General features: G+C 41.6%; 4 protein-coding genes across 4 annotated transcripts; 2 read left to right on the forward strand and 2 right to left on the reverse strand.

Moving 5' to 3' along the window:
* Positions 1–6,530: 6,530 nt before the first annotated feature.
* LOC144371104 (vomeronasal type-1 receptor 4-like) lies at positions 6,531–7,505 on the reverse strand. Its single transcript, XM_078033315.1, has one exon. The coding sequence runs from the start codon at positions 7,503–7,505 to the stop codon at positions 6,531–6,533; it is 975 nt and encodes a 324-aa protein (XP_077889441.1).
* A 13,815-nt stretch (positions 7,506–21,320) lies between these two features.
* LOC101970532 (vomeronasal type-1 receptor 4) lies at positions 21,321–22,259 on the forward strand. The gene has a single exon (XM_005341785.3). The coding sequence runs from the start codon at positions 21,321–21,323 to the stop codon at positions 22,257–22,259; it is 939 nt and encodes a 312-aa protein (XP_005341842.3).
* A 13,626-nt stretch (positions 22,260–35,885) lies between these two features.
* Positions 35,886–36,929, forward strand: LOC101974264 (vomeronasal type-1 receptor 4). The gene has a single exon (XM_005341797.2). It carries the CDS (start codon positions 35,886–35,888, stop codon positions 36,927–36,929), a length of 1,044 nt encoding a protein of 347 aa, XP_005341854.2.
* Positions 36,930–52,228: 15,299 nt separating this feature from the next.
* On the reverse strand, positions 52,229–53,200 carry LOC101974538 (vomeronasal type-1 receptor 4). The gene has a single exon (XM_005341798.3). It carries the CDS (start codon positions 53,198–53,200, stop codon positions 52,229–52,231), a length of 972 nt encoding a protein of 323 aa, XP_005341855.1.
* Between the last annotated feature and the right edge of the window lie 18,889 nt (positions 53,201–72,089).

Below are 72,089 nucleotides of genomic sequence, written 5' to 3' on the forward strand. Positions count from 1 at the left end.
CCACTACACAAAGTGATGTGGAGATCCCTCAAAAAACTTGCAATGGAACCACCATTTGATCCAGCTATCCCAGTCCTCAGTTTACACTCAAAGGACTTAAAATCAGCATACTATAGTAATGCAGCCACATCGATGTTTATAGCATCTCACTGCACAAGAGCTAAACTGTGGAACTAATCTAGGTGCCCTTCAACAGATGAATGGGTAAAAAAGTGAGGTATATATACACAATGGAATATTACTCAGCATTAAAGAAGAAGGAAATTATGGCATTTGCCAGTAAACGGATGGAGTTGGAGAATACTATGCTAAGTAAAATAAGCCAATCCCCAAAACAAAGGCCAACTCTTTTCTATGATATGTGAATGCTAGTTCACAATAAGGGGATCCAACTTTGGAAGAAAATAGTTACTTCTTTTAAAAAAAAGAATATTTTTTAGTTATACATGAGCACATTATCTTTATTTTGTTTGTTTATTTTTATGTGGTGCTGAGGATGAAACCCAGTGCCTTACATGCACAAGGCAAGCACCACTGAGCACAACCTCCGCTCCACAGTTACTTTTGATTAGGTAGAGGGGTGTGAAGGGAGGAGAGGAGGTGTGGGGATAGAAAGGATAGTAGAAAAAATTCAGGTATTATTACTTTATGTTAATATACACCTGAATGACTGATGTGATTCTGCAACATGTAGACAGAGAAAAATGAGAAACTATTCTCTATTTATGTATGATATATCAAAGTGCATAAGTGCATTCTACTGTCATGTATAACTAATTAGAACAAATAAAAACAAAAAGGATTCAAGCTATTAATGTATACATATACAATTCAAAAGGCATATTTTCAAATGTAGCTGTGTGTTTGCAATATAAGAAGAAAGCTGCCTAGAGAATTGGAAGGAAAGAGATTTTTTTCTTTTACAGGCAAATGTTAAACCTTTCATCCCATGTTCCACCCTCTTCCATTAATGCAACGCATTCTGTGTTGACAAAGAAGTTGGCAGTTTAGTCCACATAGACAGACATACATCAGTGTTTATAGCAGCCTTATCTTAAGGAAACAGCAGGGGAAGAAACCCTCAAGGAGGTCTTCAACAGGCTCCTGGAGCAATTTCTGTGGTTGTCCAGACAATGGAATATGATCCAGTGGTGAAGAGCAATGAGCTATCCTGCCATGGAAACACATGGAGGAACCTAAAAATGCAGGTCTCTAAATGCAAGAAGGCAATCTAAAAGGCCACACTGCAGAGCTCTTCTCTATGGGAAATTACAGACACCCCATGAGAGGGTCAGTGGGTGTCAGAGGACTGCAGAAGGGAAGGATGGACAGGAAAGCACGGTGGATTTTTAGTGCCCTGAAACTTCAGTAGGATATGGCAAACATGGGTCCATAACACGCATTTTTCCAATTTTGTATGCAGTTACAACAATGAGTGAACTCCAAAGTAAACAATGGACTTCAGCTAAGAATAATCTATGTACAGTTTGATGCTGTAACACAGATCACACATATTCCAGATGTCACAGTTATGGAGACTGTGTGCAGGGAGTAGGGGTATATTGAACTCTAGCATATGCTCGATCGTTCTTTAAATACAGATTGCTTTTAGAACTGAAGTATTAATGTAAAGATGTATAATGCATCAAAACCAAATGGCTCTTACCTTGGAAGTGAAAAGTACATTCACTATTGATAAGGAGTATCATTCAGAACACTAAGTGACTAAAGGAGAAAAACCTTTTTAGGGCATGAACAGATGACTAGGAGCATTGGACAGCACTCCAACTGCATTCATGATAAAAATGCTTAGCAAGTGCTAAATGGGCACTTCCCTGATAACATTGTTAACCACTACCCTATGTGCCTCCCCCCAGAGAAAACATCATCACACATCCCTACATCCCTTAGCAGCTCCAGGATTGCCAGGATCAGCATCCTGCAGAGCTTTGGCCACAGAGCAGATGCCAGTCCAAGACGATGCCACCTCCCAGCTGCAGTGGACCTGTGCAGTACAGCGGTAGTCACCGACCAGCACAACCCTAACTTAGATGTCAGGACAGGTAGACAGTGAGTCCACACAAGTGGATATGCCCTCCAGGGACAGCCTGAAGTGACACAGGAAAGGTATTTTCCACTGCGTGGCTCATTTTTAATCACTGCAACTAGTTGACCTGTGGGAATGGGTGGCCTGATCCTCATGCTGGTACTCAGGAATATTTGGCCCTGGGAAGATGTGGCAGTTTACCCTGAGATGACCATAAATGGTCCCCACTGGACTGTCATTCAAACAGTACTGCTCTGAGCTCAGTTCTCCACTTAGGGGACCTGCTCTGACTGTCTCTGTGTCCCTACCTGCACCAGCAGCTTCATTATTTACAAATGGATTGGTTCTCATACTAACACAAACCTGCCCCAATACATAAAGGTATTATAATTTAGAGAGGCGTTAGTGCTGCATTTTAAGATTGAAGGTGAGGCCAGGAGTGGTGGCTAATGCCTGTAATCCCAGTGGCAGCTGAGGCAGGAGGATCACAAGTTCAAAGCCAGCCTCAGCAACTTATCAAGGCCTTCAGAAACTCAGTGAGACACTGTGTAAAACTTTCAAAAAGTAACTAAGTGCTAGGGACGTGGCTCTGGGATTAAGTGCCACTGAGTCCAATTCCCAGAATACAGAGGGGGAGGGGGAGGAAGTGTAGGTGAGGATGTGACCATTTATCTATTATATGTCAAAATATCTGTGTATTTTTAACAAAATGTGAAAGTGTGAAGTTATACTGCTACAGTCATGTAGAGCCCAGCAGGAGAGGTTTGATTCCTTCATGAGGAAAAGGCCTTTCCTCCTGGAGGTACGGCAGGCAGAAAAAGTGCTTTGCTCTGGGCTGTTCCCCTTTCTCCTGCCAACCGCAGTCTGGGTGGTGTGGAGTGGCCCAGGTGGATGCTGCACAGGAAAGGAGTTTGCATCCCACCCAAGGATCCCTGCACACAGGAAATCAAACCTTTCAGGAGAATTCTGAATAAGCCTGCCTGTTCCTTGCCCCTGAGAAATATTATCTTCACTTCATTGTGCAGGAAAAAAAAAATTTCCCCTTTATTCCAGAATTCAATTCTAAATCTGTCCTCCCACGCTCTCTTTTCACAACTAGTCAAAAATTAACAGTTTGGAACAAACTTTCTTGGAAGCTATAAACTTACTGATCATGGTAAGGAGAATTATCCATGAACAAGGTGCACTACTCATTTCTCCACTGCATTTACTGCAGACAAAATTTCCAGGAGTGTAGCACTTAGTCGACTAGTAATTCAACTGACCTGGAAGGACTGAAGAAGTCATCTGCTGAGAGCCATAGCCAAGTAGGAATGACTCATGGCATTTTGGGTTGAAAGGTGACCCTGCTCAGGGATTAGGGTGGCTCCAGGTTTAGGGTGGATCCTGCTGGGAATAGGGGGGCTCCAGGATTAGGGCAGATTCTGCTGGGATTAGGGCTTATCCTGCTGCCTCAGGTGCCTACTCCTTTGGAGTTCCCATTGAATTCTCCAGGGGTTTTGAGAGAATTGGTGCATGGAGCCAGGTGGAGGCAGGGTGTTCACGGGAAGTGTGGGTGGAGTGTTGGTGAGAGTTCGGGAATAAAGAGTTGCTGTTTGAATCTACAAGGCTTTGTGGTGGCTCAGTGATTTTGTGACCAGCCAGACGGTGGCATTTGGTGGCCTGTGGGGGGAACGCCTGAAACTTGGAGGTAAGTGAAATTGCTTGCCCCTGAGGGAAGTCAAGAGAATGGGTGACCATTTCAAAAAACAATGTGTTCTTGTTCTGATTTATTTTGTTTTTATTTCAAGTTGCCTGTTCCTAGAACTTTCTCAGGCAAACTGGGGAAAATGTTTGACTCAAGGTTTGAAGTTGTTTGCCCCCGAAGAAGAGAAATTGTTAGAGGAAGGAGGCACCCCAGTAAGACCAAGAACCATAAGGGCATATGTTGATACAGTACAAAAATGAAGCCCATGGCTTTTTAAAGAGGAGTTGTTGAATATATCACATGGGACCATCATGGTATCCTATAGAAGGATTTTTCTTCAACAAGAAAGTGAAGGCTAGTTCCGTTTACTACACTTCTCTAAGATCTTGGTTTTTACAGACATCTGATTAATTTACAAGGCTAAAGTGCTGAAACATCAACCACTAAACATAAAATCAAGTGTTCTTTACTTATTAAGTTCCATAAGGTAATATATTTAAACATTATGTGTGTTTTCATATATTGGTAAATGAAAAAAAAACCAAAAGTTTAATATTGCTTTGTGTCTGTGTCTTTGCTGAAACAAGGTTACTAAGAGTTAATATTCTATCAGGTGTAATTTATATACAAAGAGTAGAAGAATTTTCATTTGGGTTTCAATTATAGTATTATAGTACCATGAAAAACATGTAAGTATTTCATCTTATTAAAGTGGAGTAATTTGTCTAAATTCAGAAATTTTATAAGGATTGTTTCAGAATGTGAATTTATAAAAGGGTTAACAGCTAAAAAAGAGATATAAAAAGATTCAAGATGTGGAAATATATTTTAATATGAAAGCTGAAGAAAAAAAGAAGTGTTTTTAGTTGAGATAATCTTTGTGTGATAAAGTAAAAAGTTGTAAAATGTCTAAGTAAGTTGCAAAGGGCTTTAAAAGGTTAAATTAAAGGTGGTTAAGATGCCTTTGTGGCAGAGGAAAGATTGCGCCATTCGAAGTCTAGTTAATCTTAAAAGCATTACTTACAAAAAATAAGCCATGAAAATGGGAAGATAATAGGATAAAAGCAATTTGGAGAAAGAATATTAGAAATTTGAAGTGAAATACTTTGAAGACAGAAGTACAGGAAGGTGAAAAAAAAAAGATAGAAAATGCTGTCCTGGAGGGCTATGGTGTCTTGGCATTTCTGTATCCTCCTCCCTTCTGCTAGTGATGGTCTAAAATTTGGGGGCCAACAGAGGTAAGGCAAAGAACCTCATCCCCCACTATCACCAAGGCCAAATTTGGGGGCCAACAGAGGTAAGTCAAAGAACCTCACCCCCCCACACACTGGTGCAAAGGCCTATCCACAAGTATGGCTGTATGCTGGACCGGTAGTCATTGATGGGTATGATTCAATTGCAGTGGTACCAACCTAAGACAGGAGGCTGACGCCTAGAGGTCAGCTCATCTGATGATGGGTAAGGACCATATGTTGTATTGGACAATCTAACAGGCACGGTCCCTAAGCCACATTGCTTGTTGTTTAATTAAAAAGAAGGGGGGAGATGCTGAGGGCCATAGCCAATTAGGAATGACGCATGACATTTTGGGTTGAAAGGTGACCCTGCTCAGGGATTAGGGTGGCTCCAGGATTAAGGCAGATCCTGCTCGGATTAGGGCATATCCTGCTGCCTCAGTCGCCTGCTCCTTTGGAGTTCCAGTTGAGTTCTCACGGGGTTCTGAGAGAATTGGTGCGCAGAGCCGGGTGGAGGCAGGATGTTCACGGGAAGTGAGGGTAGAGTGTTGATGAGAGTTCGGGAATAAAGAGTTGCTGTTTGAATATACAAGGCTTTGTGGTGGCTCGGTGATTTTGTGCCCAGCCAGACTGCGGCACTCATCCATTCCATGTGCCTCCAGGAACAGGAACTAGGATGGCTGTCTACAGCATGCTATGTACAGGGTGAGGACCACCAGCTCTGTTCCCCTCCACCACAACCATGTGGGTCCCACACTCAGCCAGCTAAGGATCCCAGTGCTCTTTAGGGTTTTCAATAGAAAGACAAGTGACACTTCCATCCATTTTTCTGTTGATGTTTTGAGTGTAAACATTTAAACATTTGTGTAAAAATATGCAACTGATGTGATTTTGATACAATTAGGCAGTTTTTAATTGAATTTGGAACTGGCAATGAAGACCAGGATTGCTTTGCTCCTGAACTTCATCTACAGCATTTCTTATTTTTTATTCTAGACATAAGGAATACATTGTTGAGGCTGGCCTTTCATTTGTGATCCTCCTCTCTGAGTCTCCCAAGATTTGGAGAAAATATGTTTTCCTGTGGGAGGCCAACCTTATGGGTGACTGAGTTACATTCCCCAGCTTGGTGCTGAGGCGCTCAGTCACAGAAATGGGTGTGTCTTGCTACAGCCCCATGGGTGAAGCTATGCTCACCTGTTCCTTTGTAATATAACCCCTTACCCTGTTTAGGATAGAATCTTCCATGGAAGTGCCTTGTGTGTGTCCCCTCCTCTTACTGTGCCCTTGGGTGTGGCCTACCCAGGTGTCAGTCAACCTGCTGACAGTGGACATCATGAAGACAGACTCAGCCCCCTGAAACCTGACCCCTTGCCTCATTTGAATAGCTTCTCCTCAATAAAAGGGGTCAGTTCATGCTCTCACTCTCTCTCTTTCTGCAGACCCTTAAGGTCAGAGGAACCGTCACAGCCACCCCAAAGAAAAAGGTACTTGTGTCTCTTGTGTGGTTATTTTGTGCAGCCCAGTTAGCCCAGTTTAACTAAAGTGACCCCTGAGCCTTTTAGTCGCGAGAACAGAAACCCGGCATTTTCTCACAGTACTCAGCAGGATTTTTAAAATTTTTTATGCAGACAAAGCAGAGTCTGGATAGTTTGGATACCGTGAGTTCATGGCTCATGAGAAGAAAGGGGCTGACAGTGGGAAAACACAGTGAAATTAGGTCATAAATGTTCACCACCCACCAAATGTGGTTTGAAGACAGAGCAATATAAAGACTTAATAGGGAGGAGAGGGTGTGGAAAGTCACAAAGGTTCCCACCAGGACAAGGATTCTCTGGGTGGCTCTGGACTCAGGGCAGTATCTGGGGGAAACTTTGATGCTATGAATGTGCTGAACCCTCTGCTTGTGCCTGTACAGAAGGAGAACCATGGAGCCACTGGACCAGATCATAATCATGGAAAAGACAACCTCAGGAAATACAAATAAGGCTGCATATAATGAATCTGTGAATTTTTCACGACCTACAGTAAAACAGTACCCATAATCCCTTTTCTCTGTTGTGTTTACACTGTTCCATTTGCTGTGTATATAGAGAGGAAAAATGGAATTCACGACTATGTACAGGATCCAGCAGAGGAAAATGGAGAAGCCAATGTACTTGGGAGCTTTTTCTTTGAGATCCTTCCAACAGGAGTTCATGGGGCTGATGGTGATGTTCTGGAAGACACTCAAGAGGCAGGTGATGACAATGGACACACTCCTGCTCACTCGCTGAATATACAAAATAACATGGCATCCAGAAATACTGAAGAAATATCTCATCCCAAAAGCTGTCATTGTGAGGGGAATTCCTCTAGCAAGAATGACCAAAGAGTTGGCTACCATAAGGTGCCCAAGAATCAAATCTCTGGACCTTAATGTGCACCCACTGCAGGAAAGCACCAAATGATAATAAAGTACAGAGAAATTTCCCAGAATTCCAACAGCATTCTGTGATAAAAGCATCAGTCCTATTGCCACATTTGTGGGGCCCATTCTGTAATTCAAAACATTGTCCTTTATATTATGGCAAGAGTTGTTCACCTCAGAAAAATGACTCCCTAATAATAGCTGTGCCCAAGTATAGTGGTGAGCACCTTCCCTTGCTACCTGCAGAGCTGAGGAAGAATGATCACTGAAACCTACAAGTTTGAATCCAGCCTGAGCTACGTAGTGTGATCCCCCATCTTAAAATAATTTTTGATACCAAGACTAATTTTCATTGAAAGCACTTGTGGTATTAAAAAGAAATCAAGGTGCACATGTTGATGGGGAGAATTAACAATGTACTTTATATGAAAAAAGACTTGATGAGGTTATGCTAAATTACGAGGAGCAATAAAAAATGAGACCAAATGCTTAGGAAGAATTTAGCATGTACTATTTCAGAATGAACTGATATATTGTAGTCATGTTGGATAAAGAACCTCAGTCACCATCTACACCATATAAGAAATCAGATCTCAGTGGATTTCTGAATTAAAGTTTAAAGATCAGTCATGGCCTTTTTTTAAATAATAACAAAAACTATTTCTATGGTTTTAGAAAACAAAACACATATTAAACAGCACAAACACAACAATTTTGACATGCCTGTGTTTTAGGCTGGTGACTGTTTATTGTGCTCTCTCTTCAGCTTCCTTTCTTACATCCAAAGTCACTAAAGTTTTAAAGCATAATATTTATTCTGAAAATGGATCACTGGACTTTCTATTTCTCATATTGTTATTCCAGGAATAAAAGAATAGTGTAATATATCAGTGAATTATTAGGAAATATACTTTGTTCCTCAACAATGGCAAATGGCAAATTAGTTTAAAATAAAAACAAAGTCCTCACTGATTTCAGGCTAAAAGCGTCTGTGCATTGATAGATACATTGGTGAAACTCTTAGTAATGAAACAGGATTTGTGGAGGACATTTCAATACAAGTGATGCATCAGTAGAAGTTGGAGGCTGTGAATTCTACCTCTTTGCATGAATTGAAATAAAAAGAAAAATATCCTGAGATTATGATAAATATTGTAATATTACTACACAGGAGAAGTTATGGAATTCATTTGGTCCCAACATCCACTGTTCAGTTCTCATCATTATAATGTTACAGTCTGTACATCCAGCAGGGAGAGAAGTCTAGCCACAGCCATCCCAGTGGGCGGATTCAGAGGAGACACAATTCCTATCTGCACTAGGTAGATTGAAATGTAGAGTTGGAAAAAATAGCTTTTATTCCAGAAACAGTCCCAAGTCTGGGCTTCTGCACAAGAGGAGGTGGTCCTTACATGTCCATCCTCATCTTCACTATAGGCAGGAAGGGCTTAAACCCTCAGCCATTGTAGCAGTTCAAAATACGTTCTATTATTTTCTAAAGTAACAAGAAAGGCAGATTAGTTGCTAACTAGAGACCTTCAACACCTTCCAAATCAGAACTCTCTTAATGAATTTTTTTCTTCACCTAAAAACGTCTTCAGTGATAATTTTGTTATAACTTTAGGAGCCACAAGGAGTTGGCATCTGGTCAGGGACACTCTCTTTTACCACTGCGATCATAGTGAAAGAATTATTCCTCTTTTGTCTGCCTTTCCACCAAATCTCATTCTACCCCAGAATTTGTTTATTTCCTCTGCAGACTTCAGCAGAATTTTGATCAATTTTCTTACTATCTCTTCTGAAACAAAAGACTGATATTGAAAATACTCACTGTGCTTCTTGTGTGCAAGGTGCTGGGCTCAGTGTGAGGTCCTGACAGCCAGCATGGAGGGAGGGAGGGAGTTGGGCCCTGAGATAAAGGTCTGTGCTCCTGTGACCTCACTTCCCCTCAGGGCTGCAATTATCACTTCACCTGGAGAGGCAATGACAGTGCAGGCCTGAGGAGCCCAGGACAAGGCTGAAAAACTTTCTCCACACTTGCTAATTAATAAGGCAATTATGAGTTCCTTGTTAGTATCTTCAAAACAAGTGTTGAAGAGTTTGGAAGAGGCTGCTGCGGTTTCATAATTCATGGAGGCTATCAGAGGAAATAGTGAGGTGTGAACCATGAGGGACTTATAGAGGGTTTGTGCATCTCACTGGACTCCAGGCTTCCCTGACTAAGTACCCCAAATCTTAATAATTCTGCCTCTTTTCCCCTCTTTCTCCATTCCCATCTTCTTTGGGGAGAGGCTGGGACCTGGATCCAGGCCTATCTGGTAGCCCTGTCTCCTCATCTCAGGCAGGCTGGTGTATGGAGAGTGCAGACCACACCCAGGGTGAGTGCTCCTGATTGTGACATCTGATGGTGGCATTACATCCATGCCTTGGAGATGGAGATTTTCACCAGGAAGGAGAGTAACCAACAGGATGGGTTACTTGCAGCATATGCTGAAGGGCACAGTGTGGAAACATTAGGGCTTGTAGTCTTCAGATAGGGTATATGTTCTCCAGCACTGGAAAAGGCCTGAGTTGCACTGATGAGGACTTGGGTGTCCTGTAACCAGCTTCCAGGGGAGACGCACATGAAGATTTCATCCATTTTTTTTTCATGGAGTCTTGAATGGGCCAATGCCTCTTGGAGGTATCCAAAGATGAGCTGCTTAACCACAACTGCATGAAGCACTTGGCTCTGTGGTATATCAGCAATTGACATAAAAGGCAGAGTTCCAGAAGATATCCACTGATCATAAACAGTAGCTAGCAGAGCAGAATCGAGATATCCAGCAAATGTGTGTGTGTGTGTGTGTGTGTGTGTGTGTGTCTGTGTGTGTAATCCATAGGGTCAATTCTAGCTTTCAAACCTGCAGGAGAGAATAGAACACTTGGAGTTCCTGGAGTGGGTGGAATCCCTGCAGCCAGCCACAGTGACCTGCTGGGCAGGATGATCTGGACCTCTGGGCTGCATGCCAGGATTTGGATCAATTAGTCCTTGGTGGAGTGTGTCAGTCTGGCCTCTATTATCAAAGGGCTAAAAATATCCAGGAACATGGTGGTCCCAGGGTCTGGCCAAACAAGAGACAAGCCAGATAAACTGGCCCTACTGTGAGAACTCCATGGCCTCATGCATCCCTGGTAAGCAGGTCATGGTCCTGATGTTAATTTTGAGGTATTCGGAGCTGAAATGACTCCATTGTGACAGTTGTAACTTTACCCATCCATATTAATTTGAATGGACTGATCCGTTGGAACTGTAGTCAGGAGTGGTGTCACTGGGGGAGACATGTCACTGGGTGTGAACACTGGAAGAGGGCATCTTTCCTTGTGGCTTCTTCCTGTCTTCCCATTCTGCTTCCTGTCTGCCTTGAGGGGAGCAGGTACCCTCTACCATGCCATCTCCCTGGATGCTCTGCCTCACCTTGGGCCCAGAAGAATGACGTCAGTCATCAATGCACTGAGCCTTCTGCGACCATGAGCCCCCAAAACTTTTCTCCTCTAGGTAATCCTTGTTGGGTGCCTTTGTCACAGCAATGGAAAGCTTCCTAAAGTGGCCAGCATATAATTTGGGTCACTTTATCTTTTGCAGATCAAGAGGTTCTATGTATCTTTTCTTTAAGAATGGACTATTGGCTATTCCCTAATGAGAAATGAGGACAAGTGGTTACTGTTTAGAGTTTATAGCCCTATTGGTTTCCCTTAGTACTACAATGACATTCTGCCAAAGATCTCAAGACTTGGCTTGCCCTGTGTCCCTGGTTCTGGATTCTGAGCTTGAAACAGATATGTACATACAAAAGAAATAAAAATGTCAAAATTCACTAAAACATCAAAATCCAAGTGCACCTTTATATTTTAAAAATGTGTACCTGTATTGAATATAAAAATATACATGTGTCTGTGCGTACATATCACTTGGATTATGTTTATTATGCATCAAATATTAATTCTAGAAAATTATATGTAATGTGAATTTATATTTAACACCTATTTCAACAATGGCAAATCCTTGGCATAAAATTTGCTTTCTGTTGTTTTATTTATTTCTTATTTGTTGATTCATTTTAAAAATTATGTGCCTGTGTTTCATATGTATGCCTACTTTTATGCCTGTGTTAGCTAATGAACATGATATATTCATATTGGCTAATGAATATGATATATTCAATATGGAAAACATTGGTCAAATATTCTCATTATGACACTTGTTCTATATAATTGGTATATTTCTAGATTCAGTTTTCAATCAAAAAAATCAAAATGTGAACAAAGAATGTGTGATATTGACCATTTAAAGGATGAATAAAAATAGTAATAAAAATCATTCATGATGAAGGCGGTTTGGTGTCCCTAACAGAGAACATCAGTTTAAAAAACAGTCTTTATAATATTAAAAGAACTACTAAAAGACTTAAGTAACCCCTCAAGGTAATGTGTGGTCAAATGGAATTACCAGCGAAGAGACCCAGAGGACCCTGAGAGCAGATCTGGAGCTGTCCCAGAACTGAGAAGGAAGTTTCCCAAGAGGGATGTAAGATATAAGCAGAGAGAAGAAAAGAGAACTTTAGATATATCTTGAAACACCAAGGGAAGAAGGATACAGGGTACCACGACAGGATACACCATAACCATGTTTCTTTCAACAACCAAAGCCCTATCAATCATGTTTTTCCCCATGTTACAGGAGCATTGTAGTTGTACATACTGATGAGATTTGCTGTTACATATTACATATTCACACAATACAGAGAATTAAAATATAATTTGCCCAGTGTCTGTCCCCAGCACTTCTAATATACTACCATCCCCTGGTCCCTTATCTCTAATAATATGCCTTGAATTTTTGGAGATCTACCTACACATTTCTTTTTCCTTTTTATCATTTTCACATGTAAGAGAAAAAAATATGACCCTTGATTTTAGTTTGACTTCTTTTGCTTAATTTGATTGCATCTCATTCCATCCATTTTATTTTAATGGCTGGAAAAATAGCCTTGTGTATGTAAGCCATATGTTCTTTATCTATTCATTCCTTGATAGACATCAAGGCTGGTTCCATAGATTGGCCATTGTGAATTATGCTGCTATAAATATGGTTATGCATGTATAACTGTGGAAAGATAATTAAATTTTTCAGGATACATATTGAGGAGTTGTAGAGCGTCATCATATGGTGGCTCCATGCCTAGTATTTTGAAGAACCTCCATACTGATTTTAATAGTGGAGGCACTAATTTACAGTCTCACCAAAAGTGTTTTTTATCCTCCACATCCTCTCCAGCACTGATTATTCATATTCTTCTTTTTTTAATTTGAAAATATTATTATAGTTGTCAGTAGACCTCTATTTTATTTATTTGTTTAAATGTGGTGCTGAGAATTGAACTAAGTGCCAGCTCTCTCAGGTCCTCCCCTGAGTCCAGAGCCATTAAAACCATCCTCCTCCTGGTGAGCACCTTTGTCTCTTTTTACACACTTTACTCTATATTCCAAGTTTGGTTAGCTATTATTTATAATACCAACTTGTTTGTGGTCAGCATGGCTGCAATCATCTCTGGGTGTTTCCCAGCTGTCAGCCCCTTTCTGTTCATGAGCAGAGACTCTACTGCATCCAGGATCCACCCTGCCTGGGAGCAGAATAGGAAGAATGCCAGTCATGTGAGAAAGATATACATCATTTGGTTTTGTACAATCTCATCTTCACAGACTTAGTGATAAGGCAATCACACTGTAAGAGTGCAACACACACACATACATTTGCATAGTGTGTTATAATGTGTGTCTCTGGATTTACCTGCCAATGTCTGCCCATCATTCAGATGATGTTTAGTATGCATAAAACAATATTAGAAAATTTTATGTAAGTTGTGCAAATTCAATATTTTAACATAATGCTCATTTGATAATGACAATTTGCTTAAATACAATGTTTATTTATTGGATGTTTGTCTTGCCATTCTGGTTGATTAAGTGGTTATAATTCCATGGATATATATCTTTATTTACCTACTTCAATTCTTAGGTCTTAACTATTTCTGGAGTCATATGTGCTACTGCTGTGCCTGGGGGCCTTAATATCTAAGTCCTTTCTCTTGGAAAAAAATGTCCAAATGAATATAGTTAATAGAATTTGACTCAAACCACAGTTAGTCTTCATGTTGGTGTAATCATGGACACAACTGGGAAGGATTTACTAACAAACCATGTGACACTTGTTCTGTGTTTAAATATCTGTATTGATTCCTTTTCTCCAATTTATTTTCATAATTTCATACTTAACCCTTTTTCTTTCATGACGTGTATTAACTATAACTTAGATCAACCTAGAAATGATAGTCCACATGTGAATAGTCACACAGTAAAGATATTTAGAATGTTTAGCCTCTTCCTTGACAATATAACTCTGTTGACTTATAATCTGTTTAGCTTCTTTCAATGTACGTTTAATTGCTCCTATGTCTTTAAAATAATTATATGCATGGGTCATGTTTGGTCTGCTCAGTGAGATTTCACTAGCTGACCACAGCTCTGCAGGCAGCTTCAATGTCAAAAGAAGCAAGGTCCCTGTCACTGGTGCCTCCTCATTCCTCTCCAGTCACTGTCCCTTAGTGACCACGATGTGACAGCTAACTACATGGTCACTTTCTTCCCTTTGTAATCTGTATAAATTGAACCACACAGCACAACTTCTTTAGTGTTTGACTTTTAAAGTTCCATATGCCTGTTACCTTCTCCATTATTACAGTTAGTGACAGAATTCCACTATGGGGGTCTCCAGCAATGAATCATCCTTCCCTTGATGCCCAGGTGAGGCTTCAGTTTGAGGCCTCATGGATACTCTTACCATGACAGTTCTTCCTCATGCTGGAGACACAGCAGGGCTTTCTGTTGGGCATAAGTGTGGGAAGAGTTGGGTCTCCAGCTTGCATGTATACACAGGTTGATTTCTCCACATTTTCATTAAATACTTCCAATCAATTTTCTAAAATTCATGTACACATTTCATAAAACATCTCTTAATTTCAAACTACACAATTTGAAATATTTACCTTGATTATTATGTCTTTTTTGCTGTTTTCTTTAACCGTTATTTTCCCAGGACAGGGACACAGGTGAGTAGTGGAGCACCTGTTACTCACCACCTCTGTGATCCTAGTCCCTTCTTGGTTTCCTTGGTGACTCCTGCCCACTGTCCCCCTAGAGTCTTCTCTAACCTCTGCCCTGTTGTCCCTTGCCTAGGTCTCTTATCTCCCTGTCTCAATCTCCCCCTCCCACAGTTTTAACCTCCTTGGACCACTGTCTACTTCCATGTTCTTCCTGCCCCAAACATGCTACTCACCCCTACAACACCTCGTTCCCTAAACCCCTCATGGAAATTCTGCTGTGACTTCTACAAACCACCAACTTTCACCCTTTACCCAATATCTCCCCATTCCTCACTTTCTCCTTTACTCTCACAAAGTCCTTCCCTCCCCTCCTTAGCATCTGCAGTGCTCCATGCCCTTAAGTCCCCGCTCTGCACTTTGCATGTCCTCAATCCCTGTAATGCACATTGACCCCTCAGCTTCTTGTAACACCATCAGATCCTCTCTCCTACTCTCTCTATGCTGCCATGCCACAGACTGTTGCCTCACCCTCTTACCCACCAACACCCTGTCCCTTTACCCTTCTGGATCCCACTGTCCTCCAACCAAGCAGTGTCTCTCCTGCAAACACTGTGGCCTGCTCACCAGGCCTAACACTCATGCCAGTTTTAAGGCTGTCTCTGAATTTGGATGTCGAATGTTCCCACAGTTTAGTGTGTTAAAGTCCTGGTTCTGGGAGTAGGACTTTTTAAGATGGAGGACCCAGTGTGAGCTCCTCAGGCCCTGGCTCTTGTCTGTGATGTGATTGTGGAATACTGGCACTTCCTCTTCCTATCTGCTTCTTGCCTTCCAAGCTGAATGGTTTCACTCTGCCACAAACTCTCACCATAATGTGCCACCTTACCAGTGCCAAAGTAATGGCACCGGACATGGAATGGACCCTCCATAATTGTGAGCCAAAATGACCATTTCCCTTTCTGACTTGATTGTCTCAGGGACTTCATCACAAGGAGGGAAAGTTGACAAATAGAGTTATGTGTTACTTTATTCCAATAGGACTTTTTATGGGTAGAAGGATTAAAATGATGGCAGAGGCTCTCTTTGCTATCACCCAGAGTTGTAGATATGTAACTCTTCTGTATATGGACAGGTCATCAAGACACATGCCTGATGACTACATAAGTTATAAGAATGTGAATGTGTATATCTTTGGGGTATTATAAATATGAGTGGTGAGGGTGTATGTGCCAAGTTTCTGCATAAATGATTGAACATGCTAGTGAGTCTGTGTATGTGAGGGACCATATGAACATAAGCATGTGAGTGTATTTGTATATTTGAGTGTGGGTTCCTGCATATAAATATTTGCATTTCTGACAGTGTAAATGAGTGTGTGTAGACTTAGATCTATATCCTTATAATCCTTAATCTACATTTTTTGTATATGTAACCTTAAAACCTGACAGAAACAACTTATAGGAGAGGAAATATTTATTTGGGGCTCACTGTGTGAGAGGTCCAGTCCATGGCTGGCCAATTCCTTTGCTGTGAGTCAGAGATGAGGCAGAAGATCATGAAATAAGAGCATGGTGAGGAAAGAGTTTGCCTAATGGAATTCAAGAATCAGAGAATGATAAAGGTGCCAGGGACAAAACTATGAAGCCCAAAGTCATGCCTCAGTGACCTCTTTCCTCCAACAATGTCCCAACTACCCATAGTTACTACTTAATTATCTAAATGAGCAGATTGTAACTGTTGTTCACCTGGGGCAATATATGGGAATCTGGATTGGTAAGTTCTTTTTCTCCATTCTAGTGAACATCTTACTCTATATTTTGATGTATCATTCTGTCCACAGTAAGATTGTTTGTTTTAAAAATTGAACAAAGTATTTGAGTTGACTTTTTTTAACATTTATTTTCTGTTTGTAAGTGGACACAATTCCTTTACTTTATTTTTAAGTGGTGCTGAGGATCGAACCCTGTAACTCACACACATGCTAGACAATTGCTCTACCACTGAGCCACAACCCAGCCCTTGAGTTGACTTTTTACCAAAGAATGACATAAAGTGCCCATAACATACATTAAACAGTGCTCATCATGAAGAAATCAATGAGGACATGCACAAAACACCAAGAGAGATTACTTCCCAAATGTTAGCATCACTAATATAAGTAAGACAAGAGACAACAAGAGTTTTCAAGAATGCATTAAAAAGAACATCTCGGACATTGTGGGAGGTGAGGTAAATGGAGACACCTCTCATGGAAAAAGTGCACAAATTTCTCTAAGAACTGCAAGTAAAACTAAAATACCACATAGTAATCCCATAATCTCACCTCTGGGTCGATGTCTGAAGAAGATTCATATCTCAAAGAGACGTGCTCCTTGCAGCACCATTCACAAAGGTGATGAATAGAAAAGACCAGAGAGTCCATGGTGGCTGAACCCACCTAGAAGATGGGGTGTGACTCTTATGTCTTGGACATTATGGAGCCAACTAAAGAGTGAGATCCTGGGGACATATGCTAACCTGGATGTCATGACTCAACACAGACGCTGTTTGTTCTCATGCTCATGTGGAATGTAAAAAACCAATTTTGTAGAAAAAGTACAACAATTTTGTAAAGAAGTATGTGGAGAGGGATGGGGAGAAGTTGGTCCTGGTGTCTGAATTTCTGCTACAACATGAATAGATTCTGGGAATATTCTTACAGCATGGAGACTGGAGCTACGAACACTGTTTTATTTGAAATGTGCCAAGAGGTCTTTAGTGTCCTTACCACACACAAGCACAAAAGTAACTATGTGACTTGCTATCAAGTCACCTAACTGGATTGTGAAAATCATTCCACAATGTGTATTTACCAGGTTTCCTTGGACACCTTACGTGTGTACAATATGTTTGTCTGTCAAACCTCAATAGAAGAAGATGGGGAAATCTGTGGAACTTCTCCCCTGTATCCTAAGTGGGCACACCCCTCAGAGAAAAAGCCTGGTCTGCAACCTGTGAGCAGTAGCCAGACCTGATGCCCCTCCAGCCCCTCACATCCCTGCCATCCAATCCAAACCCATATCACCACACACCTGTGTCCTGTGGCCTCACAGTCACTCCCTGTGATGCCTGTCCTCAGGGCCTCAGGACAACTGCTCTCCCTCCCATTACCCTACAAGACCTGTCTTCAGTGCCCTTGGTTCTCTTCTCAACTCCCCATCCCAGGGTCTCAGGCCTTTCTCATGGCCTCTGCCCCACCCCATCAAATGCCCAAGCCTAAAATCTCAGGCTTTGCCAACTCCAAGTTCACTGCAGACTGATCACAGCCAGTCCCACCATCCTCCGTCTTGGTCCTGGGTGCACACTTCATTGTCTTCTTGTTGCACTCAGGTTACCTGCATCTACATCTGGACACTTTCCTTGGTCTCACTGGTGGCCTTATGAGTCCAGATACACCACATGGCTATAGAATGCAGCCTTGTAACTATTCTTGAAATCTGGAAGTGTACAGGTTTGAACTTGGATTTTCTGATGTTCCCCTCGCTAGTTTTTGTTCTCACAGTTGCCTTAGCTCTCTCCGCCCACCTCCTCCCAGCTTCCTCTGGCCAGGTTCTAGGTTCGCCCAACTTGGCCGATTGCACCTCTGCAAACTCACCCTCTTCTTGTCACAGTGCAGGCCTGTTTTGGACACCCCTCACTGCATAACTCTGATCCCAGGCACATTCACAGTGTCCACGTATGGGATTCATGCTTGGGAGACAGTCAATCTGCTATGACCACCACCACCCAGTTACCTTCACCTCTGTTCACACTGCTGACTCCTAAGAGCGTCTGCATTCCCACATGACCATGCACCCATGTCCCCACTACCTGTTAGACCACAGGACCTTAAGTCCCTCTGCACTCTGCCCCCTCCTCCCTCAACCCCAGATGTGCACATTAACAATTTCTGAGTGCTTAATGACCTTTTACCTTCCCCCCTCGACCTTCCCTCTGCATTCTCTCTGTCCTGCTCATCACAGGATCTGCACTGTCAACCTGTGCATATTTCCTCCTTTCCCATGTTATCTTTTTTCCTCATCTAACATCCATGCCATGGCACTGCCCCAAACACACCTGCTCCTATAAGACTGGACCTGAATGGTAAACTTCACAGGGTTTATTAAGATGGTAAATATTGACCTTTCAGGGGTGGAGGGATTACAGATATCAGAGCAGACTCCTGTGCTGTGTCCACCTCTTGAGGCTGTAGGTTAAATATTAGCAGCACAGGCATATCTGAGAGAAACTTTAGTGCAAGCCTTTCAAACAGTCTGATCCTGCTGCTGTCACTATTGAGAGAGGTTTTAGATCATTTTGTTTATTGTTAAATTTCTCCCCCATTCAATAAAGTGTGTAATATTGGTACAATATTGTTCTCTGCAATTTTTTTGATAAGAACTTGGCATTGAATTGTGAAAATGGGTCTAAATTTATTTACTTGTATTTGTGAAGATGTGTGCAATATGTTTTTAGGACAATTATTAGCAACATTTTCTCCTTTAATTCATGTTTTTAAAAATCTTTCTACTTGTTTTATCTCATTCCATTTCCATTTTAGTACCTTAAGTAATCATGCCACTCAGGGAAATAAAAAAAGGAAGTAACTAGTTTTGGGGTAGAAAACTTCTGAAGAAAGCAAGGAATACAATGGGTCATGCATAGCTCACTGCCAGGCTATTCCATGACAAAATTTCAGGTGAGACCTGCCTTTCTCCAGGGACCAAGGATACATTAAAGCCTCTCTGAACACTCTAGTATCCCCTTGGGAGGTTCTAGCAAGAAACTTTGTAATTGTTTTTGGTAAGTGTCACCTGGGGAGAAAGTTTTCAGCAGTGTCCTTAGCTCCCCAACCCGCATGCCCATTGCTGCTACAGACACAGTGGTCACTGCAGGTCCACGGGGAGGTGAGGTCACAGAGTCACAGACTCATACCTTAAGAGCTACCTGCTTCCCTGCAGCACATGTCCTGGTCACAGAGGCCTCTGCACTAAGATTACATTCTGTCAAAGAGAAAGAACCTGGTGAGTGATCCAATTTCAGTCTAAGAGTGGCATCCGTGGGGGAAGACCCATTTCAAGATCGTGGGTAAGTGTTCACATCATAAAAGGGGATGCTGGATTGAGCCTCATAGATTGCCAGAGCCATACAGGAAGTAGATGAAGTGCTGAAGAAAGGGCTCAAGACAGTTGAGATAAAAGGGGTGGCAGCCTCAGCCTCAATCTCTGATGCTCCTGATTAAATAAATGTGATGTTCACTGGTAGTGATAGAGATGTCAGTCCAAATGAAAAAAAATGTGGTTTTTAAAGTGCACTGGGGGTAGTTTTAAAACTAATCAGCTCTTCAGTTTCCTTTATAGGAATTATATGGTGATTATTCATCAGTCTTATAGCTGGACTTGTAATACCTACATGCTTGGATATAGAGTAGGAATAATTTTCAGGGATCCTCTAGTCCTGTGTAGAAAGTGATGTGAATGGTGATGCTTGAGAGAAAGTACTCTCTAACTCTGGGCCTGATGCAGACAATGCAGACAGTATTTGTAACAGTCTGAAACCTTCAGTGGCCTTTGCTTATAGTGAGGCTATTTCCCCTTTAAATTAGTAAGAAGCATTTATGTTGTGGACATAATCATTACAGGTTTCTTGTCTTCCTTGTTAAAAATATTTGCCTGGTTGTAAAAAATCCACCATCTGCTCTAGGAATTTGATAGTGCAGCAGGCTTGAGTGTGAAGGTGTAAAGTAAGAAATTTCTTTATTTCTTTATTCTGGTAAACCTAAAATTTTTCTAATCATGTGCATTCTAATGACCTCAAAATCCTACTGTTTGGATTTTGAATGCACACGTTTTCATGCCCACAAGTGCCAGTTTGTGTGGTTGGCTCCTACTGTTTATCATTCCTCAATCTTGCTTCTTTGAAATAGTTTTACTTAACATTGGTATTAGTGAATCTACATATGGATCCTCTGCAATGAGTAAATATTTTTTATGCTCTCCTCTCATTTAGTCTATGTTCATTCTTCATGTTCCAAAGCTGAGGACTTGGCCTATGATTGTGGAACCATTCCTGTGATATGTATCATTGTATTTTGTTCCTAACATGTGACCAAGTGACTCATGGCAAAGCTGTGCTAATGAGGAGCCAGTCCTTCATTATTGCAGGGAACTCACCATGGGACAGGTGTCTGCAATGTTATAACTCCCTCAGATCATCTGCAATTATTATAATATCTAAATGATCCCTCCTAATTGATGTTGCATGTAGAATAAATCTTTAGAAGCAAATGGAAAGTTATAAAAATAGCACTCATTTAGAAGATAAGCAGATTGTAGAAAAGCAGAAGTAAATATGAGCAGAATTGATAGAAAAAACCCACTCACTGGCTTTAGGGATGGTTGGTGGTTCACCTATCCTCCCTAAACACTCAGTTTCAAGGCCCCTCTCTGCACCTCATCAGAGTAGGGATTTGGACAGAGACTTAACCTCCCTGTGCCCAAGTTCTCCTGGTCCTCATGCAAAGTTATCTCAGCACTTGGCTCATGGTGTAAAGTTTCAAGAATCACGATGTGCTGCCTGCACAGCAGGGATTTACACACACTTCATGCCTTAACTAGTCATAGGAGCCTGATCAAAATTTTCTAGTGAAAATAAAACTTTAAGTTTTCCCAGTGGGAACTCTGTAGAGTAGGCAATAATAAGTCACTGCTGTCAGGACACGTGCAGCCCAGGCCTCCTGTTCCCCTGCAGGTCCCTCTGGCTTCAAATGCAGGGAACTGGCAGGATGGCAGCCAGTGATGTGGCTGTAGGAATCATCCTCCTGGCACAGACTGTGGTTGGAGCTCTGGGCATTTTCTCTCTTCTCCTCCATTACCTTGTCCTTTACTTCACTGGGTGCAGGGTAAGACACACAGACTTGATTCTTCAGCACTTGATTGTGGCCAACTTGTTAGCTCTCCTGTGTAGAGGAGTTCCCCAGACAATGGCAGGCTTTGGGATGAAATATTTCACCAGTGATATTGATTGCAAGCTGCTGTTTGCTCTTCACAAGGTGGGCAGAAACATATCCATGTGGAGCACATGCCTCCTGAGCATCTTTCAGGCCATTAAGATTAGTTCTGGGAACTCCAGGTGGGTTGAGCTTAAAATGAAAGCTCCCAGGTACATCATTTCCTGCATATACCTTAGCTTGGTCCTATCCCTCCTTCTAAATGTTATAAATTTTATGTACATGACTGCAAAAAAAGGGAACAAAACCATCACCAATGTAAAAGACTATGGGTACTGTTCTAGCATCTGTCATAACTCAACTGCAGACTCACTGTACGCGGCATTGCTAACCTTCCCTGATGATATGTGCATGGGGCTCATGCTCTGGGCCAGCAGCTACATGGTGCTCATCCTGCACATGCACAAGCAGAGAATGCAGCATGTTCATAAGACCAGCTCCTTAAGGTGCTCCCCTGAGTCCAGAGCCACCAAAACCATCCTCCTCCTGGTGAGCACCTTTGTCTCCTTTTACACACTTTCTTGCATCTTTCAGGTTTGTATAAGTGTTATGTACACTCCTAGTTGGTTTGTAGTAAATGCAGCTTTTATTATTGCTGGGTGTTTCCCAGCTGTCAGGCCCTTCCTGCTCATGACCCGAGACTACAATGTATCTGGGCTCTGCTTTACCTGGATACAGAATAGAGGAACCCATGATATCACGGGAAAGATTTAAATTGTAAGATTTTGCACAATTAGTTTTTTTTTGTTCTTACCCATGAAGTTATAAAAATAGTAATGCACAGTGCTATCACTTGTGAGTGGTGGTTTATATTTAGTCACTTGTATATATGTGTGTTGCATGTGTATATGTGAGTATTTGAATACACGAGCATGTGTGCATGCATATAGCTGTGTTATGCTTATAGCCATCAAGCAACAATTTCTGGAAAATTATAGGTAGCGAATGGAAGTTTCTGATTTAAAATAGTACTAATCAAAACAATGGTAAATACTTTAACATAATATATAACTTTTGATTATTTTCCTGATATTCTAGTTGATTAAGTTATTAAACATGTGGACTCTCTTTTATTTATTACTTTTATATTTATCTCACGTATATTTTGAGGAAAATACCAAAGTGAACTCTGTCAAACAATATTCATTTTTATCCAGTGAAATTAGACTTGTATATTTCACACATTGTTGGACCTAAGGGGAAGCAGTGATATTCTAATGTCCCTCTTTATAATATATGTTATATTGAATTAACTTTGTTGGTTGTTGCTGTGTTATTTTCATTGTGCACTTTTCTTCTTTTCAAAAGCTAATTATTATATGAACTTCCTTAAGACACTGGCCACACTGACAACAGAAAACGCTGGGGTAATAACATGTTTTTTTATAAGTGAATTTGTACATATATATGTTAACACTACTCTAATGGACAAGTCTGGCAAGTTATGCTCAACTGTTGTGGGCTGATTGCTCAGAAAACACTTTCAGCAGGAATTTTGTCCAAATTCGAGAGTTTTATTTAGTCAGCTGGTGACTGTTCCCCTGCAAGAAGGACCTGAATTGTGTCTGCCAGGAAAGTCACCAGGTCCATGTTGTGTGGGGTTTATAAGGGGAAATAACCACACCCTAGAGGGGTAGGTGCAGGCAATGGAGCAGGACACAAGGACTGAGAAAGCATTTAGTAGAGCAAAAACAGACAACCACATCCTGGGTTTGAGCACATTTGTCAGCATATAAAGTACAGAAAAATGATATTTAGCATCTTAGAAACTTCTTCACATTATTTCTTTTATAATACTTATTTCATAATCTCATTATCCTACTTATTAACATTTTATAAGCTATAATTTATAATCTCTAATCAATATTAATTAAATTCAGACCATAGCATTTCCCACTGGTTTTGGAGGAACATAATCAAATCATTGATTCCTCTGTATATGTTGGGACATAATTAGCCCTTAAAACCAGTAACTTTATAGACAGTATCTGTTGTTTTATATACTAAATCTGACAGTTCAGAATACATGATCTGATTAAGAATCCTAGGAGTATTAACAGCAAAGGTCTCACTATGGCCCATAAGAGAGTGGTGAACCATGGAGACCAAGAATAAAAATATTGAAACTAATTATTTTAGTCTTTTTGTTTGTTTGTTTAATCTTTTTTGAACCAGTGACAAGTTTTCTCTTATTTCCCAGGAGTGGTTAGTATGGAAACAACACATTTCTCCTAAGGTCTTACACAGACCACCTTGTTTCAGAACCAGAAGGTTTTGTTCTCTTCTATTTTGTACCATTATTTCTTCCAAGGAATTGAGAGAACTTTTATATTTTTTGGCTGACAGTTTTAATTGTGTAAGTTCTATGTGTCTGGTTAAGGTTTTGAAAGGTTGTTTTAGCAACTCAGACCTCATAACAATTTTTGGTCCCAAATTAGCCTCTATTTTGTGACTTGACCCTATTCTCTATTTACATTGATTGTATTTTTCTCTTCTAAATTTAGGGATTTCTTACTCTTGTAACAAAAAGGGCAGCAACATCTCTTGCTGTTTCAAGCTTAGAGGTGGGTGATGTGCAGCGGGGCAAGCCATTTGGAGTCCCTTTTTAAATTGGGTTGGTCAAAGGGGACATGATGAAAGTCTGGTTCTATGAAGAACAGGTTGTAAAGTCATGTGGGGATTGGTGGTTTTATTAGGGAAACTAAAAGACAGGAGTCCTAAAATGAGATTAATATAAAATAAATGATGCATCATTTATAACATGTCGAAATTCATATTTTTTCTTTAGCAAGAGCAAGAACTGAGAAGGTGTCCCCATAAGAAGGCCTCATAAAGCCTACTAAGGCCTTTATTTGGTAATTTAAACCTCTAATATTATCAGAGTTATCAGGAATGTAAACACAACAGTTAGTTACATTACTTAATGTCATCTGATTTTTATAAAATATCTTTTTATTGGCATGTCCTTTGAACTTAGTAGAGATCCCTTTTTCTTTGTTACTTAGGGATAGAGAATACCTGTGTAGGAGCTTAGAGATCTGAAGGCCTTAAACTGACTAAGAACTTTTAATTTGTCCAGTTTTTTAAATCTTATTTATTTGGTGTGGGGAGCAGGCTCTAACATAAATGTGTATCTTAAGTTACAGTAACTGTCCAGGATTTGTAGTTTCCTGGTTTTAACTGTTTTTGCTAGGTGTTTAAGATCAACATGGTCAAATGGACCTTGGTTCTACCAGTTGTTAAAAGTCAGCTGAGTTCCCCTTGGCAGTCACTCTGGGGGAACTTGTGAGCAGACTCTTAGCTTTGCTTGCACCATCTGTGTGAGGATGGATTAAGTTCCCATTGACCATGTGGCTTCCCTTGGAAGCATCAGGGTGTCTCCTCCTTCCAATGACCTTCCTCTTTCTGCAGCTTGCACACTGACTCCTCTATTTACTCTGTAGATGATGGCTTAATGCCTTAAATCAACTTAGGTTGTTCTAAGGCAATAATAGCAGTAAAGTATACAAGGAAAAACTCTAAATTAACAAGACTAAAAACATATTTAGTTTGGACATAATTTTGAACCTTGGCTGAGTTATATATTATATCCTGTGTATGAGATCACAGTAATCTTTACAATAAAAATCAATCTTTGTACATAACATTAGATGAGCTGAAGTCTGGCCTACTTTGGAGGAATTTTAACATGTAGTAAGGTGGGAGGCAGAGCCTTAGTTCAGGTAAGATGGTACTCTTCACAAATCTTAGGTAAAGTGTTTCAGTTTTAAAGCTGATAATTTTGTGTGTGTGTGTGTGTGTGTGCGCGTGTGTGTGTGTGTAAAAGTGCTAATTTTTTTACAATAATAGACCAGACTATCACCATGTTTATAAATACCTTTCAATAAATGCCAATAAAGTTTTTCATCTATATAAGTCTAAAATTACCATTGCAAACAACTTTACAAGGTTCAAGAACACCAGACTTGATAAAATGTTTTCTTAAACCTTTTACTTTAAAGATTTGTATTCCTGGAAGATATGAACACATTATATAAAGAAGAATAAAAACTGCAACGTAATTATTTAACTTTTAAAGAAAAACCTAGACCCTGTAATGTAGAACAATACTTAAAATTAATCATTGCCATTTAATCAGAGTTATAGAAACCTTGATTTCTTAAGACCGTTTGTTCTAGGAAATAAAATTTAACACAATATTAGGAGTTAATTAATGTTTTAAGGAATCCTTGTCATTTTAATAAATTAAATTTTGGTTTGCACAAGTACATTAATATTTGACCTTAGGTGGAAAAATTGAATAGCTTGAAGTATTTGTGTTACATATATATAACCAACTGAAGTACTCACCAACCTTTTAAAATATACCCTTTATTCATATACACCATTTATTACTTACCTAGACCTTCTTGTTGTTCACTTGGATGTATTATAATTTTATCATATTAAGACATTTTCCCTAGAAACATTTGTGTGTGTGTATGTGTGTGTGTGTGTGTGTGTGTGTGTGTGTGTGTGTATATATATATATATATATATATATATATATATATATGTATAACCTTTTTTAATCTGCTGACCCCTCTTTTTGTTTATATTCTGAAGTAACCCTTACAAATTTTTGAATTTAGATAAATTACTCCATTTTAATAAAATAAAATAATTTATAGTATTTATGGTACTTGAATTAAAATGTAGTTGAAACCTTTAGATTCTTTAGATATAGAATTATAGCTGTTGGGACTTTTAACTTTTAATAACCTTGTTTTTAGTGATAAAATAAAGTAATTTTGAACTTTTAAATAAATTTTTCCAATTTATGAGAACACCAATAATACTTAAGTAAATTACCTTAAGGAATAATTAAGGGTACTCAATGTTATATTTAACAGTGTTTTAATTTTGTAGATTAATCAGATATCTCTTACAAACATATTTGTGATGAGTCTCACATATGTTATATCTAACATTTACTTTTTATTAAGATCTCAGACAATGTTCATTGAACAGCATTTTGTTCCTGTTGAAGAAAAATTTTAGAATCAATGGATATTAGACATTTTATAGACATTATAGACATTTTATTAACCATTGACCACCTTGAGAAGTTTGTGAATTCGTAACCTTAGATGCCGTGACCAGCACAGCCAAACTGTCAGGTTCTGGTGAGGGGCAATAGGAGATTGGAAGAAATAGTCACACATGCAGATCTTGAATGTAAAACAGCAGGGATCTGGTAAAGCACGGCTTTCTGGTGAAAAAACAGGTCCAAACATGTACACCAGCAGTCTTTATTATATATGTCTCTTTAATCAGATTAGAAACTATGCAAGCATTATTCTTAGTATTCATGAAAGTTAGGGAGTTAGCACCATTATGCAGCTATTTCCTCAGTTAAATTCTACAATTGCAACGTGCAAAGTTAGGAGCACTGTGCAGCTTTTTAAGAAAGTCCATTGTCTAAAGTTACTAATTCATGGTAGATTCAGGAGCAACTGGTGAACCATTGTGGTTATCTTAGCAAGGAAGGTCCTCCATTCCTAGGAGCTGTGTGCCTGAGAATAAGGTCAAAGATGATAAGACTCTAGCAACAGAGTCTCCCCATGGAGAGCATTGCCATAGCAACTGGGCATTCTACACTTTTGCATAGGAACTTTCCTAGTCACCACACGTGCCACAGCCATGAAGTCATCTAGGAACCCAGTCTCCAACACTGGTCTACCAGACACTGTCACTGACACTTAGACACATTTTTATTTGTTTACCCAATTTAAATTGAACTTTTTGAATCACATGAGCAGAAGGTATTTGGCTTCATCTTTAAATTTTAATTTATGAGCTCATATGTCAATTTTGGTACCAAACCTAGGTACACATGCCAGTATACCAAACAAACAAGGCCTTTTTCTAGAATTCCTGAAAATGGAATTGGAAACATTGAAGGGGTGTACAGGACAAATGGGAGGTGGAATGAGTTGGATTTGTAATAACCAGACAAAGGCAGACAGCAAAACACACAACAGGTAAGGAGACAGATTTAACCTACAGAAGATCAGACCTGAACCAGTGGGCTGGTAGGCAACATCTCACCACAGCCCAGAACTTGGGAAATAGTGCTGCCCAGCTTTCCTTGAGTCCCCAGGTGTAGATTCACAGAGACCAGACCTACCATCCAGGGTAGAACAGGCAATTCTCAGCAAAGCAATATGTGAGTTGGCAGGAGCCAATGGAGAGAGTACCTGGCTGAGGAATGCATGTCAGGGACCTTTCCCTAGGTGGTCTCCAGCTTGCTGTGCTTCCTGGGTGTCACTGAGTGATCTTCTGGCTGCAAGAAAATGAATGTCACTATCATCTCCAAATGTTGTCTGCTGATCACTCAGAAAATATTCTCAGTCCAAATTTTGTCCAAATTAGAGAGTTTTTTGTTTGTTTGTTTTGTTTTGTTTTTAGTAAGATGGTGACTGCTCTATCACCATCAGGACTTAAACTGTCTCTGCAAGGAACATCATCAAGCCCTAGTTGTGTGTACAAGGGCAGAAAACCACATAATTGAAAAGGTAGGTGCAGGCAAGGGAGCAGGACACAACGGCTGAGAAAGCAATTTGCAGAGCAAAAACAGACAACCACATCTTGGGTCGAGCACATTTGCGGGCACATGAAGTACTGAAAAACAAGTTTTAACATCTTAGAAACAGCTTAACATTATTTATTTTATAACACTTATCTCATAATCCTATTATCCTACTTATTAATATTTTTGACCTTTAATTTATAATCTAGTATATTGATTAAAGCTCAGACCATAACACAACAAAATTACACAAACTAAGCACACACCTTGCATGCATTTGCTTTGTGCAAGGCCCTTGGTTTCTATGAAAACTCCTCTTGCATCTCCCAACACCATTCCCCAATATGACCAGAATGTGACAGAGCATATCACCTGTTTTGTACTGTACACAATAAAACTGTTCTGTATGAGCCCTTTTGTATTTGATTTTAAAAATTCCATAACTTTTAAGTAATTTTTATTTCCACTTGCTTTTGGCAATAAATTCAACTGCAGGAATTTCAAAGGGTTAATTTTAGCATTCCTTTTCTTGATGTACCTGTGCCCTGGTTTGGGCATGATTTTTGGATTTCCATAAAAATCTATGAGTTGAAAGCCTCGTCTCTGTAGTTGTGTGTTGGTGGAGGCAAGGAGAAGGGCCTTGGGTCCTGGGGCAGTCACCCTTGCAAGGACAAATGGTGATCTCCTGGAGTATATTAGCTCCCATGAGAATGGGTGGTCCTACAGCAAGTGCAGGTGTCTCCTCTGTCTCTCACGCCCTGTCCTACCCTGTGGTCTCTTCTGCACATGCTCCCAATATTGGGATTCCCTCTGTTCTGAGGCCTTCACCAGACCTCAGCAGATGCTGGCACCATGCTCTACAATCTGAAGAAATGTGAGCTGAATTAATTCCTTTTCTAAACAAAGTACCCACAGGTACTTAGTCACAGCAGTGGAGACAGGTGAGCACTTGGGAGGGTTTTTGAGTGTGGAGCGTCAAGATCAGCACTGCCTGGTAGGTTCTGCAACATGTTGTCATGATGCTTGTGTGCATCTCTGCTGGGGCTGCGTGCAGTGGTGCCCTTGTTGGTCATATGTTTACACCTAGGTAGCTCTAGGATGTATTTCCAGTTTGCCAAATGCCTGTAGGAATTTCACACCACTAGTTCCTCCTGTTTTATTATTTATAAATATGAACAAAATGCTTTTATTAACCACAACATAAAAATACCATGGATTTCTATTAGAAGTTTCCAAGGATAAATAAGGTGTTGTAAAATTGACCTTTCTCATATGCACTTTAAAAGAAAATACTCCCTTTATTCCTCTCCATTCTCTAATTATGTATAAGGTATGCTTTGGGGAAAATCTATTTATTCCACCTGGTTCCCAGCTACTTTCAGGATCTTTTTACCATATCACTTTGATAATTTTAAAATGATGCAGTTATTCCTGGAAGTTATTCCAATATCTAAAAGGTTTCCTATATCTAAATCTCTTCTATGCTCAAGAAAACTTTCCTATAAAATCAGACTTTCTTATAACCCAAGAGAAAACAAAATCTAGCTTTCTCACATATTCCCCAGAGGATTCAGATTCACAGGAAACCTATGTCTCCATTTGAGATTTTGGGGGGATATTAAATGGGTGATGGAAAGAGTTACGAGGGCAATCAGGGGCAAAGAAATCCGTATTCCTGTGTAATAAGTTTTAGCTCCAAAGACCCTGTAGAGATCTGCCCCTGAGGCTTCCTTTGTCACCCCCATCCCAGGTGATCTCCAAGACCTTCTCTTAAAAGTGGAGGCTTGAATGTTCTGACATTTTGTTCCATGGCAGTGACATTGTGACATTTCATTTTGACTCCAAACCCCCGAAGGACACAGACACTGGCTTCCCTCTGCAGACCCTCCAGCCTGAACTGCTGGGAGGGATGGAACCTGAAGGCCATCCAGGCATAATACCTGACCAGGCCCTGGAATCCCCAGGGACCAGGCCTGAGTGACCTGTTCCTCTTTGAAAATCATGGACAAGTATTGTCTTGTGTCAGTGCCAGGAGAACAACGAGTCTGGGACTCTCCAGGGAGGACACTGAGAGGCTTCATCTTGGGTCTTTTTCTGGATGCTGCTCGCCTGCTCCTTCCCTCAGCTGATTTCACCCTGTGACCTTCTCCTGTAATAAGTCATACGTGGGAGCACAATACCCTTCAACTGTCCCTGAGCCCTATTGGGGAACTGCTGAACTGGAGTGTAATTTGGGAATCCTTGAACGTGCAGTTGGTGTCAGGAGTGAGGGTGGCTGATGCAAAATGTGCTCCCTCTGTTTTGTAGTTTAGCCTGAGAGGCAGAGTCAGCAAGAAAAGTCAGTGTGACATGTGCTCACATCTGGAAAAGGGATTCAGGGGAAAATATCCCTTATCCATCTGAGCAGATAGTAAGAGATGTGAGGGCCCAAGACCTTACAGCAGCCCCTCAGGGATCCCACTATAAATTCATGAACTTCTCACTGAGAAGCAGAGATGATCAATCACCCCAGTGATGGTGACATGCGATTTCAGATGCTTAAGATTATAGTAGTGAAATTTATCTGTTTCTTACTTAAAATACCATGAATGAAGGGCAGTTTGAGAGGATGATGGGTGCTATGTTTATCTTGCCTTTATTCTTATGAGATAGTAGGATGGAACCCCATGATCTGCCTAAAGCTATGTAGAAACTATGTATGTGAGATTATTTCCCAATCAAAAAGGATTTAGAAAACCTAACTCTGCATATGTGAGGCACATAAAAGACAGTGATTATCGTGTGCTGCAAACCCCTGAGCTCTGAGGATTTTGGTGAGCCTGCTTTCGTTCTAGGATTTAGGGGGGATCCTTATTACTAACATTTCCATCCTGACACCACGTAGATCCAACCCTCATAGCACAGTTTCTCCCACGTCCCCTGAGTGCAGAGCCACCCAAAGACTCTTGTTCTGGTGAGCACATTTGATTGGTTTCCACTCTCTCCTCTTTCCATTTTTTATGACTCATTTTAGTCTCTGGTGGTGTTTGGTGTGGGCAGCCACCCGTGGTCCCTGGGCTGATCTTGCTCCCCTTGCCCTTGAGAATCGGGGATGTTGGTCTGGCACACATGTGAAAGCTGTGTAGGGCAAATGGCCTTTACCCTCCCTAGGCAAGGGAGCCTGATTCAAGCCCTACCTGGGAGTCACCTAGTGGGGATAGGAACCCTGTTGAAACCTGATTGCCCTGCCTGATTTGGATAGAACATTCCATTGAACCCCCTATAATACTAAAGATTATCCCGAGAGCTGAACCCTGGGTCACTGAGTCGCAGTGCCTTAGAAATTCATATTTGTGTGCTGCGTGGTTTCTTCACCATTTTCTTAGTTATGAATACACCCAGCTCCTTTGAACCCCATTCATATCACTAGCCTGGCCAGCTGGGGTTAGTTTGGTGAATGTGCTGCCCCACTTTCTGTGTGTTTCCCCACTCCCACCCCTTGCTCTACTTTCTCAAGATTCCTCCCATCTAGCTCTCCGTTGTCAGCACAAGCATCACAAACCAAGATTACATCAGATAAGTTAGGTTGCCTGTTTTTCAATAAATTTCAGTTTTCTTCTCTCTCATTATTCTGTAAAAGGCAATACAGAAATGTAAGAATAAGACAGATTCTTCTATGGGAGACGTGTAAGTGTTGTAAGTGGTTGCCTGTTGGACCTGCCTAGAAATGCAGGAGGTAAATACAGCCTGCTGGCCTCACTCTGGTTTGCAGAAGCCTCCTCACTTCACTCTTCATCAAATGTGGACTGAAGAAATTAAACGCATCAGTCCTACGACAGCACTTGAGCAATTAAAGCATTTCCATCAGAGGTTTGCTCTTGGAAAGATTCACCAAAAGTGGACACAGAAAGGAATGGGCAGTGGACCTTGGTCTAAGACAAATCTCTCTGGCTTTCCATGTATGTGGACATCCCCTGGGAGGATGGATGTGCTGTTTCTGTTCATGCTTACTTATCCTGATAGAGAGATTTGGATTCTAAGATATTGTCAACCATGGGATAGAAACATGTTTATTTAGTACAGAGGGAAATGAGACTCCAGGAAGGAAAGACCAACTCCCAACACATCACGGGTTTTGGAGATTCATGGAAAAGCTGTGCTGAGGGAGTCCCCAGATCCTGAGCCTACACAGAGAACAGCCCTGAGAGTGAGGTATAAAGCCTTCACAGGGACGTGAGGGATGGGCCATCTAAGGGCTCCATTCACCTCGCCATGCTCACTCCACCCTGCACACAGGTGGCCAGTATCCTTTATCATCCTCCTCCTCAGGACTGCATGATAAAGCCAACTCTAACCTTGTCCCACTCTAATGACAATGTCCCAGATACTGTTCCCTGTGATATCTCACTGCCTCATCCCCAGACTGGGCTTGATGGACACTTGAGAACTTCAGGGGCTGTGTGTTCATGTAAATGTCAGAATGGACAGAGGTTTTGATCCCTGTGCCCCAAAACTTTAGGCTTCAGAAATCCAGAATAAGAATAATTCCATATTGAATGGAGAGATGACCTTAGGATCGTGAATTCAGTAGAGCATCAAGGAGAGAGTATGGAAATAGGTCCTCTCAACCCAGAGGGAAAGGTCACTGTATATCACATGAGTATAGCCCCAAACCTTGGGTATTAGCCAGTTGTTTTTCTATAACAAAACCCCAGAAGTTGGTTACTTTATAGAGCAAAGATAGTTATTTATTTCACTTTCAGTGTTTTTTTTTAATTTATTTATAGATGGACACAATCTTTGTTTTATTATTATTATATTTTAATAAGGTGCTGAGAAGAGAACCCAGCGCCTCACACATACTAGGTGAGTGCTCTACGTCTGAGCCTCAACCCCAGTCCATTTTCAGCAGTGACACCACCATCAGTTTCTCTGTGGCCCTCTCCTGGTTCTCAGGATAGCAGATGGCAGGACTCTGTGTGAGAGGGACAGATGATGTTGAGTTTGAAAGTCAGAGACAATCTGGGGCCAGTCCTCTTTCGTAACAACCCTCTTGAGAACTAGCCTGATCCCATGAGATCCACATGGGTCATTTCAATAGGCAAAGACCCAGTGACCTGTCTCCACTAGGCCTCACCTGATATAGACCTCACCACCTCTAACATGGCCACACCAGGGTTCCAAGACAAAATCCCTGGTGGACAAACCCCAATCGTATTGGATATTTGCATAAATGCTAGATGTGGCCTGAGAGACCCTCTGGTTCTGTGGCTGTTGTTGGGGAGGAACCCATTTAGAACCTGCTCCAGTCCTTCTGTGGATGTTGGTCTGTTTCTCCCTCCTGTCAGGATTGGGGTCAGTATTGGGAGAATACATGTATCCACACTAGAGGACATCAGTTACAATTGGATTGAGCATGTGAGTCCAATTAACTGACTCTCATTTGTGCAGAGGAATCCAGTGACTTCCAAGGTGAACAACTAGCACCACATTCTTCCTTTTCCTGGTTCCTGTGTTAATATCCTTCCTATAGGTTTTTCTCTCTCTCCATTTCTCTGATGACACCTTCAATGATGCTGCCACTTGTTGAAATGAAGAACAGGAACCAACTAGACTTGTGGTAGAAACTTCTCAGGGAAGCAAGGAATGCCATGGGACATGCATAGCTCACTGCCAGTCCTTCACATGACAGGCCTCAGTACTTCCTGTTCCCTCCAGGGACCAAAAACTCCAGAGTCCCCTTAAGACATGTTATGAAGAAACCTATTGTTGTTTTGCTACGTGTCACCTGGGGAGAGAGTTTTCAGCAGTGTCCTCAGGACCCCAGCTTGCATGCCCATTGCTGCTACAGGCACAGTGATAATTGCAGGTCTCAGGGGAGGTGAGGTCACAGTGTCACAGACCCATATCTCAGGATGTGCCCACCTCCCTGCAGCACATCTCCTGGTCACAGAGCTCTGTGCACTAGGATCACCATCCTGGTAAAGAGAAAGAGCCTGAGGAGTAATGCACAATCAGTGTGAGAGTAGCATCTGGGAGGGAAGACCCAGCTCAGGAGTGTGGGTAAGTGATCACATTAGAAAAGGGGGGGCTGGATGGAACCTGTAGAAGCCAGAACCACAAAGGGAGAAGAAGTGATGAAGATTGGGCTCCAGGTAGTAAAGATGAATGGGGTCCAGCCTCAATGCCAAACCATGATGGATCCTAATTTAACTTAATGTGGTCCTCATTGACAATGACTGCTATGGTTTAATCCAAGGGAAAAACAAATGTGATTTTTCATGATGTACAAGGATGTTGTTTGAAATTCACTCAGCTGCTCAGTTTCTCTTATAGGGAATTCCACCCTAAATGTCTGTGATTTCTAGTGCTGGACCTATAGTCTCTCTCTGCCTGTTGTGTGGAGTAGGAGCAGCTCACAGGAATCCTCTAGTCCTGCACAGAGAGAGAGCTGATGGTGATGCTTTAGCAGAAGGTTTTCTCTGACTCTGAGCATGGTGCAGCCAATGGGGACAGTAATTGTACCAATCCTGAAAGCCTCAGAGTTCCAGGAGAATGAGGCCATTTCTCTCTGATGTGGAAACAACAAGTATGAAAAAGTGGACATGATTATTACAGGTTTCAACACCACCTGTCAGATGTGCATCTCTATGCCTGTCCATAATATTCTGATTGTAAGGAACTCAGCATCTGAGCCAAGAATGTACAGTGGAGCACAATGCAGTGCTAGGGGTATAGGAAATCTCTTGCCTCCCTGCTCCAGTTTCTGTGAACCTAAATTTCTCCAAATGATGAACTCTGTTAAATTATGCAGTCAAAGGACCTCAGAAATTCTGACATTTCATTGTTAAAATGAAAATGTTTTCATACCCACAAAAGCCAGTTAGCCTGGGAGGCTCCCATTGTGACGACATTCACCAATCTCTCTTCCTTGAAACAGTTTTTTTTTTAAACTTGGATATTAAGTCATATACGTTTATGTCTTTGAAAACCAGTGAATATTTTGTTTCCACTCTAAATTCTATTATCACATATTGATGCTTTATGTCCCAATATTAGGACCTGGCTTGGGAATGTGGCAGAATTCCTATGTTAGTTGTCATTGTACTTGGGCTCCAAACACACCACCAAGTGAGTCATGGGGTAGGTGTCCTGATGGGGAGCCTGTCCTGCCTCATTGCTTGTGACCCGCCATGGGACAAGTGCCTGCAGTACTAAAGTCCCCTCACTGCATCTGCAGTTATTAAATTATCTAAATGTTCATTTATAACTGATATTACATGTAGAATAAATCTTTATAAGCAAGTGGAAACATTTTACTAATAGGAAGTTATAAAGTAGCACTCACTCAGAAGACACTAGCAAAACAGAAAAGCAGAAGTGTACATGAGCTGATTGGTAGAAGAACCCTGCTCACTAGCTTTAGGGAAGCTTGGTGGTTCACATAGCCTCAGCCAGTTTCAAGGCTCCTTACTGCACTGGATCAGTGATGAATTGGTGTGCCCAAGTTCTCCTGGTCATCAGCAAAGTCATCTCAGCACCTGCCTCATGTTGTGAAGACTCAATAATCACCATGTGCTGCCTTCACAGCTGGGATTTATACATACTTCATGTTTCATCTAGGCACACCAGGCTCATTACAACCTGGTAGTTAAAATAAAACATTAAGTTTTCACAGTGGGAACTCTGGGGAGTGGGCAATGCTGAGTTTTGGTTGAAAGGACACATGTAGTCCCGGCCTCCTGTTCCCCTGCAGGACCCTCTGTCTGGGACAGAAGGGAACTGGTAGGATGGCAGCCAGTGATGTGGCTGTAGGAATCATCTTCCTAGTACAGACTGTAGTTGGAACTCTGGGCAATTCCTCTCTTCTCCTCCATTACTTGGTCCTTTACTTCACTGGGTTCAAGGTAAGACACACAGACTTGATTCTTCAGCACTTGATTGTGGCCAACTTGTTAACTCTCCTGTGTAAAGGAGTTCCCCAGACAATGGAAGCTTTTGGAGTGAAAATTTTCCTCAGTGATTTTGGATGCAAGTTGCTTTTCTATCTTCACAGGGTGGGCAGGGGTGTGTCCATTGGCAGCACCTGCCTCCTGAGTGTCTTCCAGGCCATTAAGATCAGCCCAGGAGACTCATGCTGTTCAAACCTTAAAGTAAATATTCATAAATACATTGGCTCCTCCATATACCTGAGCTGGATCCTGTACCTGTTCGTAAATGTTGTTTATCTTATGTACATGACTGGGAGAAGAAGCAACAAAAACATCACAATCCTAAAAGATTTTGGATACTGTTCTGGTGTTCGTCATGACGCAACCACAGACTCACTGCATGCAGCATTGCTAACCTTCCCTGATGTCCTGTGTGTGGGACTCATGCTCTGGGCCAGCAGCTCCATGGTGCTCATCCTGCACAGGCACAAGCAGAGAATGCAGCAGGTTCATAAGTCCAGCTCCCCCAGGTCCTCCCCTGAGTCCAGAGCCACCAAAACCATCCTCCTCCTGGTGAGCACCTTTGTCTCTTTGTACACACTTTCCTGCATGTTCCAAGTTAGTTTAGCTGTTATTTATAATGCCAACTGGTTTGTGGTGAGCACGGCTGCAATCATCTCTGGGTGTTTCCCAGCTGTCAGCCCCATTCTGCTCATGAGCAGAGACTCTACTGCATCCAGGATCCACTCTGCCTGGATACAGAATAGGAAGAATGCCAGTCATGTGAGAAAAATATACATCATTTACTTTTGTACAATCTGTTTTCGATCACTCATCTCCACAGACTTAGTGATAAGGCAGTCACACTGTAAGAGTGCAACACATGCACACACGTTTGCTTAGTGTGTTATAATGTGTGTCTCTGAATCTGCCTGAGTGTGTCTGCCCATCATTCAGATGATGTTTATTATCCATGAAACAATATTAGAAAATTTTATTTAAGTTTTGCAAATTCAAGATTTTAAAATAATGCTCATTTGATAATGACAATGTGCTTTAATACAATGTTTATTTATTGGATGTTTGTCTTGCCATTTTAGGTGATTAACTGGTTAAAATGCCATGGATATATTTTTATTTACCTACTTCAATATTTAGGTCTTAGCTATTTCTGGAGTCAGATGTGCTACTGCTGTGCCTGTAGGCCTTCTTATCTCAGTCTTTTCTCTTGGAAAAAAATTTCCAACTGAATATATTCAATAGAATTTGACTAAAATCACAGTTAGTCTTTAAGTTGATACAGTCATGGACACACCTGGGAAGGATTTACTAACAAAGCATGTGCCTCTCATGACAATTGTTCTGTTTCTAATGTCTGTATTGATTCCTTCTCTGCAATTTATTCTCATTAATTCCATACTTCACCCTTTTTCTTTCATGATGTATATTTAGTATATCTTAGATCAACCTAGAAATGATAGTGCACATGTGGATAGTCACATAGTAAAGATATTTAGAACATTTGTCCTCCTTGACAATATAAGACTATTGTATATTAATCTGTTTACCTTCTTTCATTGTACTTTTTATTGCTCCTGTTTCTTTAAAATGATTATATGCACGTGTCATGATTGGTCTGCTCAGTAAGATTTCACTAGCTTACCACAGCTCTGCTGGCAGCTCCAAGGTCACTGGTGCCTCCTCATTCCTCTCCAGTCACTGTCCCTGGGTGACCACGATGTGACAGATAACTACATGGTCACTTTATTCCCTATGTATTCTGTATAGATGGGTCCACACAGCACGACTTCTTTAGTGTTTGACTTTTAAAGTTCCATATGCCTGTTACCTTCTCTTCATCTTCACAGTTAGTGACAGGATTCCACTGTGGGGGTCTCCAGCAATGAATCATCCCTCCCTAGATGCCCAGGTGGGGCTTCAGTTTGGGGCCTCATGGATAGTCTTGCCATGAAAGTTCTACCTCATGCTGGAGACACAGCAGGGCTTTCTGTTGGGTGTCAATGTTGGAAGAGTTGGGTCTCCAGCTTGCAGGTATACATAGGTTGATTTCTCCTCATTTTTACCAAATACCTCCAATCAGTTTTCTAAAATTCATGTACACATTTCACAAGAAAAATTTCTTAATTTCAAACCATACAACTTGATATATTAACCTTGATTCTTATGTCTTTGTTGTTGTTTTATTTACCCAGGGCAGGGACACAGATGAGTAGTGGAGCACCTGTTATTCACCACCTCTGTGATCCTAGTCCCTTCTTGGTTTCCTTGGTGACTCCTGCCCACTGTCCCCCTAGAGCCTTCCCTATCCTCTGCCCTGTTGCCCCTTGCCCAGGTCTCTTCTCCCCCTCTGTCTCAATCTCCCCCTCCCACAGTTTTAACCACTGCATACTTCCATGTCTTCCTGTCCCAAACATGCTACTCACCCCTACAACACCTCATTCCCTAAACCCCTCATGGAACTTCTGCTGTGACTTCTACAAACCACTGACTTTCACCCTTTTGCCCAATATCTCCCCATCCCCACTTCCTCCTTCACTCTCACAAAATCCTGCCCTCCTCTCCTTAGCATCTGAAGTGCTCCATGCTGTTAAGTCCCCTTTCTGCACTTTGTCCCATGTCCTCAATCCCTGTAATGCACATTGACCCCTCAGCTTCATGTAACACCATCTCTTTTCCTTTCAGATCCTCTCCTGCTCTCTATGCTGCCATGCCACAGACTGTCTGTCTCACTCTCTTACCATCAACACACTGTTCCTTTACCCTTCTGGATCCCACTGTCCTCCACCAAAGCAGTGTGTCTCCTGCAATCACTGTGGCCTTCTCACCAGATTTCTTGGTGTTAAGTGCTCACACTCACACCAGTTTTTAAGTCTGTCTCTGTATTTAGATGTTGAATGTCCCCACAAATTAATGTATTAAAGGCCTGAGTTTGGGGGATGGACTCTTTAAGATGGGGGACCAGTGAGAAGTCCTAAGTCCCTGGCTGCTGCCCATGACAAAGACTGTGGGATTCTGGCACTTCCTCTTCCTGTCTGTTTCCTGCCTGCTGAGGTGAATGGTTTTGCTTTGCCACAAACTCTCACCATCGTGTGCCACCTTGCCAATGCCCAAGTAATGGCACCAATGGGACATGGAATGGACCCCCCAGAACTATGAGCCAAAATGAACATTTCCCTTTCTGAGTTGATTATCTCAGGGACTTCATCACAGGGAGGGAAAGTTGTCAAACAAAGTTATGTGTTACTTTATTCCAATAGGACTTTTTATGGTAGAAGGATTAAAATGATGGCAGAGGCTCTCTTTGCTATCACCCAGAGTTGTAGTTATGTAACTCTTCTGTATATGGACAGGTCATCAAGACACATGTCTGATGACATGTTATAAGAATGTGAATGTGTATATTATTGGGGGTATTATGATTATGAGTGGTGAGGGTGTACGTGCCAAGTTTCTGCATAAATGATTGAACATGCTAGTGAGTCTGTGTATGTGAGGGACCATATGAACATAAGCATGTAAGTGTATATGTGTATTTGAGTGTGGGTTTCTGCATATACATATTTGCACTTCTGACAGTGTAAATGAGTGTGTGTAGACTTAGATCTATACCCTTATAATCCTTAATCTATATTTTTTTGTATATGTAACCACAAAACCTGACAGGAACCACTTACGGGAGAAAATATATATTTTTTGTTGTAGATGGACACAATACCTTTATTTAGTTTAATCGTTTATTTTTATATGGTGCTGAGTATGAAACCCAGTGCTTCACAAGTGCTAGGCAAATGCACTTCAACTGAGCCCCAACCCCAGCCCCTAATCCAGGGATATTCCTTCCACCTTCACGTTAACCTTTACAGCTTAATGCATTGCCCTATCAGGGGCTGTCTCAGTGGATTCCAGCCATACTACACTTTGCCTGTCTTCCCATATCTTCCTTTTAAATCTCAATGGGAGCCTTCGTGATTCCTCAATTCCATCATTCTACATTTCTACCAAGCCTGGACAGGTGAGCATGGTGAGTAAAATCCTTTCAAAATGACGTCCTAAGAATCCCTGCATGGGAACACTGTCTCTATGTTCTCCTCTCAATAGAGTTTTCTTTTTCACCCCCCTGAGCCTAATATGGGTTGGTCCTGCTAATCCTTGAGATACCTCCAAGAAATTTCCCCATTATCTTTTTGCAAATTACTTAATTTCTCTTTATTGGCAGTAATCTCTTCAATAGCCACACCTTCACTGGTGTCAATTTTACATGTGCTTTTCTGACAAAACTGAAAGTTTTAAAAATGCTTCCATTCTACTTTCTGCTCCTGCTCCTTCCAGTCTGCCACACCCTTGCCAACGCCTGAATGTTGTGGTGCCTGGAAACGTTCCCCACCAATTTCAATAGTACATCATCATCCACACAAAGTCTCAGGACATGAGTAAAATAACACACCTGCCTTCCAGCCAAATTTCCACTCTTTATTTCTCTTTGAGTTTTCATGCACACAGTCCTTAAAATCTGCACTCCAAGCAGCACTCTGATCTTCTGAGTTTGCACCAGAAGCTCCCATGCAGCTCCATTTATAATCATTTTTTTATCTGTATTCTGTCTTGACCACGGTCTGCACAGATGATATGAACTACGTTTAAAGGAGCTGGCTGGGACATTAAGCTAAGAAAGTGGCAAAAAAAAATCACACAACACAGAAAGTAGTGTTTTGGTTTTAAACTGAGTTTATTTTTATTATTAAGTTATTTATTTATTCTAATTTGTTATACATGACGATAGAATAAAATTAATTTATTTCATATTACACACATACAGTACAATTTTTCAAATCACCAATTTTACACAAAGTATTTTCACAACATTGTGTCTTTATACAAGTACTTAGGATAATGATGTCTAACTCACTCCATTGTATTTCCTAGTCCCTAGCCCCCTCCTTTCTCCTACCTCTCCTTTGCCCTATGTAAAGATCCTCCCTTCCATTCCTTGCATGCACCCCCACCCCCATCACCATTGTGAGTCAGCATCCTCATATCAATGAAAACATTGGGCCTTTGGTTTTTGGTTTTTAAACTGATGTTGGGATGGCTCTGCAACCTCAAAGGTCAGCTTCAACACTGGAAAAAGATAACTGGAAAGAGAGCGCTGGAAACAGAGTGTGAATCCATGCTTCCTTTATTTTTTAGCAGGAACATCAGAGGCAGGGATAAGGATTCAAGGGTGGAGGTTTGCTTTCTGATGTCTTGTGATCAGCAGATTGATTGACATCTTGGCAAGTCACACCCATCTCAGGTGCTGTGTGCGATCTTAGGCAGAGCTAGGGGTAAGGCACACCTGCATCATGTGATCAATCACTGACAAGAGTTTTCAGAACCAGGCCTATGCCCTCATTTGGCTACTATGCACAAAAGTTCACACACACAGCCCATGGATGGCTTGAGACAATTCTGACTCTCCAAACTTTTCCAAACTCCTTACATATAGAAGTTCTAGTGTCTTGTGAATGACATGGTTTTACCAGTCACAGTATGGAACCCACTTTGTACTACCAATCTCTGTGATAGCTTTTCATTGCTAGACCAAAGTACCTGGAAATAAAGAACTACCAAGAGGAGGGAATTTTTATGTTGGTTCATGGTTTCAGAAATTTAGTTTGTGCTTGGCCAACTCCATTGCTTTGGATCAGAGGTGAGGGAGAAGATCATTTTGGAAGAGCATGGCAAACAAAATTGTCTTACTTTGAGGAGGGCAGAATGCAAAAAGAGAGCTTTTGAAGTTTCAGGAACAATATAAACCCTAAAGGCAAGCTCCAGTGATGTCATTCTCCCAGCCCTTGTCCACAATGCCATTTACTCCACTCGAATGTGGAGGGACCTATTGGGTTACAGCTCTGATAACCCAATTATTTCACCTGTGCACATTTGCACAGTAACACAGAAGATTTGTTGGATAACTCATATTTGAACCATAAAATCCTGACATGACTATTTGAGGTGATTGGATCATGGACCTGGAATAAATAATAAATTTGTCTGTTAGGATTAACCAAAGAGTTAATTTCAAGCTTTAAATTACCTCATTCTTATCTCAGTGAGGATCAGGGAGGAGAATAACAACACTCTCTCCCTAAAAAAAAAAAAATGACATAAACTGCCTGTATTGACCATGAGAGGCAAATCAGTATTTTGCATGTGGATCTCTGCCTTCTAAGTCCAATATTCTCACCATATACATGATGCTCTGCTGACCAGACAGAACCTTCAGTTTGATGAGCTCTGACTAAAGTGGTAACTCCAATTTATGGTTCTTCATATTTCACACAAAGAAGAAAATTTGAATTTATGGCTTCACATTTTGGAGCCTCCACCAAAGGCAAAATCATTAACCCAAAGATGCCCCTAAGGATGTTGACTCCTGAGAAACCAGACACATGTAGTTACCCTGTTTGTTTGTGTCCCTGTCACTGGGGATGGAATCCAGGGCCTTGTACTTGCTAGGCAAGTGCTCTACCACTCAAATATAACCCCAGGCTAACACATTGTTTTAAAAGTCAGCTATTAGCTTTCTACTGAGCTTTTGTCTAAAGAGAATTCTGAGTCCTGTGACTCTGATCTGATATTTACATGTTAAGACATGTCAACTGTAATTCCACCACTAATAAGGTTTGCAAATTGCCTCCATATTTCTTGCCAACTACAAATGGTACATTCAAGAAAATAAAAAAAAAAAACCAACAGATTGGCTCTGGCAAAAATTCTAACTTCTAAGAAAAATGTTAGAGTTAATGGACATGTCTTGACCCCATCTACTGCCTGAGGTAGACTTTCTGGCTCCACGTGGCTCTTGTCTTAAGTGGGGCACCCTGAAACTTTACTTATATACATGGACTTTGTGATCTAATGGGCACGGACTGAGTTCTATCTGTGTTGATATGAGCAAAGACAAACTTTGAAGGGAGGCCATATGTTAACACAGTGAGAATACCAAGAAATTAACTACCTGGGAAAACTTCAGGTTTTCAAGACTGTGGCTTTAGTATCAGTGTCAAAATTTCTGTGGGTGAAGAAAGGCAGATGGTACTTGGGTCACGTATAGAATAGTGAGGTAGATATTCTAAAGTGCATGTGTAGATACAATGAATGGATTGTGCTGTGATGGAGAACAGAGAAGATTATCTGCTACAGGGAAAATGGTAGGTACATCAGACAAGGCAGTCTGACAGGCCTGTGAGTCCACCTTTCCATTTCTCATTTTCCCTACCCTTCAGGACCCTTTGGGGCTCTAGATACCTCTGCAGTGCAGCACAAAATGTTTGAGAGAACCTGCCTTCACACAGAAGGCGACCTGAGACCCACCTGCTGCAGGTAAGGAGAGCTCTCCCTTCCTTCTGAAGAGACTTAGTGGCCCAGAGAGGAGCTCTATCCAAGTGACATGCAGCATGCATTTCACTTTCTCTCTACCAAGTGGGGCTTGTTTTGTTTGTCTGGCATGGAGAGATGCATTAATTTATATAGATATTTCTGGAAAAAAATAAGGAATAAGTCAGGAAAGGAACTCTAGAACCAGCCTCAAGTATAGCCCTCCCTTATTTGTTCCTCTTCCCCTTTTTACTCAATTTTGTTGGAGTAAAACACACATTGATATGGATCAATTGAGGATGTGCCATATCATGATCTCTTAAAGAGAGAAATGTGAGCATGACAGGCATTAAGTAGGCTGAGGCTTGTCCAAAGTTCACAATCTGTCTGAGCAGTGGATGGATCCTGGGGATGAAAGGAGCATAGTGTCTGCATGGCTTCAAGGGCAGCATTAGGCGAGGCAGGCTCCTCACAGAAGAGAGTCCTCTCAATACTTGTTTATCGTGTGCCTTCCACACCAGACTTCTGGACCTAACCTCCCTGATAGTGCTGACCTGAAAAGCAACACAGAGACTAGGGAAGTCTCTGCTCACATGGGAAAGAGGAAGCTGTGGCCTCAGAAGACCTGGAGTTTCATGCACCAGGAGGCAAGATTCTGGCCCCTTCCCTAGTAGACTCCTGAATGAATAAACAGCTAAAGAACACAAATGTTTTACTGTATTACTGAAAAAAAATTATGTATGTTAAAAATGAATAACACAAAGAAAAAAGAGTTAAGATAACTTGAAATTCAAAGTCCAAATATGTAATATTTTATATGTAGTAATATATTTCTACCATTTTTCTCAAGACACTGGAGGGAGATTGGATTATCAGTGCCTGATTTCTATTTTTTCAGCATCAATGCAGAAATGAGGGTGGAGTGGACAGAGTACTGAAAGTTGTGGGTCTTTTGGTTTGACCCTGGTGTCTTTAAGATTTCCTCCAAACCCTGCCAGAGGCTGTTAAATAATCATAAGATACTGAAAATTTCCCTCTCAATGCAAAGTCTTTGGGGGACACTCATAGGCGCATACCAAGATCATTGATTTCTCCTCCTCCATTATCTGTACATCCATGGGAATTATGTATGAAGAAGTTTTATGCACTTGGTTGTGTGTGATCTGAGAGGAATGGCAGGAAGAGTGGTTGATTTTAGGTGCAGAATTTCTGAATTCTGCCATTGGTCATTGGAAATTTCCCATGAGGTGACACTATAATAATAATGTTTTCCATTGGCTCAAGAGGCTAAGTCAGGAGGCCTCTTCCAGTCAGGTACTGGCCTGAAGCATAATGAAAACTTAAAGCATGTTCTTTTTGAACCTCAACACAAGAAAAGCACCACCAACTCCAATTATACTTCATTTTAAAGCAATCTTGTATTTGTGTACCCAAAGAGAGCTGATCAGTGGCTGTCTCTCCTAATATGGGCTAGAAACAAGCCCCCCAGCTTTCCAGGAACAAGGTTTTATAGTACAGAATTGCAAAGTTTGGTGCCTTGAGAAGTTAGTGCTAATAGGATTTTGACATGCAAAATACAAAGGCAGATAGTAGTTAATGATCTACAGGACTGTCACGAGGTGGCAAAATTGTAAGGGGTTGAGGGGAGAAATAAAAAATATCCATGATCTTCTGCCCCTTTCAATGGTTTATTCACTGAAATTACTCAATACAATTTCACTCTATAGGTTCTTAATTAAGAAAATAACAATCCTTTATGCTAGACACTGCAACAGGCATAATCAATTCATAACAAACAATTCTAGATTAATTCTAGGCACTGCAAACACACTTAATCATGACAGGCTCATGACAGACATCCATCTGCATGCTAAGTTCAAAAGTCTAAAGCCTTAGGCTTTTTGTCAAGCAGATGCACACTCACTCAGACCATGGTGATCAGGTCCAGAACCAAAGTAGGCTTTTCTTGGCGTGGAATGGATGATGGGTTGAGGAGAGCGTCACAGGGATAAGTTGCGGCTCTCACCAAGGTCCAGATAGGAGGTAGAGTTTGAGAGAGCTGAGGATCAGGAAATGATGACAAGTAATGAGATGTCAGTCCAGGTCCTCTTCAGGCTCTCCAGCTCAAGTGTATCCTTGTTTTGACTGGCTGAATCGCTTTTAATTGGTTCTATTTTACTAAATTTGGGGCTTTTGATGACTCCTTTCAATCTGTATCAGCTATCACTGGATTTCTCCATGACATCATTTACCCTGGGGTCAGAAACATCTGGACTGGTGTGCCGCAGTCTGGCTGGGCACAATTCAGGAGCCACTTGTCAAAAGAAATGAAGTTTATTTTTAGAACACACACACCGCACCACACAGCTCTTCAAGAAAAACCCTCAGAGCCCAACTGCCACCACCAGCTTCCCAGAAGCCTCTCAACCTCCCCACCTCCTCCTGATCTTGAGGCCAATTGGCTGGGTCATGTGGGCAGAGCCAAAAAAGTCCCCCAATAAGCAGCTCTGTGGTCTGAAAGGGCAGGGAAACAACCAAATGAGCATCACTGCAGAGGAGCCAATCAGTTGGCAGCTAGAAGTTTGCTGGGGCCGCTGTGAGCCAATCATCAGCTGGCAGCTGGAAGTTTGCTGGGAGCTGGAAGTTTGCTGGGGCCCTTTTGGCTGAGGCTCTCAACACTGGTGGTCTCCACCCTGATCTTCTCTTCCTTCCCTCTTATCAGGTGAAGACAGCCTGCCAGAGGCTTCACTCTGTTTATCGAGGTGAGGGAAAGTAACTTGCATGAGGTCATACTGGAGGAATCTGTTATATGTGCCTGATGAGACCGCAGATTTCAAACAGTAGTTTTTAAAATGGTGTTGCTTAGGCTCAGGCCTAAGGCCATCCTCACAATAGCTTAACATGTCAAGGTATGGAATAAATTTAAATCCTAACATCAGAATTTATGAGGTTCCACTGAGGTTTCAGAGAGAGTTGTTACCTGATCAGGAGGGAGTCAGGATTTGAGGAGCCACTAAGGTTTTAGAGAGGATTGTTATCCTGTCAGGGAAAGCCAGGCATGGGTGAGTTCAAGGCACAGGCAGGAATTCCAAACAAGTTTAGAAATCACAGTAATTTATAGTAATACAGAAATTAACTTTTCATGACTTTGTAATGATGTGGCTCCCAATCTTAAAATGGAATTAGGCTGGGTTCATCAGTTGTGTTTTCTATGCAGACCCCAGAGTGATTGGCAGCCCCTCCTCCTCTGTGTCTGGCCCACTGCAGGTGTAGTCAGAGCAACTGGTGCTGAGCTAAAGCAGAGGTTGTCTGCTGAGTGAGCACGTGTGCACTAGAGTCAGGCTCTGGGTGGAAATGGGCCAGGAGACCAGGAGGTTCATTTCCTTACTCAATCCCTCCATCCCTGAATCCTCTAAATCTCCATCATTCCTCACTTTCTCCAAATCTTTCTAGTCTATGTTAATGACCAATTCTATGACCTTTTGAAAAACAACAACAACAACAAAATCGCCCTTTTCCCCTTCTTCCAGAGACCACAGTCTTACCCTCCTCACTGTTAGGTCCTCAGGTCAAAGTAACTCCATTTTGAAAATCAGTAGCTATCCTCCCAGGCATGACCTTCCCATTAGACCCACCTAGAAAGAGGCCCTAACTAAAGAAAACCACAGCAAAGACGCCAAGTAACAAGCCCAGGGTTACTTTTGAACTCCTCTAGTTGGGAAGTTCTTTCTCAGTAGGTTGCTGTACCTTACAGAAGGGCAACCTGGCAGATATTCTGTCAATAAACCTTTGTTTGAACTTAGAGCTAAGTTTCTCGTGGATATTTGCGCCAGCTACCTTAACACTCACCTGATTCCCTCCTGCATATTCCAGCATCTGTGTTTTCTACCCATCCCCTGTCTACTTACGAAGTCCCACTCCCATGTCAGTCCATTCCCTGAGTCCTCTGAGCCCCACACCCTCAAAGGCCATAGCATAACAGTGGTCCACCTCATGCTCAGAATATAGCCCTTGCTGCTGTGCCACGGAGGCTTATTTTATTTATTTTTTTAAATTTAAACGTTCATCATTTATTTGCATTGGTAACATTGAAAATCTATTCTAGCTGTTTTAAAGTACACAAGAAATTATTATGAACTATAGTCCCCCTTCTATGGTGCAGACACAGATTTTATAGCTTTCCATTACATTTTCCTTTTTCTTCACTTTCTTCTCCTTTGCCTGTCCTTCCTTCCTTTTCTCCTTTATTCCTTTTTTTAAACCATGATGCAAAGAAAAGACCACCAACACCAATTTTAAATCAAATTAAAGCAAGCTTGTAATGCTGGCCAGGACTCTCTGTCCTGAAAACCCTTTCTAGAAAACAGTACCCCAGCTCTCTAGGAGCATGGTTTTATAGCATAAAAAGTTGCAAAGGGAGGGTGTCTTGAGACTTACAGCTAACAGGAATTTGGCAAGCATACTACAAAGGCAGATAGTAGATTAATGATCTACATGGCTTAATATTTTAGGATAGCGAATAAATTTAGACCCCAACACCAGAATTTATAAGGCATTACTGAGGTTTCAGAGAGGGTTGTTATCTGGTCAGGGAAAGCCAGGCATGGGTGAGTTCAAGGCCTGGGCAGGCATTCCAAGCAAGTTTAGAAATCATAGTAATTTATAGTAACACAGAAATTAACATTTCATGACTTTATGATGAGATGGCTCCTAATCTTAAAATGGAATTAGGCTGGTTCATCATGTTCATTCATACTTCGCATTGATCCCAGAGAAGCTCTGCCACTGAGTTATACCTCATCTTTTTTTTTAATTTTTTTTTTCTACTGAGACAGTGTTTTATTAAGTTGTTGTGGCACTCCTTGAACTTTTGATTTTCCTGCACCAGCCTCCTAAGTAGCTGGGATTAAAGACTTGTACCACAATGACCAACTCTTTTCTATAAGGGTGTTTTATAAGCAACCTAATAAACAACCTACCTCTATGCCCCCACTCCCTTATATTTCCCAGCCTAAGCAGTATTTATGTTATTCTTTATTTCTATGACATCCACATTCTTATCTTTACATCTTCCGTATGTGATTTATTTTACTTATATGATATCTACTAGTTAAATCTAAAAGTTGAGGAATGCATAATATCTCAAAAATTATTAATCTTTATAGCTGAATAATATTCTATTGACTATTTCAACCAAATTTTCTTTATTCATCCATTCTTTGATGGAAACATTGACTAATTTCCTGCCTTATCTATGAGGAATTGAGTCAGAAGTAGAGACACACAAGGATTTTGAAGATAATGTTGCAAAATAAATTGAAAAACTGAGATTTTTCTAGATTGTATGATGGCTTATCTCTGAGGCTTATTTAAAATGCATAAATTTTCTTTCCCTCCTCTCTCTCTACCTCCCTCTAACCTCAGGGGAAACAGGGTTAACTTTTCCCATCCTAGGCCCAGGTCTCTGTCTTAGAACACACACCCACCACAGGAACCAAGTAATTCAGACTTCAGAGAGGGCTCCAGGAGATCCAGGGAATGGCTACCTCCCAAATTAACCAGTGAATCCTATACCCAGCCCCAGGGAGCACCTGGAATGAATCACTCTCTCAAAGCCCTCTGTTCTTCCTCATGGGCAGCATCACAGCCTCTGGGACGGAAGTCCTCTGTGCTTCTCCTTTACCAGCAAAGCAATAAAACTTCTTTTTCCTTTTTCTCAAAGAGAAAGAAGAGAACCCTCCAGGAGGCACCTTTCCTAGTTATTGAATTGGCCTTGGGGATAAGGACCCAGCTTTCAGTGACAACAGTGCTCAACCTCCAGGCACCTCCCTCCTCTGTGAGGTGCATGCTGCCCCTGACCACCACCCACCTCCCTGCAGCCCTGCCCCTTGCTCCTGGGTGCTTCAGTGCACTCACAACCAGGGGCCCCTCCCTCAGGCTCCCTCCCTTCCTGGGCACATCCTTCCTCCCTCCAATGTCTGTCCCCTCCCCAGGCTCCACCTCCTTTGCTGACACTATGAATCTGCCTCAGTTACTGTCCACCAAGGTGGGCTCCTCCTCTCCTGATCTTTGCCCACAGCAGGTCTCCATCACATGCTTCCCACTGACACTGACTCAATTAGCCAGTGACCCTTTGTTGCCATCACACCCTTCTTCCTCTCACCTGGGCATCCCTCCACTGGGAACCCAGTGATTTTATGCCTGTTGAAACCAGTCTTGGAGATCAGGATCAAGTCCTCAATCCCACAATGTTGAAGATCGAGTACCCCAAAAATGCCAAGGCTAGAGCGAAAATTTATTTAAAGATGGAATGGGGGGGTGAAGGGGGAGAAGGAGAGAGGGAAGGAGAGAGGGAGGGAGAGAGAGAATACTCCACAGAGGAAGGAGACCAGAGCTGATGCTTGATGGAGTGCGGGGCAGGGGTCGTGCTCCTAAGGACAATAAAATGCAGGACGCACGCAAACTTTAGGAATCAGCTCAACTCTTCTTCTGAGGAACAAAGTCACATAAGACAGGGGATAAAGGGATGGGTGACCTGTTGGACCCACTATCCTGGTGGAAATGAGCCACTAAACAAAGAAAGGCACCAGGCTTACTCAGAGGTGATTTAGTGAGACTGTCAGGTTGGGCAAGCACCTGTCAGCGGCCAGCACCTGGAGAGGAATTGTCCCGGAGAAGATAATCCTAGAGGCTATGATTCTAGATTTGATGGAACACTCTCTCCCCTCCTGCAGCCAGCATCTGGGAAGGATTTATCTTGGGAGAGATGAAAGCTGTCAATGTATGGCTTTCTTTTTTCATTTTATTTTCCCAGGCCAAACAGTCTTGGGGTTTTTAATTTTCCATTTTCTGTATCCAATAGCTCCTTTTGTAGATTTCAGATTTCCTTTCTTCTCCGGCCCCCTCTTTCACCCTGCCTACCTGGTGAACAAAAGGGCAGGAAGAGAGCCCTCCAGGAGGCACCTCTCCCTATTTCCCACATCTGCCCAGAAAGCCAACAGGGGAGATGCCCAAGGGGTGTTCACCAACAACTCCTTGCTAGAAGGACCAGTTCCCTGGAGGCAGGTGACATTGGTCACAGGTGAGGAGGAGGAGGAGTGTTCTGCAGGAGTTACCATTTCCTGTCCTTTGACATCAGCTCAGTCTTCCCAGCCCCACCCCATCATCTGACTGTCTGGACGACCTGTCCTTCTGTTCTTGTCTTGCCATGACTTCCTGGCTCACTCTGTCCTGTGAAGTCAAAGCCTGGCATGGGCTTTAACCTGGAGCAAGACGTCACATGCTGTTGCCTTTTTCCCAGGAGCTTCTCCTGCCCACGCTCTTTGGACCTCATGCACCAGGCTCTCTGCTTCACCTTCTCATGTCTGTTGTCCATTTCCCTGTGCCCTCTGTCTCTCTTGTCCATCACACAGCCGTGCTCTGTCCCTCCCTCAACACTTCACTGTTAACAGTGCCCTGGGTGTTTTTAGTAAATGCCCTTGAGTGCCAGGGCTCACAGGTGAGGGAGTGCTGAGGCAGCCACTGGAGGAAGGTGAGGCCTGGGCCTCTCAGCAAGCCTCCAGGAAGGTTCCAGAGTGAGCATTCCCCAGGATGTGCAGGGCCAGCTCCACCTCTCTCCTCATCCCTGGGCCTCCCTTTATTTCATCTCTGTTCTCATCACATGAAAGTCCTTTGTTGGGGAGGATCTGTTCATTCCACAGGTAATCCAGATACTAGCTGGGTTTAGTTTCACACCTTGAAAATCAAGTACTTACCAAGTCACTTCCACTCCTCAAAATGTTGATGTTTCCCTGGGAAGTTGGGTATTGCCTTAAAACTCAAGCACCTTCAATCATTCCTAAAAGAATCCACTTCCACAGGGAAACCTCAGCTACTCATGAGGCCTTTGAGAAGATAGCATATGGGTGGCAGAGGAACATAGATACTAGGGCAACTGAGGGCAAAGAGACTAATGTCCTATAGTAATCACTTTTCCCCACAGTCCTTCCATGATGCTATTTCCCAGGAAGCCCCATGAATCTTCCCCTCCCCCACTGAAGTTCTCAGGACCTTGTCTGCACCATCAACATCGCTGTTTATACATAAATTGGTTCTTCTAAGAATACAATCTAGCCTAAATACACAAATTTATTACCATTGAGCTGTGATAACTGCTACTTCGTAAGAGTGAAATAAAGGTGTGATCTTTCCATTTTGAATAACAGCTGAGCACATTTTTCACCAAATCTGAGTGTGACATTATGCTACAACTCTTGTACATGTCCCAGCAGGAGAGGTGCGATTCCTAGGTGAGAACCCAGGGCTCCTTCTGGTGGCACAGCAGGCAGCAGGAGCACTGTGCTCCCACCAGCCTTCCTCTCTCCTGCCAAGTGCAGTCTGGGTGTGTGGAGTGGCCCAGGTGGACGCTGCACAGGAAGAACTGGGAATGACTCCATTCTGTTTCCCTCAAGAACATGAACTAGGATTGCTGCCTGTGGGATGCTCTACATAGGGTGAGAACCACCAGCTCTGCTCCCCTCCACCATGGCCACGTGGGTGCCACTACCAGCTGAAGGCCACACTGCCTTTTAGGGTCAGAAAGTCATGTGACTTTTCCATATATTTGTGTATTGGTGCTTTGAGTGTGAAAAATGATGAAATATCAAATAAAAAACATGCAATCTATATATACTGATAGTAAGATTAGGCTACATTTTACCTATATTTTAATACTGTGGATTAAGCCCATGGATGCTTTTCTACTGATCTTCATCCTCAGCCTTTTTTGACACAGGGTGTTGCTAAACAGTTGAGCCTGGCCTTCAACTTGTAATTCTTTGGTCTTAGTCTTCCAGGTTCCTGATAATAAATGTTTTCCACAGCACCCAGCAAGATTTTGTGGGTTTTATGCAAACAAAGCAGAGCCTGGAGAGAGTGCAGGGGGTGGTTTCATGGCTCATGAGAATAAAGGGGCTGACCATGGGAAAACACACTGATATTAGTTCATTGATGTTCACCAACCACCCTTCCCAGCTGGAAAATAGAGCAATATGAACACTTAATAGGGAGGAGAGGGTGTAGAAACTCACAAAGGTGCCCACCAGGACAAGAATTCTCTGGGTGGCTGTGGACTCAGGACAAGATCTGGGGGAAACTTTAATGCTGTGAATGTGCTGAACCCTCTGCTTGTGCCTGTACAGAAGGAGAACCATGGAGCCACTGGACCAGATCATGAGCATGGAAAAGACAACCTCAGGAAATACAAATAAGGCTGCATATATTGAGTCTGTGATTTTGTCATGACCTACATAACAGTACCCATGATCTCTTTTCTCTGTTGTGTTTTTCCTACTCCATTTGGTAAGCATATAGAGAGGAAAAATGGAATTCACCATCATGTACAGGACCCAGCAGAAGGAAATGAAGAAGCCAATGAACTTTGGAGCTCTTCCTTTGAGATCCTTCCAACAGAAGTTCACGGGGCTGATGGTGATGTTCTGGAAGATGCTCAAGAGGCAGGTGATGAAAATGGACATACTCTTGCCCACTCGCTGAATATACAAAATAAGTTTGCATGCAAAATCACTGAGAAAATATTTCAACCCAAAAGCTGTGATTATCTGGGGAATTCCTTTAGACAGAATGACCAAGGAGTTGGCTATCATCAGGTGCTTGAGAATCATATCTGTGGACCTTAATTTACAGTCATTCCAGGAATGGACTAAATAATAAAAAAGCAGAGAGAAATTTCCCAGAATTCCAACAGTAGTCACTGATAAGAACATCAGTCCTATTGCCACATTCCTGGAGACCATTTTGTCATTCAGCACAATGTCCTTTTCATTATGACAACAGTCATTCCTCTGAGCAAAAAGACTCATTGAAAATAGTTGTGCCAAAGCACAGAGGGAAGCACCTGTATCTGCTTGCTACCTCTATGGATGAAGCAGGAGACTCCCTTGATCCCAGAAGTTTAAAGCCAGTCTGAGCAACATAGTGAGATCTCCATCTTCAAATAATGTTTGATGCCAAGGGTAACTTTCATTGCATGCACCTGTGGGATTGCAAAGACCTCAAGATGCACAGGTTGATGGGGAGACTTAACAGTGTGCTGTGTAGAAAAATGAGCCTTTACCATCAGGTGATGCTAACCTGGGAGAGGCAATAAAAAGTGAGAACAATTCATAGAAAGAATTTAACACTTAAAGTTTCAGAAAGAACTGATATTTGCTAGTCACATTGGAAAAAGAACTTCAATTGCCACTCACACCCTACACAAAAACGGATCTCAGAGAATTTCTGAACTAACTTTAAAAGTGAGCAATAGGACATTGATAATAACAAAAAGAGTATTTCTGTGGTCTTGGGTAAGAAAATGAGTATTAAACAGCACAAATGTGAATTATATGGTTGAAATGACATGTTAGGATACATTAAATTGATGGGTAACACTCATCAAGTGCCACACACTGGGTGAGTTTGATATATACAGTGCTGTTATATCTTACAGAATGCATAATAGAAGAGAAAATAGGTGATCATTTTCAAAAGGTATTTCAAGACAAAAGTCATTGTTGAATGATTAATAATCATGGGGGGAGGGTAGAAAATTTCACATAATTATTTAAACAGCACCTCAGTATAAGCACACACCAACCAGAATCTAAAATAAAATGTTAGGAAATATCACAATTGGCAAGATGGAGATAAGCAGGAATCTCATGAACTGGCAATAGTGTTAAAATGGATGCAAACATTTGGCCAACTGATGGTGTCCACTTACTGGATCAGATATAAACCTCTTTGTCAGCAATTCCAAACTGACAAATGATCATGCAGTCCTCCAGATTTGCTGGTGTCCATGTTGGTGAATTCAAGACTGACCCAAGGTTCAGTACCACAGGGAACAGGGGGAATGCGCTGGATGATGCCAGCGAAATGCTTGCATAATTACCAAATGAGCCTACTATTGTGTGTAACTCTGATGCTCTAATAAAAAAGTTTAAAAATTAAATGAGCAAAAACTGATATTGAGGATTCAAAAAAGTTGTTAAAAATTATGTACTTTATAATTTTAAAATAAATAAATGGAAGAATATCCTTTGTAAACAAATATTTAATTCTAGATCAGAAATACTCATATGTGTCATTGCAGAAATAAAGGATAGTAGAATTTTTAAAGGAAATATTCAAAATTATTATTTGGTCCTGAATAATGTAACATGAAACACTAATCTCTGATAAATAGTTTAGGATAGAAATGGAGTCCTCACTAATATCAGGCTAAGAGCTCCTGGGCATGACAGCTACATTACTGCAACCGTCAGTGATGAAGCAGGATTTGCAGAGGACATTTCAGTACAAGAGACATGTCAGTAGAAGCTGGAGCTTGTGGATTTTTTGCTGAGTGACATGGAAAACAGAGAAAACTGTCATAAATTTGTGATTAATGATGAAATATTATTAAACCAGAGGAAATACCACAGATCAATTTATTCCATCAACCACTGTGCAGTTCCTGTCCCTACAATGAGCCTTCTCTTGTGTGTGCATCAGGGAGAGAAGTCTCGCCTCAGCCATCACAGCACAGGGTTCAGGGAGGTACGGTTCCTGTCTGCACTAGGCGGATGGTAATGTAGTGTTAGGAAAAACACAACACTTTTATTTCTGACACAGTCCCAGGTGTTCTCTGCACAGGATGAGGTGACCCTTACAGTTCCATTGTCACCTTTACTATGGGCAGGAAGACACTACAAACAGCTATGGAGCACTTCAAAATATGCTCTATGATTTTATACAGTAATGAGAAGAAGAGATTAGTGACTAACTTCAGTCCTCAGGCTCATCTCAAATAAAACCCACTAACAATGGTATTATTCACCTGTAAACCTCCTCAGGGTATATTTTATTAAATAACATTAAGAGCCAGGAAGACTTGGCATCAGGTCAGGGACACTTCTCCTTATACTGCTCAGCACATAGTGAAGGGTTTATTTCTTTTTCTTGTCCACCTTTTCACTGAATCAGTTTCTACCCCCAAACCCCTCTGCAGACATGACCACGTCCTCAGACTTCTTTTCCTGACTGTTGATGCTGAAGTAGAAAATACTCACCTTGCTTCTTGTGAACAAGGAGTTGAGCTCAGTGTGAGGTCCTGACAGCAGCACAGGGAGGAGGCAGTTGCACCCTGAGATAAAGGTTTTTCACTCCTGTGACCTCACTTCCCCTTGGGGCTGCAATTATCACCTCACCTGTAGAGGCACTGACAGTGCAGGTCTGGGGAACCCAGGACAAGGCTGAAAAAAGTTTCTCCATACTTGACAATTACTAAGGCAATTATCAGTTCCTTGTTAGTAACTTCAAAATAAGTGTCACGGACTTTGGGAAAGACTGTTGTTTTTCCATGATCCCTGAAGGCTGATGGTGTCTCCTGTGGAAGGTTCAGGAAATATTGTGGTGGGACCTCTGAGTGACCACAGAGGGTTTGTGTGTCTCACTGGACTTCTGAGTTCCCAGAGTTCATGACCCCACATCTTGCTAATTCTGGCTTCTGTCCCATCCTTTGCCATTCCTTTCTCTTCTGGGAATAGGCTGGGACCTGGAACTGGGTCTATCCTGTGGTTCTCTGGCCTCAGCTCCAGGCAGGCTGGGGTATGGAGAGTGTAGACCAAGGTAAATGCTCCTGTTTGTGACATCTGATGGTGGCATCACATCCATTTCTTGGCAATGGATCATGTCATAAGAAAGAAGGTTCATAAAGTAGCCAACAGGATGGGTCACTTGAAGCATATGCTGAGGGGCATATGGAGAAGGTGGAGGCTTGGGAATAGGACACCTACCCCAAGCATTGGGAAGGACGTGGGTGTCAGTGATGAGGCATGGTGTGTGCAGTATCCTGCTCCCAGGGAATGTGCACCAAGGCCTTCTCCACTATATTTTATGGAGTCTTAAGGAGCCAGTGCAGCCTGGAGATGCCCACAGATGAGCTGCTAAATCATGACTGCATGAAGCTCCTGTGCTCCATGAAACATCAGCAGAGGACACATATGGCAGAGCTGGGGACACATCTTCTGAGCACAGATAGCAGTGGCACAGCAGAAGCAAGCCATGCAGCACACATGTGGGCAAGCACAGGGTCAACTCCAACCCTCATACCTGCAGGAGAGGGTGGAATACAAGGAGTTCCTGGAGGGCTGCTCCCTGCAGCTGACCACAGTGACCCTGGTATAATTTCTTCCTACAAGTCCCAGATATTCCCTTCTTTATGCTGGCCAGGTCCAGTGCTATGAAATTGCAGCTTCAGGCTCTTCTGCAAAGGTTGAACACTAATCCTCCTTGACCTCTGACTGCTGCACCTCCCACCCATGGGGTTGCTGCCTGAGGAGGCCTGTCACTCAGTCTGCCTTGGCCCTGAGCCTATCCTCATGGAAGGTTCTCGGGACCCTGTCTTTTCTATTTTCTTATCTGTGCTCTTCCTTTAAAATCTTCTTCACTTTAACAAGTAAAGCTCCTTTTGTTTCCAGAGCAGACTCCAATCTGATGTCCCCTGAAATCTTCTAGCACAGACTTCATCTCTCTGCTGTTTTGATTTTGCCCACAGTGTTCAGGGAGAGGACAGGCCTGGAGAAGGAATTTTATACTGATTAAATATCCCCATTTAGAAAAAAACTCATAAGAAAAAGAAGAGCCAAGGGCAGTTAGAAGTTAGGTAAGGCCAGGTGTGTTGGCTTAGGCTTGTAATTCCAGCTACTGAAGAAGCTGAGAAAGAAGGATCCCAAGTTGGAGGCCAACCTGGGCAACTTAGTGAGAGTCTGTCTCAAAATAAATAATAAAAAGTGCTAGGGATACAGTTCAGTGGTGCAGCACCCCTGGGTTCTCTCTCCAGACCAGAAAATAAAAGGAAAGGGTGGGGGTATTAGAGGAGAACTTAGTAAAAGCAGGATGAGAGAACATAAGAGTTCAGGGTGGAACTTCTCTGGTGTCCTGTTGGCAGTGAAAATTTGGGTACATTTTCATGGTAGTGTAACCTTTATTACCAGGCTTTCTGTAGCTGACTGTATGGTTATAATTGATGGTAGATTGTAGAACTGTAGGTTTTGTGTTCTACATTGATCTAGCTTTTCTTTTCATCTCAGGTTAAGAATTCTCTGGTCCTGTTCCACGTCAAGTTAGTGTAAATCTGCCTTGACCTTGATTCAGAAAGAGGCGGTCCATTAGACCCTGACTGAAGCCACTGACATCAGGCAGAATTGAGATGAGGCTGCATTAGTGACAGGTTGAGGGCTCAGGGCGCTGAAGCAGGAGGACTCTCCCTGTCTGGGGGCAGCATGAAGAGGGGCAGCCGATCCTATAGTGCAGTTTGCACCACTGCTGCCCTCTTTCTGAGGGAGTAGACCAGGGTGTCACAGGCAGGCCAGTGGACAGAGGGTCACCAGAGGGAGTTTCCAGTCACTGTGAGACAGCGCTTTGAGAAAGCTGGTTGACGGTGGCTAGGAGGAGGAAGAAGGTGAGTTTTAGGAACAGGTTCAGTGTTCAGGAGCTGTCCCAGGGATAGGAACAAGTATGGAAGAGTCTGAGAAGCCCCTGGGCTGCTTGTTCCTGTCACGTGTCCCTTGTCAGGATGAGCAACCTGGTTTTCTCCAGGAGACTCTTCCCTGGAGAAAGGTGCAGCTCTGGGAGTGGGTGTCACCTGATGGGGTTAAGTTATAGCCACCCGTTTGTTGTAACCCTATCCTTTGCCCTTTTTTGGATAGGATGTTGCGTAAAATAGCTTCCCCCATTAATAAAACCTGGGTTTGAAGTTTGCTCCTCCTCTTTGTTGCCTGCCTTCCCTCTTGTGGGGAGCTGGGTCAAAGGGGCCATCACCGAACCCTAGGAAATAGGTATTGACTTGAGGACAGGAATATGTGAGAGAGGGAGCGATGACATGGAGATGGGAAGCCAGACAGCATACGGGGCCATTCCTTTCTTATTAACAACCCTCATGAGAACTAGCCAGGGTCCATGAACTACCTTGACCATTTCAATGGACCAAGGCTCCAGGGTCCTGTCAACCTTCCCCAAGCCTCACTTCTTCATAAGGGGCCCACCACCTCCTAACATTGCCACACTGGACACCAAGTATTCAAGACAAATCCCTGGGGACAAACCACAACCAGTGGAGAGGAAATCCAAATCTGTCACAGACAAGGCCAGCCTTTCCAAAAGTTCTCTGAAATAGAGAATGAGGCACAGCCACAAGTGATTCACCCAGGAAAGATGGAAATAACTTTGCAGAACAATGCAAATCAACATCAACCTTGGGAGAAAATACACATAAAAAAACAGTGGTGTTAGTAAAAATGAGGAAGATGGGATCTCCCAGAGCTAAGCCCTTAGAGGTAGAATGGCATCAAACATAACATGTGATTCATATTAAAAGTTACCTATCTGGAGAGGTCAGTAAGAGATAACAAGAATAAATACGTAGGATATTCTGACTGTTGGTGCTCCTGTATTCTAATTGGAAGATTTTCTAAATGAGCAGATTGTAACTGTTGTTGACCTGGGGCAATATATGGGAATCTGGATTGATAAGTTCTTTTTCTCCATTCTAGTAAACATCTTACTCTATATTTTGATGTATCATTCTGTCTACAGTACAATTGTTTGTTTTAAAAATTGAACAAAGTATTTGAGTTGACTTTTTTAACATTTATTTTCTGTTTGTAATTGGACACAATTCCTTTACTTTATTTTTAAGTGGTGCTGAGGATCGAACCCTGAAACTCACACACATGCTAGACAACTGCTCTACCACTGAGCCACAACCCAGCCCTTGAGTTGACTTTTTACCAAAGAATGACATAAAGTGCCCAGCACATACATGAAACAGTGCTCATCATGAGAAATCAATGAGGACATGCACAAAACACCAAGAGAGATTACTTCCCAAATGCAAGCATCACTAATATAAGTAAGACAAGAGACAACAAGAGTTTTCAAGAATGCATTAAAAAGAACATCTCGGACATTGTGGGAGGTGAGGTAAATGGAGACACCCCTCATGGAAATAGTGCACAGATTTCTCTAAGAACTGCAAGTAAAACTAAAATACCACATAGTAATCCCATAATCCCACCTCTGGGTTGATGTCTGAAGAAGATTCATATCTCAAAGAGACGTGCTCCTTGCAGCACCATTCACAAGGGTGATGCATAGAAAAGACCAGGGAGTCCATGATGGCTGAACCCACCTAGAAGATGGGGTGTGACTCTTTTGTCTTGGACATTATGGAGCCAACTAAAGAGAGATATCCTGGGGACATATGCTAACCTGGATGTCATGACTCAACACAGACGCTGTTTGTTCTCATGCTCATGTGGAATCTAAAAAACGAATTTTGTAGAAACAGTACAACGATTTTGTAAAGAGGTGTGTGGAGAGGGATGGGGAGAAGTTGGTCAAGGTTTCTGAATTTTTGGTACAACATGAATAGATTCTGGGAATATTCTTGCAGCATGGAGACTGTAGTTAGTTACGAACACAGTGTGTTTTATTTGAAATGTGCCAAGAGGTCTTTAGTGTCCTTACCACACACAAGCACAAAGGTAACTATGTGACTTGATAGGTATGTTACCTAACAGGATTGTGACAATCATTCCACAATGTGTATTTACTAGGTGTCCTTGACACCTTGCATGTGTACAATATGTTTGTCTGTCATACCTCAATAGAAGAAGGTGGGGAAATCTGTGGGACTTCTCCCCTGTATCCTAAGTGGGCACACCCCTCAGAGAAAAAGCCTGGTCTGCACCCTGTGGGCAGTAGCCAGACCTGACGCCCCTCCAGCCCCTCACATCCCTGCATCCAATCCAAACCCATATCACCACACTCCTGTGTCCTGTGGCCTCACAGTCACTCCCTGTGATGCCTGTCCTCAGGGCCTCAGGACAACTGCTCTCCCTCCCATTACCCTACAAGCCCTGTCTTCAGTGCCCTTCGTTCTCTTCTCAACTCCCCATCCCAGGGTCCCAGGCCTTTCTCATGGCCTCTTCCCCACCCCACCAAATGCCCAAGCCTTACTCTCAGGCTTTGCCAACTACAAGTTCACTGCAGTCTGATCACAGCCAGTCCCACCATCCTCCGTCTTGGTCCTGGGTGCACACTTCATTGTCTTCTTGTTGCACTCAGGTTACCTGCATCTACATCTGGACACTTTCCTTGGTCTCACTGGTGGCCTTGTGAGTCCAGGTACACCACAGATATAGAACGCAGCCTTGTAACTATTCTTGAAATCTGGAAGTGTACAGCTTTGAACTTGGATTTTCTGATGTTCCCCTCGCTAGTCTTTGTTCTCACAGCTGCCTTAGCTCTCTCCGCCCACCTCCTCCCAGATCCCTCTGGCCAGATGTCTAGCTTCCCCTCACCATGGGCATTGCCTCTCTGCAGACTCACCCTCTTCTTGTCACACTGCCGGCCTGTTTTGGACACTCTTCACTTCAGGACCTCCAGCCCCAGGCATAGAGTGTCCACATGTGGGATTCATGCTTCAGAGACATTCAATCTGCTATGACCACCACCACCCAGTTACCTTCACCTCTGTTCACACTGCTGACTCCCAAGAGCATCTGCATTCCCACATGACCATGCGCCCATGTCCCCACTACCTGCTAGACCACAGGACCTTAAGTCCCTCTGCACTCTGCCCCCTCCGCCCTCAATCCCAGATGTGCACATTAACAATTTCTGAGTGTTTAATGACCTTTTACCTTCCCCCCTCGACCTTCCCTCTGCATTCTCTCTGTCCTGCACATCACAGGATCTGCACTGTCAACCTGTGCACATTTCCTCCTTTCCCATGTCATCTTTTTCCTCATCTAACATCCATGCCATGGCACTGCCCCAAACACACCTGCTCCTATAAGACTTGACCTGAATGGTAAACTTCACAGGGTTTATTAAGATGGTAAATATTGACCCTGCAGGGGTGGAGGGATTACAGATATCAGAGCAGACTCCTGTGCTGTGTCCACCTCTTGAGGCTGTAGGTTAAATATTAGCAGCACAGGCATATCTGAGAGAAACTTTAGTGCAGGCCTCTCAAACAGTCTGATCCTGTTGCTGTCACTATTGAGAGAGGTTTTAGATCATTTTGTTTATTGTTAAATTTCCCCCCCATTCAATAAAGTGGGTGATATTGGTGAAATATTGTTCTCTGCAATTTTTTGTAAAGAAATTGGCATTGAATTTTTTTAAATAAATCTAAGTTTATTTACCTTCATTTATGCACATGTGTGCAATCTCTTTTGAAATCAATTTCTAGCATCATTTTCTTCATTTATTCCTGTTTGTTTTACAATCTTTCCACATATTTTGTCTCATTCTACTTCCATCCTAGTATCTTAAACACTCATGTCGCTCAGTTAATGAAAGAAGAGGAAGCAACCAGATTTGGGGTAAAAACCTTCTCAGAGAAGCAAGGAACACAAAGACATGCATAGCTCACTGCCAGTTGATTCCATGACGAAACTCCAGGTGAGACCTGCCTTCCTCCAGGGACCAAGGATACATTAAAGCCTCTCTGAACACTCTAGTATCCCCTTGGGAGGTTCTAGCAAGAAACTTTGTAATTGTTTTTGCTACGTGTCACCTGGGGAGAAAGTTTTCAGCAGTGTCCTCAGCTCCTCAACCCGCATGCCCATTGCTGCTACAGGCACAGTGGTCACTGCAGGTCCACAGGGAGGTGAGGTCACAGAGTCACAGACTCATACCTTAAGAGCTACCTGCTTCCCTGCAGCACATGTCCGGGTCACAGAGGCCTCTGCACTAAGATTACATTCTGTCAAAGAGAAAGAACCTGGTGAGTGATCCAATTTCAGTCTAAGAGTGGCATCCGTGGGGAAAGACCCATTTCAAGATCGTGGGTAAGTGTTCACATCAGAAAAGGAGAGGCTGGATTGAGCCCCAAAGATTGTCAGAGCCATACAAGAAGGAGATCAAATTCTGAAGAATGGGCTCAAGACAGTTGAGATAAAAGGGGTGGCAGCCTCAGCCTCCATCTCTGATGGTTCCTGAATAAATAAATGTAATGCACACTGATAGTGATAGAGATGTCTCAGTCCAAATAAAAATGAACTATAGATTTTGGGGGGGGGTTGTTGTTGTTCTTTTAAATATTTTATTTTTTAGTTGTAGCTGGACAACAATACCTGTATTTTATTTATTTACTTCTATATGATGCTGAGGATCGAACCCAGGGCCTTGCACGTTCTAGGTGAACGCTGTACCTCTGGGTGTTTCCCAGCTGTCAGCCCCTTTCTGCTCATGAGCCGAGGCTACAGTGTATCTGGGCTCTGCTTTACCTGGATACAGAATAAAGGAACCCATGATATTATGGGAAACATGTAACTTGTAAGATTTTGCACAATTCTTATTTTTTACCCATGAAGTTATAAAAAACAGTAATGCACAGTGCTATCACTTATGAGTGGTGGTTTATATATAGATACTTGTATATATTTGTGTTGCATGAGTATATGTGTGTATTAATATACACGAGCATGTGTGCATGCATATAGTTGGGTTATGTTTATAGCCATCAAGCAACAGTTCTGGAAAATTATGGGTAGCAAGGAATTTTCTGATTTAAAATAGTACTAGTTGAAGCAATGGTAAATACTTTAACATAATATGTACCTTTTTATTATTTTCCTGATATTCTGGTTTAATTATTAAAACATGTGTACTCTTTTTTTACTTATCCATTTTTATACTTATGTCAGCTGTGTCTCTTGAGGAAAATACCAAAGTGAATTTTTTCAAACAATATTCCTCTTTATCCAGTGAAATTAGATTGTATATTTCACACAATGTTGGACCTAAGGGGAAGCAGTTATATACTAATGTCCTCTTTATGACATAGGTTATATTGAATTTCCTTGTTGGTTGTTGCTGTGTTATTTTCATTGTTTACTTTTCATCGTTTCAAAAACTAATTATTATATGAACTTCCTTAAGACACTGGCCACACTGACAACAGAAAACACTGGGGTAATAACATATTTTGTTACAAATCTTACAAACACTGGGGTAATAACATATTTTGTTACAAAAAGCAGCTCAGAACTTCTGAAATTTTTTGGACCCAAATTTTATACATATATATATGTTTACACTACTCTAATGGACAAATCTGGCAAGTGATGCTCAATTTTCACTCAGAAAACACTCTCAGTCAGAATTTTGATTTTTTATGGTCAGCTTGCGACTGCTCCCCTGCAGTACCCGAATTGTCTCTGCCAGGAACATTATCAGGTCAAAGTTTTGGGAGTTTAAAAGGGGGGAAAAAAAACATATCCTTGAAAACATAGGTGAAGGCAAGCAAGCAGGACACAAAGACTGAGAAAGCAGTTTGCAGAGCAAAAACAGACAGTCACATCCTGAATTGGAGCACATTTGTGGGCATATGAAGTACTGAAAAACAAGTTTTAACATCTTAGAAACAGCTTAACATTATTTAATTTATTACACATATCACATAATCTTATTATCCTGCTTATTCATATTTTATAACCTATAATTTATAATGTCCTATAGTAAATATTGATTAAGGCCAGCCATAACATGCCCCACCGATTTTATGGGACTTAATCAAATCATTGATTCCTCTGTATACATTGGGTCATATCTAGTTCTTCAAACCAGTAAGTTCATAGATGGTATCTGTTGTTTTGTGTTCTACGTCAGATCGTTTAGAATACATACTACAATTAAGAGTCCAAGGAGAATTAACAGCAAAGGTCTGTCCATGAGAGTGGTGAGCCATGGAGACCAAGAAAACAAATTTTGCTACTAATTTTTTAGTCTTTTTTTTCCTTTAATCTTTTTTTTTTTTTTTTTTTTTGCATCTGTGATAAGTTGTCTCTTATTACCCAGGAGTGGTTAGTATAGAAACAACATATTTCTCCTAAGGCCATGCAGAGACAATCTTGTTTCAAAAACAGAAGGTTTAGTTGTCTTCTATTTTGTAACATTATTTCTGCCAAGGAATTGAGAGAGCTTTTAAGCTTGTTGACTGACTGTTCTAATTGTGTTACGTCTAAGTCTACGTGTCTGCTTAAGCCTTTGAAATGTTGTTTTAGCAGCTCAGAACTTCTAACAATTTTTGAACCCAAATTAGCCTCCACTTTGTGACTTGACCCTATTCCCAATTTACATTGATTGTATTTTCCCTTCTAATTTTAGGGATTTCCTACTCCTGTAAGAAAAAGGGCAACAACAGCTCTTGTTTTTTCAAGCTGAGAAGGGGTGATGTGCAGCAGGGCAAGCCTTTTGGAGTCCTTTTGAGAACTGGATTGGTCAAAGGGGTCCATGATGAAAGTTTGGTTCATGAAGAACAGGTCGTAAAGTCACCTGGCGGTTGGTGCTTTTATGAGGGGAAACAAAAAGACAGGAGTCCTGAAATGAGAGTAATATAAAATAAATGTTGCATCATGTGTAACATGTACTATTTAATATTCTTTCATCAGTAAGTGCAAAAACTGAGAAGGCGTCCCCATAACAAGGCCTCATAAAGACTAATAAGGCCTTTATTTGGGAATGTAAACCTCTAATATTGTCAGACTTATCAGGACTATAATCAGAACACTTCATTAAGTTACTTAATGTCATCTGATTTCTGTAAAATATCTTTTTATTGGCATGTCCTTTGAACTTAGTAGAGATCCCTTTATCTTTGTTACTTAGGGATAGAGAATATCTGTGTGGGAGCTCAGAGATCTGAAGGCCTTAAACTGACTAAGAACTTTTAATTTGGGCAGTTTTTTAAAAATCTTATTTATTTCGTGGTAGGGGGCTCTAACATAAATGTGTAACTTAAATTACAGTAACTGTCCAGGATTTGTAGTTTCTTGGTTTTAACTGTTTTTGCTAGGTGTTTAAGATCAACATGGTCAAATGGACCTTGGTTCTAGCTATTGTTAAGAGTCAAGTGAGTTCCCCTTGGCAGTCACTCTGGGGGAACTTGTGAGCAGCCTCTTAGCTCTGCTAGTGCCATCTGCATAGGATGGGTTGACACCCACTGGCCGTGTGGCTTCCCTTGAAAGCATCAGGGATGTCTCCTTTTTCCAATGACCTTCCTCTTCTGCAGCATATGCACTCACTGGCTTCCATTCTCTATGGCCTCATTAATCTTCCTGATCAGGAGGTTATGTGGCCCAGAGTTCTTCCCCTTGCCCCCTAGGTTCAAGCTGACTAAGGACAAGAGAAAAATATTGGGTTTTTTGGCCCCTTTTTTTTTTGCCCTTAAACATCTAGCAAGTCAGTCTTACCAGTTTTAAAGTAAGAGGACTGAGCTTTAACTTTAATGTTTATAGATTTACAGTTTTACCTGCTTTATTTACAATCTGTCTGTATATGATGGTTGTTATAAGGTATTAATAGCAGTAGTTAAAGTTTACAAGGAAAACTCTAAATCAACAAGAGTAAAAACATATTTAGTGTGTACATAATTTTGAACCTTGGCTGAGTTACATATTATATCCCCTGTTTGAGATCACAGTAATCTTTATGATAAAAATCAATCTTTGTTCATAAGTTTAAATAAGCTGAAGTCTGGCCTCCTTTGGATCGATTTTAACATGTAGTGTAGTGGGAGGCAGAGCCTTAGTTCAGGTAAGATGGTGTTCTTCGCAAATCTTAGGTAAACTGTTTCAGGTTTGAAGCTGATAATTTTCCTTTATGTGTGGAAAAGTGGTAAAATGTTTTATAATATTAACCTTTAAATAAATCAGGCTCTTGTTATATTTTAGAAATACCTTTAAATAAATCCTCTATATAACTTTTCATCTGTATAAGTCTAAAATTACCATTAGGAACAAATTTACAAGTTTGGAGAAGACTAGCTTGATGAAATGTTTTCTTAAACATTTTACTTTAAAGACTTTTATACCTGGAAGATATGAACACATTATATAAAGAAGAGTAATAGCATCACAATTAACTTGATGTTTTTATATTAATTAAGTTGAGCTTTTAAAGAAAAATCTATACTCTGTAATGTAGTACAATCCTTTAAATTAACAGTTGCCATTTAGTCAGAGTTTTTTTAAAAAGCCTTGATTTTTTAAGACCATTTGTTCTAGAAACTAAAATTTAACACAATGTGAGGTACTCTGTAATATTTTGGGAAATCCTTGTCATTTTAAAAGATTAAACTTTGGCTTATACATGTACATTAATATTTGACCCTAGGGAAAAACCTTGAATAGTTTTAAGTATTTGTGTTATATATACATAACCAACTTAGGTACACACCAACATTTTAAAATTCACCCTTTATTTATATAGGCCTTTTTATTACTTACTTAGACCCTCATGTTGTTTACTTAGGCATAATACAATTTTATAATAAAAAGACTTTATCCTAGAAACATTTTTAAATATATATTTTTATCTCAAACCTTTTAAGTTTTTTATCTGTTGACTCCTCTTTTTGTTTATATTCTGAAATAACCCTTATAAAATTTTGAATTAAGATAAATTACTCCATTTTAATAAGATGAAATAATTTATGTTATTTATAGTATTTTAATTGAAATGTAGTTGAAACCTTTAGATTCTTTATATATAGAATTATACCTGTTGAATCTTGTTTTTAGTGATAACATAAAGTAATTTTAAATTTTTTTAATTTACCAATTTATGAAAACACCAATAATATTTCAGTATATTATCTTAAGGAATTGTTAAGAGTACTTGTTGTCATATTTAACAGTATTTTAACTTTTTAGATTAATCAGATGTCTCCAACAAACACATTTATGATTAATCCCACATTTATTAAATCTAATTTACTTAATAATTAAGATCTCAAACATGTGCATTGAACAGCATTTCTTTCCTGTTGAAGAAAAATTTTAGAAACAATGGATATTAAACATTTTATAGACATTATAGACATTTTATTAGCAACTGACCACCTAGAGAAGCTTGTGAATTAGTAGCCTTAGATGCCATGACCAGCGCAGACAAACTAGCAGGTCTGGTGAAGAGTGATGGAAGATTGAAAGAAATAAAGTTCACACTGGCAGATCTAAAAGATAAAACATCTGGGATTGGGGGGAGCGCTGCTCTCTGATGGAGAAGCAGGTCTAAAGAATTACAACACCAATCTTTATTATATATTTCTCATTAATCAGATTAAAGACTACGCAAGAATTATTCTTGGTATTCATGAAAGTTAGAGAGTTAGCAACAGTATGCAGCTATTTTCTCAGTTATGTTCTACAGTTGCAATGTGCATTTTAGGAGCAATGTGCAGCTCTCAAGAAAGTCCCTTGTCTAACGTAACTAATTCATGGCAGATTCAGGAGCAACTGGTGAACCATTGTGGTTATCTTAGCAAGGAAGTTCCTCCATTCTCAGGAGCTGTGTGCCTGAGAATAAGTTCAAAGATGATAAGACTCTGGCAACAGAGTCTCCCCATGGAGAGCATTGCCATAGCAACTGGACATTCTACACCTTTGCATAGGAACTTTCTCAGTCACCACGCTTGCCACAGCCATGAAGTAATCAGGGACCCCAATCTCAAACACTGGTCTCCCAGTCACTGTCACCAATATCCACATTTAAAAACATTTTTATATGTTTGCCCAATTTAAATTGAACTTTTGGAAATACATGAACCAAAGGCATTTGGATCCATCTTTAAATTTTAATTTATAAGTTCATATGTCAATTTTGGTACCAAACCTAAGTACACATGACAATATACAAAACAAAAACTGTTTTCTCATTCCTGAAAATGGGACAGGAAACATTGAAGAGGTGTACAGGACAAATGGGAGGTGGACTGACTTGGATTTGTAATAACCAGTCAAAGACAACAGAACATACAACAGGTAAGGAGCCAAAGACAGATTTAACCTACAGAAGATCAGACCAGAACCAGTGAGCTGGAGGGTGATACTCACCACAGCCCTGAACTCTGGAAATATCACTGCATCCAGCTATCCTGTGTCCCCTGATGTGGATCCACACAGACCAGACCTACCATCCTGAAGAAGAACAGGAAGTTCTCAGCAAAGCAATCTGTGGGTTGGCAGGAGCCAATGGAGACAGTACCTGGGGCTGAGGAATGCGTGTCAGGGGCCTTCCCTAGATTGTTTCCAGCTTGCTGTGCCTCCTAGGTGTTACTAAGTAATCTTCTGGCTGCAAGAAAATGGATCTCACTGTGACCTCCAAATGTTGTCAGCTGGTCGCTCAGAAAATATTCTCAGTCCAAATTAGAGATTTTTTTTTATTTAGCCAGCCAGCAACTGATCCCCTTCAGGACCTGAATTATCTCTGCCAGGAACATCACCAGGTCCAAACTGTGTGGGGTTTATAAGGGGAAAAAAACAACATCCTTGAAAATGTAGGTGTAGGCAAGCAAGCAGGACACAAGGGCTGAGAAAGCAGTTTGCAGAGCAAAAACAGACAACCACATCCTGGGTTTGAGCATATTTGTGGGCATATGAAATACAAAAAAATGATTTTTACCATCTTAGAAACAGCTTAAGATTATTTATTTTATAATGTTCATCACATAATTCTATCATAATTCTATCATAATCCTACTTATTAATATGTTATGACATATAATTTATAATTTATAATAAATATAGATTAAGCTCAAATCATAACACAACAAAATCACACAAAGTAACCACACTCCTTGCATGCAGCTGCTTTGTGGAAAAGCAGTGCCCTTGGTCTCTATGAAAACTCCTCTTGCATCTCCCAACACCATTCCCCAAAGTGACCAGGATATGATGCAGTATATCACCTGTTTTGTACTGTACACCATAGAAACTGTTCTGTGAAGCCTTTTATATTTGATTTAGAAAATTCCATAAATTTTAAATAATTTTCTTCCACCTGCTTTTGGCAATGAATTCAACATCAAGTATTTCAAATAGTTCATTTTAGCATTCCTCTCTTGATGTACTCGGGCCTGGTGTGGGTATGATTTTGGTTTTCCATTAAAATGTTTTTGAGTTGAAAGCCTCGTCTCTGTAGTTGTGTGTTGGTGGAGGCAAGGAGAAGGGCCTTGGGTCCTGGGGCAGTCACCCTTGCAAGGACAAATGGTGATCTCCTGGAGTATATTAGCTCCCATGAGAATGGGTGGTCCTACAGCAAGTGCAGGTGTCTCCTCTGTCTCTCACGCCCTGTCCTACCCTGTGGTCTCTTCTGCACATGCTCCCAACATTGGGATTCCCTCTGTTCTGAGGCCTTCACCAGACCTCAGCAGATGCTGGCACCATGCTCTACAATCTGAAGAAATGTGAGCTGAATTAATTCCTTTTCTAAACAAAGTACCCACAGGTACTTAGTCACAGCAGTGGAGACAGGTGAGCACTTGGGAGGGTTTTTGAGTGTGGAGCGTCAAGATCAGCACTGCCTGGTAGGTTCTGCAACATGTTGTCATGATGCTTGTGTGCATCTCTGCTGGGGCTGCGTGCAGTGGTGCCCTTGTTGGTCATATGTTTACACCTAGGTAGCTCTAGGATATATTTCCAAACAGTTTGCCAAATGCCTGTAGGAATTTCACACCACTAGTTCCTCCTGTTTTTATTATTTATAAATATGAACAAAACGCTTTTATTAATCACAGCATGAAAATACCATGAGCTCCTATTAGAAGTTTCCAAGGATAAATAAGGTGTTGTAAAATTGACCTTTCCCATATGCACTTGACAGGAAAATATTACATTTTATGGCGGTTCTTGTTGTTATGGATTGATTTCAACTGAACATTAAAAAAAAAGTAAATATCAAGTTATATATATTCTCCATGGGTGCCAAGACACGATTAGAAAGATGACCATCACCTCTGTGAGGGTGGCCATCAGCAGGATCAGGACTGATTTGCTGAACATCCACAATCACCTTTGCACTGTAGCCGTTACCTCAGGGCCTTTCTCTTGACAGGGCCAGTGCTGGCTCGGGACACCACCAGCAGAGCTTGTCTTGCTGAAGACCAAGTACTTGATTGAACAAGACTCAAGGGAGGGGCTGGGGATGTGGCTCAAGCAGTAGCGCACTGGCCTGGCATGCGTGCGGCCTGGGTTTAATCCTCAGCACCACATACCAACAAAGATGTTGTGTCCGCCGAAAACTAAAAAATAAATATTAAAAAAATTTTCTCTCTCTCTTTAAAAAAAAAGAAGAAAGAAAACTATAATTTAAAAAAAAGAGACTCAAGGGAGTTTCCCTTCTCAATATTGCTCTTTTGGAGCAGAAACAAATACCTTTGTGTGATATGTGTGCAGAGAAGCAAATACAAAATGCAGCTATTGTGAATCTCATGGTTGCAATTCAACAGGGACAATGAATTATTATTAGGAATGTCTCTGAAGGGTTTTCCTATTTCAAGCAACAGCCTTCTGATAATTTTCAAAACCAACTTTCTATATTTGTAGAGGACTGAATAAACACAAGCTATGTGATCTGTATTGAGGCTATTTCTTGTATCAACTATACTTTGCCCCCAATAAGGCTTAGAGTTTCTGTCTCAAACACTTTCTGCAAATAAAGCATCTTTAAGTAAGTTGTGTTTTTACGCAACATGTTTTCCATCTATCCCCCATGAAAACAGATCTAAGCATGCACATACTTACACTGCATAAATACAGGTGTACAGGTGAGCTAGTTTACCACTAGAACGACAGGAGACAAGTGAGAGTGTGGCATGGTCTATCCTAGACACCCTTCTCTGTCGAGGAAGGCAGGGAGCCTGTGCTGCAGATGCCAAGTGGCCATAGGAAGGTTCCCCTCGTCTGTGAACCCGTATCACCATGTCTGCCCAGCACAGCTACGTGCCCATCTGCTTCCCCTGCAGCCCTGGCTCTCAGGTAACATCTGCCAGAATTGAGAGGTCCTTGGTTCAGCATCCAAGGCTGTTGGCAACCTTTCCAGAACTCTCCCAGTCCACTCAGTCCAAATCCTGGTAGTAAGTCGCCACCAACAAGCTCAGCAGCATCTTCTTCTGCATTCCGTGTGTCTCTGCACTCCCTGAAGAGCAACCTCCATCTTCACTCCAGCCTCTCTCCACTTCCTGAAGGCTAGGACTCCGTCTCCAAGTAACTCCATGCCAGCTGCGAGTGGGCTCTCCCCACGTGGCCCTGAGGCTGGGTGAGCACTGTGTTCTTTGGGTCCAGAGACATCTGCCAGCTCATGTTCTCTGCCATGCTCTGGATGCTGGTTGTAGGCCACCTACCCCATTCCTAGATGCTACAGGCAATAGAACAGCCCTATCCAACTGGCATCTCCTTCAGCCTATTTCCTGAAAAGATCCATTCCATGCTGGCTCTCCTCTTCCCTCTGTCTACAGGCATTCTTCACCTTCCTTGATGTATGGAAAGAAAATGCCTGGATGCTACTGGGAATAGCCTGCAGTTGCGAGGGTCAGGGCGGCACCAGCCGGGACCCAGGAGCATCTTGATCCCTACCAGGGATAGCATGGGCCTGCAGGATGTGTGAGGGCCCACCTGCCCACCTGCAAGTGAGAGGGTGGCTGCAGGAACTGGAAACCGGGGCACTGCCCACTGCTCACTTTGAACCACATAACGCTGCTGTGTTCCCCTTGGTTGTAACCATTCCTCTGGTTAACAACCTTGCCTGTTTCCTTTTGTTTGAAGACATCATGGTTCCACTCAGATTTATTATCTCACACTTGCTGGT

Source organism: Ictidomys tridecemlineatus, chromosome 15, assembly GCF_052094955.1.
Source record: "Ictidomys tridecemlineatus isolate mIctTri1 chromosome 15, mIctTri1.hap1, whole genome shotgun sequence".
Classification (NCBI taxonomy): Eukaryota; Metazoa; Chordata; class Mammalia; order Rodentia; family Sciuridae; genus Ictidomys; species Ictidomys tridecemlineatus.

Coding starts and splice junctions, on each gene's coding strand:
- LOC101974538 (XM_005341798.3), bottom strand. CDS start 53,200: ATGGTCTCCAGGAATGTGGCAATAGGACTGATGTTCTTATCAGTGACT.
- LOC101974264 (XM_005341797.2), top strand. CDS start 35,886: ATGGCAGCCAGTGATGTGGCTGTAGGAATCATCTTCCTAGTACAGACT.
- LOC101970532 (XM_005341785.3), top strand. CDS start 21,321: ATGGCAGCCAGTGATGTGGCTGTAGGAATCATCCTCCTGGCACAGACT.
- LOC144371104 (XM_078033315.1), bottom strand. CDS start 7,505: ATGGGCCCCACAAATGTGGCAATAGGACTGATGCTTTTATCACAGAAT.